This window comes from Ranitomeya imitator, chromosome 4, assembly GCF_032444005.1.
Source record: "Ranitomeya imitator isolate aRanImi1 chromosome 4, aRanImi1.pri, whole genome shotgun sequence".
Classification (NCBI taxonomy): Eukaryota; Metazoa; Chordata; class Amphibia; order Anura; family Dendrobatidae; genus Ranitomeya; species Ranitomeya imitator.
The window spans coordinates 658,760,556-658,822,741 of record NC_091285.1 but is presented as its reverse complement, the minus strand read 5'-3'; the positions used below and the strand labels follow the sequence as shown (position 1 = coordinate 658,822,741).

Sequence of the window (62,186 nt, the reverse complement as noted above, 5' to 3'; positions counted from 1 at the left end):
TGGCATCACCAGATACTCAAAATGGCCCTCGGGCGTATTAAATGCTGTTTTCCATTCATCGCCCCGTTTAATACGCACAAGATTATACGCCCCTCGAAGGTCTATCTTGGTGAACCAACTAGCCCCTTTAATACGAGCAAACAAATCAGACAGCAACGGCAAAGGATACTGAAATTTGACTGTAATTTTATTAAGAAGGCGGTAATCAATACAAGGTCTCAAAGAACCATCCTTCTTGGCCACAAAAAAGAACCCTGCTCCTAACGGTGATGACGACGGGCGAATATGGCCTTTCTCCAAGGATTCCTTTATATAACTCCGCATAGCGGCGTGTTCTGGCACAGAAAAATTGAACAATCGGCCCTTAGGAAACTTACTACCAGGAATCAAATTAATTGCACAATCGCAATCCCTATGAGGAGGTAGGGCACTGGCTTTGGGCTCATCAAATACATCCCGATAATCCGACAAAAACTCCGGAACTTCAGAAGGAGTGGAAGACGAATTTGACAAAAATGGAACATCACCATGTAACCCCTGGCAACCCCAGCTGGACACAGACATAGATTTCCAGTCCAATACCGGATTATGAACCTGTAGCCATGGTAACCCCAAAACGACCACATCATGCAGATTGTGCAACACCAAAAAGCGGATATCCTCCTGATGTGCAGGAGCCATGCACATGGTCAATTAGGTCCAGTACTGAGGCTTATTCTTGGCCAAAGGCGTAGCATCAATTCCTCTCAATGGAATAGGATACTGCAAGGGCTCCAAGAAAAAACCACAGCGCCTAGCATACTCCAAGTCCATCAAATTCAGGGCAGCGCCTGAATCCACAAATGCCATAACAGAGTAGGATGACAAAGACTGTACCGTACCAATGGTGGCAGACCTAACGAACCGCTGAGTGCGCTTAGGACAATTGGAGATAGCGTGAGTGGAATCACCACAGTAAAAACACAGCCCATTCCGACGTCTGTGCTCTTGCCGTTCAGCTCTGGTCAAAGTCCTATCACATTGCATAGGCTCAGGCCGATGCTCAGATAGTACCGCCAAATGGTGCACAGCTTTACGCTCACGCAAGCGTCGATCGATCTGAATGGCCAAAGACATAGACTCATTCAGACCAGCAGGCATGGGAAATCCCACCATGACATCCTTAAGGGCTTCAGAGAGACCCTTTCTGAAGATTGCTGCCAGGGCACATTCATTCCACTGAGTGAGCACAGACCACTTTCTAAACTTCTGACAATATATCTCCGCTTTATCCTGACCCTGACACAGAGCCAGCAAGACTTTCTCTGCCTGATCCACTGAATTAGGTTTGTCATAAAGCAATCCAAGCGCCAGGAAAAACGCATCAACATCAGGCAATGCCGGATCTCCTGGCGCAAGGGAAAATGCCCAGTCTTGAGGGTTGCCACGTAACAAAGAAATAATGATCCTTACTTGTTGAACAGGATCACCTGAGGAGCGAGGTTTCAAGGCAAGAAACAATTTACAATTATTTTTGAAATTCAAGAACTTAGATCTATCACCAAAAAACAAATCAGGAATTGGAATCCTAGGCTCTGACATCGGATTCTGAACCACAAAATCTTGAATATTTTGTATCCTTGTAGTGAGATTATCCATCCAAGAGGACAGACCTTGAATGTCCATGTCTACACATGTGTCCTGAACCACCCAGAGGTAAAGGGGAAAAGAGAGACAAAACACGCTGCAAAGACAAAAAAAATGGTCTCAGAACTTCTCTTATCCCTCTATTGAGATGCATTAATACTTTGGGCCAGCTGTACTGTTATGACCTGGTGGTTAGGACAACAATGGACCTGATGGTTAAGAGCACCCGGAAAGACCTGATAGCTACAAAAACACAGGACAAGCTCTGGGAAATGGAAACTCTGCTGACCGCAATCCCTAATCCTATCACACACACTAGAAATAGCCGTGGATTGCTCCTAACGCTCCCTATGCAACTCGTCACAGCCTCAGAACTAGCTAGCCCTAAAGATAGGAAAATAAAGCCTACCTTGCCTCAGAGAAATTCCCCAAAGGAAAAAGGCAGCCCCCCACATATATTGACTGTGAGTAAAGATGAAATCACAAACAGAGATGAAATAGATTTAGCAAAGAGAGGCCCGACTTACTGAACAGACAGAGGATAGGAAAGGTAACTTTGCGGTCAGCACAAAAACCTACAAAAAACCACGCAGAGAGTGCAGGGAAAAAAAACCTTCCTCACCGACTCACGGTGCGGAGGCGCCCCTCTGCATCCCAGAGCTTCCAGCAAGCAAGGCAATATTCACAATAGCAAGCTGGACAGAAAAAATAGCAAACAAGAAAATAGCAAAGAGGAACTTAGCTTCTGCTGGAGTAAACAGGTAACCAGAACGATCCAGGAGCGAACTAGACCAATAGTACAACATTGACAGCTGGCATGGGGCAAAGATCTAAGTGGAGTTAAATAGAGCAGCCCACTAACGAATTAGCCTCGTCACCTGTGGAAGGAAACTCAGAAACACCCACAGCCACCAGAGGAAGTCCATGGACAGAACCAGCCGAAGTACCATTCATGACCACAGGAGGGAGCTCGACATATGTATTTATATCAAAATCTGTAATTAAAAAAAGACACCCAAATTATAAACATTAGGTCATTTTCTGGTGATACTTTCCCTACTTAGAGCTCTAGCTGTTGTTCAGAGTTTTAAAGGCAATGTTAAAAAAAATGGTTAAAAAAACATCTGCAAATTAGGACATTGACTAAGAGGACCTAATTATAGGGGGCGCTAGAGAGGGTCTTCTATCAGGAGGAAAGCAGATTTGCCTAGAGGACGTGCCGGAAATCAAAGTTCATCCAATAGGCATCCAAACAAATTCCTCCTTTGTCAACATAGCGGCAGGAACATGATATATAACACAAGAAATGAGCTTTGATGTAGATGTTATAAAAACTGTAATGTACATGTAAAAAAAAAAAAAGATTAGTATAAATTCACATTTATAGAAAAACGCACATAACAGATCATTTCCCATCAGAGACACTCTTACACAAGAGCTGAACTTATTATTAAAGATAAATTTATCAGTAGAGAGATCTGTGAAAATATATTTGTGTATCCAGGTTGGTGACACAAATCTGTGGGCATCCATATCATCAAAAGCAAAAAAAAAAGGGAAAGGATTCTCCACTGTAAGAGCACTAAAGCTATAAAACGCTTGGTGATGGTGACTTCATCAAAAGACATTTAATATTATCAGGAATTATTGGTTGTAGATTGTTAATAATAATAATAAAAATAAAAAATTGGATCTTCGTATTTGGTGTCAAGATGAATTTTCACCCAATCCATCAGGACAATCCTTGTCATTGGGTTTTTCTTCTTTTGGATTAACAGTTTAACTTGACGGACCTGTGTTTTTTTACATTACTAACCACAGTTCTCTCTCCTACTATTAAAAGGATTCTTTACAGTAAGAGGAGTATAAAAAAAATCGTTATGGGCAGAAAATAGTATTGGCACAACCTGTAGATACAATTCTCTGAAACAGAGACGCACATCCCCATTTTTAGTGATCCGTAAAGTCAAGGTGTTTTTTTTTTTCATGATGCGGGTAAAAAAAAAAAAAAAGAAGGGTTATTATTTCTTCCAAGAAGTTCACTGTTTGTTGGGTTTTATAAGCATGGAAACCTTCTTTAGAGAGTAAGCTCCGCCACGGAACTCTGCCCAGTAGACTCCATCCTGGTAGCGGCTGCGGTAATGTCCACCACGGTACCATACTCCGTTCAGGTTGGAATGGGCGCACATGTTATACCACCAACCGCCTTTCTGGAAATGGGCACAGTTACCTGATAAGGGAAAGATGTGGTTAGAATTGTCCAAAAAGTTTAACATTATGTATGGAATACGTTTTTCGACATAGCTTGCACTCCAACGGTCAACTCTATTTGGAAGCACAAACCAAGGACAACCACTGTTAGCATTTTCACTATAAACAGAATATTTGTCTTTGAGTAGAGCCATACTTCTGCCACGTTCCTCACCTGAGTATGAGTCCCGATCTTTATCCAAGGTGCTAAACTGCTTATCATTGTGCCAGGAAAGGGAGTCTCCAGCCGTACCACGGTATTGCCCCAGTCGCAACCGGTAGAAGTCGCTCTCTGGTTCCACCCGAAACTGGTCATACTCCGCACTGACTTGTCTTCCTTGCCAGTCATCCATGAAAATTAGAAGTTTGTAACTTCCTTGGTTGGTCAACCAATAAATGTTCTCAAGGCCCAACCAATATTCGTTGTCCAAATTACCAAATCCATGCTGTATAAAAGTAAAGAACAAAATTAAAAAATATATATAACTATCTGTACTTGATCAACTGTGCATAAACATAGAATATACCATCCCTTTTCTCACTACATGAGTTGTATCCTGCGTCTTTCACTAGTTTCCACTCTGCAGGCTCTAGCTCATATTTTCAGTTCTCTATCAGCTAGTGGATGGAGACTAGCTGCTATGATGTCTCCCATAGACAGCACACACAGATATGAGGGATTCCTGCTCTTCTGTCTATATGCAGCACATGGGTATAAGCATCATGGAAGATATACAGCTGTACTGAGCTATGTGGCTGTGAATCCAGCTGTGGGATGAGCTAAAACAAGCTGTGCCTTCTTTGTTTATAAAGTTTATTGGAAATTGCAAAGAAAGTCCTGTCAGTATCAAGGCTTCTAGGACAACAGATATAAGTTATTCTGAATGATCATAATTGCTGTACTGAGCCATGTGGCTGTGAATCCAGTTGTGGGGTGAAATAAAACACTTACTAGAAAGAAGATGCACCTTCTTTGTTTATGTAGTTTATTGGAAATTACAAAGAAAGTCCAGTTGGTTTGGAGTCTTTCTAGATAAACATAACAGGTTATGGGCACTAGATTCTGTGATGGGCATTGATCCAGAGAACTAATCTGATTGCCGTATGTTGAGTCGGGAAGGAATTTTTCCCCTAATATTAACGTCTGCCCTATGGGGTTTTTGCCTTCCTCTTGATCAACATGTTGTGCAGTAGGTTGAACTTGATGGACTTAAGTCTACCTTCAACCTTAAAACTATGAAACAAAGTCTTCTAGGACAACAGATATAACAGTTATTGTGAATGATCATCATACATAACGCCTTATGATCCACATCGTCCTTGTGCTAGCATACAAACTATTTTGAGCACCGTAAGTACGAATGGCACAATTTTTTTCTGATGGAAACCTAGTAAGAACCGATGCGTGTGCCATGTTACAACACCATATAACTATATTATGACAGTGAGCTGTTGATCAAACTTTAGAGTTGTCAGTTCGAGAGAAAAGATTCCATGGAAGAACACTATAAAATGTGAAAATGTAGAAAATATTTTCAAGAGTGAAGCTGTTCTCACTTTGTAGTTATGCCAAGTTTTAAAGAAGTTGGTGGATCCATCCTGTCGTCTTTGGATCACTGTCCACCCTCCTCCATTGATTTCTTGGTCACACCAGGCCTGCATGATTTGGTTGCTGTTATTTGGTTTCAGAAGATAGATACCACTGGATTGGTGACCAGCTAAGAAGACTTCATAGCAATCCACCCATGGTCCTGATGGAGAAGAAGACAATGGATCAATAATGGCCCACAGGAATCTCGAACTCTACTACAATATGTTATGTAATGAAATTATTACAATTTGGCTATTTATATTTCATATCATTACACTGTATTTGATGTTCATCCTATTAGGGACTTTTTGACATTATAAATGAGGCACCTTCAGATTTGGAGGACTCTGTTTTGCTAATTGGGGCTTTGGAGGTTGTCTTGGTTTCTGGTGTTGGGAGTACTTCTTTCTTGTTTGCAGTTTCATCTTTCTCCTCCCCATCAGTGTCTCGATTTTGTTTCTTCTTCCCTTCTGAGGAGTTGCTGGAGGCCAAACTAGTTGATGCCTGGAAAAATAAATGACCTGATATTTAAAGACCATTTTACCTAAAAACAATTAAAGTAATTGATTTGTCATCTTTCTTGACATTACTTCAAAAATACCTTGACCCCCAGATGCTTGGTGGCAACAACTAAAGGCACACAGTATGATTAAATGGTTATGCCATTGTTTTTCTGAGTCTATGAAGAATGAATAATTTCCACTTGTTCTCACTACCCAACTGCTTCGTCTTAATAATTTCCACTTGTTCTCACTACCCAACTGCTTCGTCTTAATAATTTCCACTTGTTCTCACTACCCACCTGCTTCGTCTAGATAAGAGTCAAAATGAATAGACAAAGCTATATACAAAACGTTACTGGGAACCGTATTGGGCAGCACAGTGGTTCATTAGTGAGCATTGTACCTTAGCTGGTCCAGAGCCTTGTGTTTCATCTGACTAAGGACAACATCAGTATGGAGTTTGTATGTTCTCCACGTGTTTGCTTTAATTCTCCGAGTTTTGCCGTTTCCTCGCACTTACAAAAATATACTGACTAGCCAACTGGAGATCAATCAATTTTCCTGCAGTTTGTTTGAGACATAGCAATGAGATTGTGAGCCTCAGTGGTAGACAGAAACTGATTTGAGTAATGACAATCTATTGGCTCCACTGTGGAATTGGGTGGTTTTCAATAAACAAAAGAAAACATTGTAGTGGTAGCAATCACTGCTTACAGCTGAGAACAGTGTTCGAGAAAAGAGGTCCAGCTGATGGGACACATCTACAACCCCAGCCTTTGAGAGAACTGGTGTCCTTTACCTATCCATTCATTCTCCACCTGGTGGAATGTGTATCGAGGGAACATCATATCACCGAGAGGCGGTTCTTGCTATAAATTCCTTTACAATATTGTTTACATCCTTGTCCATTTTAATAAAAGAATTGGAAAACAATGGAGTCCAATTCAATCATAAAATAAATTCTGGGGAGAAAAAAGTTTCCTTTTATGATTGCTCATATAGAATCACAGATTCCTGAGTAAGCAGTGTCAAAATTTAGTCCAAGGTATAACATCACATAGTTCAATTGGAATACCTTCACATCCTCACAATCCTACCACAATATTATGGGCTGATTCTACGCTGTGACTTGTCCACATATATAGTCAGTTTGCCATCAACCCAATTTTTTTTTTTTTGTCCGGTGGCATCTTCTGATTCCGTTAGAACAAATTATCCTCAATTTGGCCCTCTTGCCTCATGCGGTCTACCCTCTCTTCCTTTTGAAAAAATAAAAAAAGGGGTTCCAGTGATGGATTTGTACAATGGGTCTAGAATCTGAGATGATAAAAGGTCCCTCCCTACCATAGCCAGAACTGAGAGGTCTAGTGGCCTAATTAAAAGAGTTTGGTTTTGGGGCCCAGAAGCTTTATTAGGACCCCCAACTATGTGTAATACTGGTGTCTTGACCAGGATGTAACTACTACATCTGCCTCTATAGCTATGCCCTTGATATGGTTTAACCAGGTCTGTGTATCTTATAAAGTCCTACCTGTACACATCATGTTTTTGATACCCATAGGTACAAAGATGTGTCAATCCAAGGCCATGTTCCCCAAATCTATTACTGATCATAGATGGCCACCTTACCTGGTCTGATTGACGTCGACCAAAGATTTGTAGACATTGCTCTTCTAAACGCGCAATGACCAGACTCTGGTTGTTGACTAGTGAGGTTAGAAAGTTGTACTTTTCCTGTAGATCTCGGTACTTTGAAGCCAAAGAGAGTACTTCAGAGGTGGCATTGGTTGCTTTATCCTCTCCCTGAAATACTTCTTTTGAGTCATTCTTTTTCTGAAGCACTTCATGGAGTAACTGCACATGCAGGTGACTGAGACGGGATCCCATATTCCTGCCTTCTCTTCGCAGATGGTCCATTTCATTGGCTACCTCGTGGTCTACATCTACCAGCCTTTTAATTTTCTCGATCTCCGTTTGTTGACGACTAAGTTCCTGTTTTAACTCCTCGACTTCACTTCTGTTAACTCCAAAAACATCGGGGAACTTAGCTGTGCTAATGCAAACAGCTCCAGTGATTTTCTGCTGTGGCACCACAAATGTGTAAGTGCATTTACCTTGGCCTCCTCCATTGTTCAGGTTGACATATTCGCTGGATAACTGTGGTTGGCAGAAACTTGGCAGCAGGGTTACCCATATGACTGAATAGAAGCTCATTGTAAAATTATCTGAGATAATCCCAGGTCCAAAATCACCATATATGTCCTGGAATGGAAAACAGAGTAGTTACAGTCATAATCAATGATAATGTCCAGTGCGCCATTCCATATTTTGGCCGTTTTCTGAAAGAGTGAGTAAATTAATGTTATTATTAAGGAGTTGTCAGTCAAGCAGGAGAAGTCTGTCACGGACGGGGAATAGAGCTGGAGTGACAGAGGCATCAGATCTACCATAGTTCTTCAGCCTCATTTGCCTCATATCAATTCAAATGCTGATTTCTCCGTAACAAAGGTACTGACTGGCCACTTAAAGTTATTGCTGGACTTGTCTGCGAAAGAGCTACACACGTGTATAAATAGTATCATACTAACAGCTTCCCTTTAAGACTGCCTTGGATTTTTATAATGTATTTGCTAGGACAAACGGTTGGCGATGGTGAACATTCGAGTAGTCTGAAGGAGGACTCCCAGGGTTGGTCTTTGGGTTCCAATAAACCCTAAATCGCTCACTCGACCGACACCTAACTCTCCAAAATGTTCTATACTCAGTCTTCATGTGTTTTTAATAGAGGAGAGTAAAGCCACGTTCCCACCTTCAGTATTTGGTCAGTATTTTACCTCAGTATTTGTAAGCCAAAACCAGGAGTGGAACAATCAGAGGAAAAGTGTAATAGAAACATATGCACCACTTGTGTATTTTTGATCCACTCTGGGTTTTGGCTTACAAATACTGAGGTAAAATACTGACCAAATACTGTAAGTGGGAACGTGGCCTAAGTTGCCACCTTACATTTCTACTTCTCACACTTGAGATGGTCAGACAGTCCTGCCAAAATCGTCTGTTTTTGGCCGACATTAAGCTTATGTGTATGGGGATCTTTAGAGGTACAGCCACAACTGTAAGTGTGAATCCTGTCATAGAAAAATGCGGCAGCACTCACCGATCCTTGAGTGAAAAACAGTCTTTATCGAGACATGTGCAGGTAGATCTTCACGGCTCGGGGGATGTGCAGAGACAGAAGGAATGTGCAGGGGCCGACGACGGCCGTTTCGCGCTGTATCTAGCGCTTCTACGGGTCCAACGTAAGTGTCACCACTGGCCCTGAACACACACTTGGTCGCCAAATCTATGGAATGGCAGCTTCATTCCCTAGTTTATTGGTTGGGCAGCGTTATTCAAGAAACTAACGCTTTATGGGCATTGTATGGATTATTTATTTGTAGACTGTACGATTGTATTGCTTGGGCACTAAATATGGTTCTGGTTGCAGAAGGATAAGCTGGAGGCTTGGGCTGAGAAATGACAATTCAATGTAGATAAATGTAAAGTTATGCACTTGGGCAGAGGAAATAAAATATATACAGTAATTGTATACTAAATTGTAAAACACTGGGTAAATACTTATGCCCCCAAAAAATTGAGAAAAGTATTCAAGGAGTGATAACTTTATTGGCTAACCAGAGAAATTGCAAGCCTTCATAGCTCAAAAGGCCCCTTAATCAGGCTATATTACAAGTGACTAAGCCTGATGAAGGGACCTCTTGAGCTTTGAAAGCTCGCAAATGTAATTTCTCTGGTTAGCCAACAAAGGTATCTGTTGTGAATTCCGTGGCAGAGCTCCCTCCTGTGGTCACAAGTGGTACTTCGGCTGATTCTGTCTATGAGCTTCCGTTGGTGGATGTGAGTGGTACTGCGGCTTCTGAGTTTCCTTCCTCAGGTGATGTGGTGAAGTCGTTAGGTGCTGCTCTATTTAACTCCACCTAGTGCTTTTCTCCTGGCCTCCAGTCATTGTTCTAGTATTGGTCTTGCTTCCTCCTGGATCGTTCCTGTGGCCTGTCTGCTCTGCATAAGCTAAGTTTTGCATGTGTTATTTTTGTTTGCTATTTTTTCTGTCCAGCTTGCTTTATTGGTTTTTCTTGCTTGCTGGAAGCTCTGGGACGCAGAGGGAGCACCTCCGTACCGTTAGTCGGTGCGGAGGGTCTTTTTGCCCCCTCTGCGTGGTTGTTTGTAGGGTTTTGTGTTGACCGCAAAGCAATCTTTCCTATCCTCGGTCTGTTCAGTTAGTCGGGCCTCACTTTGCTAAATCTATTTAATCTCTGCGTTTGTATTTTCATCTCAACTCACAGTCATTATATGTGGGGGGCTGCCTTTTCCTTTGGGGTATCTCTCTGAGGCAAGGTAGGCTTATTTTTCTATCTTCAGGGCTAGCTAGTTTCTCAGGCTGTGCTCGAGGCGCATAGGTCTGGTCAGGAGCGCTCCACGGCTACCTCTAGTGTGGTTGGATAGGATTAGGGATTGCGGTCAGCAGAGTTCCCACGTCTCAGAGCTCGTCCTATGTTTTTTGGTAATTGTCAGGTCACTTTGTGTGCTCTGAACTTCAATGTCCATTGTGGTTCTGAATTACCTGTTCATAACAGTACTGGAGGACCAAAGTACTAATGCTTCTCAATAGAGGGAAAAAAGAAGTTCTGAGACCATTTTTTTTTCTTTGCACTGTGTTTTGCCTTTTTTTTCCCCTAGACATTTGGGTGGTTCAGGACACAGGTGTAGTGATGGACATTAAAGGTCTGTCTTCATGTGTGGATCATCTCACTGCAAGAGTACAAAATATTCAAGACTTTGTGGTTCAGAATTCTATGTTAGAACCAAGAATTCTTATTGAGTTTCAAAAATAATTGTAAACTGTTTCTGGCTTTGAAACCTCGATCCTCTGGTGACCCAGTTCAACAAGTTAGGATTATTATTTCTTTATTACGTGGCGACCCTCAAGACTGGGCATTTTCCCTTGCGCCAGGAGATCCTGCATTATGTAATATTGATGCGTTTTTCCTGGCGCTCAGATTGCTGTACGATGAACCTAATTCGGTGGATCAGGCAGAGAAAAATTTGCTGGCTCTGTGTCAGGGTCAGGATGAGATAGAGATTTATTGTCAGAAGTTTAGAAAGTGGTCCGTGCTCACTCAATGGAATGAAGTTGCGCTGGCAGCTATTTTCAGAAAGGGTCTCTCTGAAGCCCTTAAGGATGTCATGGTGGGATTTCCTATGCCTGCTGGTCTGAATGAGTCTGTCTTTGGCCATTCAGATCGGTCGACGCTTGCGTGAGCGTAAATCTGTGCACCATTTGGCGGTATTATCTGAGCAAAAACCTGAGCCTATGCAGTGCGATAGGACTTTGACCAGAGCTGAACGGCAAGAACACAGACGTCAGAATGGGCTGTGTTTCTACTATTGTTATTCCACCCATGCTATCTCCGATTGTCCTAAGCGCACTAAGCGGTTCGCTAGGTCTGCCACCATTGGTACGGTACAGTAAAAATTTCTTTTGTCCATTACTTTGATCTGCTCTTTGTCATCTTATTCTGTCATGGCATTTGTGGATTCAGGCGCTGCCCTGAATTTGATGGACTTGGAGTATGCTAGGCGTTGTGGGTTTTTCTTGGAGCCCTTGCAGTGTCCTATTCCATTGAGAGGAATTGATGCTACGCCTTTGGCCAAGAATAAGCCTCAGTACTGGACCCAGCTGACCATGTGCATGGCTCCTGCACATCAGGAGGATATTCGCTTTCTGGTGTTGCATAATCTGCATGATGTGGTCGTGTTGGGGTTGCCATGGCTACAAGTCCATAACCCAGTATTAGATTGGAAATCAATGTCTGTGTCCAGCTGGGGTTGTCAGGGGGTACATGGTGATGTCCCATTTCTGTCTATTTCGTCATCCACCCCTTCTGAGGTCCCAGAGTTCTTGTCTGATTACCAGGATGTATTTGATGAGCCCAAGTCCAATGCCCTACCTCCGCATAGGGATTGTGATTGTGCTATCGATTTGATTCCTGGTAGTAAGTTTCCTAAAGGTCGACTGTTTAATTTATCTGTGCCTGAGCACGCCGCTATGCGGAGTTACGTGAAGGAGTCCTTGGAGAAGGGTCATATTCGCCCGTCATCGTCGCCATTGGGAGCGGGGTTCTTTTTTGTGGCCAAGAAGGATGGTTCGCTGAGACCTTGTATAGATTACCGCCTTCTAAATAAAATCACGGTCAAATTTCAGTACCCCTTGCCGCTGCTATCTGATTTGTTTGCTCGGATCAAGGGGGCTAGTTGGTTCACCAAGATAGATCTTCGTGGTGCGTATAATCTTGTGCGTATTAAGCGGGGCGATGAATGGAAAACTGCATTTAATACGCCTTGGGGCCATTTTGAGTACCTGGTTATGCCATTCGGACTTGCCAATGCTCCATCGGTGTTTCAGTCCTTTATGCATGACATCTTCCGAGAGTACCTGGATAAATTCCTCATTGTATACTTGGATGATATTTTGGTCTTCTCGGATGATTGGGAGTCTCATGTGAAGCAGGTCAGAATGGTGTTCCAGGTCCTGCGTGCTAATTCTTTGTTTGTGAAGGGATCAAAGTGTCTTTTTGGTGTTCAGAAGGTTTCATTTTTGGGGTTCATTTTTTCCCCTTCTACTATCGAGATGGACCCTGTTAAGGTCCAGGCCATCTATGATTGGACTCAGCCGACATCTCTGAAGAGTCTGCAAAAGTTCCTGGGCTTTGCTAATTTTTATCGTCGCTTCATCTGTAATTTTTCTAGTATTGCTAAACCATTGACCGATTTGACCAAGAAGGGTGCTGATGTGGTCAATTGGTCTTCTGCTGCTGTGGAAGCTTTTCAAGAGTTAAAGCGTCGTTTTTCTTCTGCCCCTGTGTTGTGTCAACCAGATGTTTCGCTTCCATTCCAGGTCGAGGTTGATGCTTCTGAAATTGGAGCGGGGGCTGTTTTGTCGCAAAGAGGGTCTGATTGCTCGGTGATGAAGCCATGCGCCTTCTTTTCCAGGAAGTTTTCGCCTGCTGAGCGAAATTATGATGTTGGCAATCGAGAGTTGCTGGCCATGAAGTGGGCATTCGAGGAGTGGCGTCATTGGCTTGAAGGAGCTAAGCATCGCGTGGTGGTCTTGACTGATCACAAGAACTTGACTTATCTCGAGTCTGCCAAATGGTTGAATCCTAGACAGGCTCGTTGGTCGCTGTTTTTCTCCCGTTTTGACTTTGTGGTTTCGTACCTTCCGGGCTATAAAAATGTGAAGGCGGATGCCCTATCTAGGAGTTTTGTGCCCGACTCTCCGGGTTTGTCTGAGCCGGCGGGTATTCTCAAAGAGGGAGTAATTTTGTCTGCCATTTCCCCTGATTTGCGGCGGGTGCTGCAAAAATTTCAGGCTAATAAACCTGATCGTTGCCCAGCGGAGAAACTGTTTGTCCCTGATAGGTGGACGAATAAAGTTATCTCTGAGGTTCATTGTTCGGTGTTGGCTGGTCATCCTGGAATCTTTGGTACCAGAGAGTTAGTGGCTAGATCCTTTTGGTGGCCGTCTCTGTCGCGGGATGTGCGTTCTTTTGTGCAGTCCTGTGGGATTTGTGCTCGGGCTAAGCCCTGCTGTTCTCGTGCCAGTGGGTTGCTTTTGCCCTTGCCGGTCCCGAAGAGGCCTTGGACACATATCTCTATGGATTTTATTTCGGATCTCCCCGTCTCTCAAAAAATGTCGGTCATTTGGGTGGTTTGTGATCGCTTCTCTAAGATGATCCATTTGGTACCCTTGTCTAAATTACCTTCCTCCTCTGATTTGGTGCCATTGTTCTTCCAGCATGTGGTTCGTTTACATGGCATTCCAGAGAACATCGTTTCTGACAGAGGTTTCCAGTTTGTTTCGAGGTTTTGGCGAGCCTTTTGTGCTAGGATGGGCATTGATTTGTCTTTTTCCTCGGCTTTCCATCCTCAGACAAATGGCCAGACCGAACGAACCAATCAGACCTTGGAAACATATCTGAGATGCTTCGTTTCTGCTGATCAGGATGATTGGGTGTCCTTCTTGCCTTTGGCTGAGTTCGCCCTTAATAATCGGGCCAGCTCGGCTACCTTGGTTTCGCCGTTTTTCTGCAATTCTGGGTTCCATCCTTGTTTCTCTTCAGGGCAGGTTGAGTCTTCGGACTGTCCTGGTGTGGATACTGTGGTGGACAGGTTACAGCAGATTTGGACTCATGTAGTGGACAATTTGACTTTGTCCCAGGAGAAGGCTCAACGTTTCGCTAATCGCAGACTCTGTGTGGGTCCCCGACTTCGTGTTGGGGATTTGGTTTGGTTGTCATCTCATCATATTCCTATGAAGGTTTCCTCTCCTAAGTTTAAGCCTCGTTTCATTGGTCCGTATAGGATTTCTGAGGTTCTTAATCCTGTGTCTTTTCGTTTGACCCTTCCAGATTCTTTTTCCATCCATAACGTATTCCATAGGTCATTGTTGCGGAGATACGTGGCACCAATGGTTCCATCTGTTGATCCTCCTGCCCCGGTTTTGGTGGAGGGGGAGTTGGAGTATATTGTGGAGAAGATTTTGGATTCTCGTGTTTCGAGACGGAAACTCCAGTATCTGGTTAAGTGGAAGGGTTATGGTCAGGAAGATAATTCCTGGGTCTTTGCCTCTGATGTCCATGCTGCCGATCTTGTTCGTGCCTTTCATGTGGCTCATCCTGGTCGGCCTGGGGGCTCTGGTGAGGGTTCGGTGACCCCTCCTCAAGGGGGGGGGGTACTGTTGTGAATTCCGTGGCAGAGCTCCCTCCTGTGGTCACAAGTGGTACTTCGGCTGATTCTGCCTATGAGCTTCCGTTGGTGGATGTGAGTGGTACTGCGGCTTCTGAGTTTCCTTCCTCAGGTGATGTGGTGAAGTCGTTAGGTGCTGCTCTATTTAACTCCACCTAGTGCTTTGCTCCTGGCCTCCAGTCATTGTTCTAGTATTGGTCTTGCTTCCTCCTGGATCGTTCCTGTGGCCTGTCTGCTCTGCATAAGCTAAGTTTTGCATGTGTTATTTTTGTTTGCTATTTTTTCTGTCCAGCTTGCTTTATTGGTTTTTCTTGCTTGCTGGAAGCTCTGGGACGCAGAGGGAGCACCTCCGTACCGTTAGTCGGTGCGGAGGGTCTTTTTGCCCCCTCTGCGTGGTTGTTTGTAGGGTTTTGTGTTGACCGCAAAGTAATCTTTCCTATCCTCGGTCTGTTCAGTTAGTCGGGCCTCACTTTGCTAAATCTATTTAATCTCTGCGTTTGTATTTTCATCTCAACTCACAGTCATTATATGTGGGGGGCTGCCTTTTCCTTTGGGGTATCTCTCTGAGGCAAGGTAGGCTTATTTTTCTATCTTCAGGGCTAGCTAGTTTCTCAGGCTGTGCTTGAGGCGCATAGGTCTGGTCAGGAGCGCTCCACGGCTACCTCTAGTGTGGTTGGATAGGATTAGGGATTGCGGTCAGCAGAGTTCCCACGTCTCAGAGCTCGTCCTGTTTTTTGGTAATTGTCAGGTCTTTTTGTGTGCTCTGAATTTCAATGTCCATTGTGGTTCTGAATTACCTGTTCATAACAGTATCACTCTTTGAATACTTTTCTCAATTTTGGGGGCATAAGTATTTACATCGATTTTTCTGGCTAACACGTCCCATAATATTGTTTTGTATTGTACATCGTAAAACACTGGGTAAAAGACATGGGTGGATGGCAAACTCATCTTTAGTGACCACTGCCAGACAGCTGCTGCCAAGGCAAATAAAATAATGGGATGCACTAAAAGAGACATAGATACTTATGACGAGGACATAGTTTTGCCTCTATACAAGTCAGTAGTGCGACCACACTTATACTGGCTGCAATTTTGGTCTCTGGTGTATGAGAAGATGTAGCTGATCTAGTGCCGGTGGAGAGAAAAGCAGCCAAGGTTATTAAGGGAATGGGTGACTGCAGGAACAAGACAGGTTATCAGACTTTGGGTTATTCAGTTTGGAAAAATCAAGGCTCTTATTACACTGTACAAATGTGAGGGAACAGTACAGAGATCTGTATAATGAGCTTTATACACCTAGGCCTGAGATGGTGACAAGGGGTCATCCTCTACATCCAGAGGACAGAAGGTCATAATCACAGACGCAGATTCTTTACTGTAAGAGCAGTAAGATTATGGATTAATTATAAGAGCAGTGAGACTATGGATTCTTTACTGTAAGAGCAGTGAGACTGGATTCTTTACTGTAAGAGCAGTGAGACTATGGATTATTTACTTTACAAACAGCGAGACTATGGATTCTTTACTGTAAGAGCAGTGAGACTAAGGATTCTTTACTGTAAGAGCAGTGAGCCTGGATTCTTTACTGTAAGAGCAGTGAGACTACGGATTATTTACTTTACAAACAGTGAGACTATGGATTATTTACTGTAAGTAGTAAGACTATGGATTATTTACTGTGTGAACAGTGAGACTAAGGATTCTTTACTGTAAGAGCAGTGAGACTGGATTATTTACTGTAACAGCAGTGAGACTATGGATTATTTACTTTACAAACAGTGAGACTATGGATTCTTTACTGTAAGCAGTAAGACTATGGATTCTTTACTGTAAGAGCAGTGAGACTATGGATTATTTACTGTAAGTGCAGTGAGACTATGGATTCTTCACTGTAAGAGCAGTGAGACTATGGATTCTTTACTGTAAGAGCAATGAGACTATGGATTCTTTACTGTAAAAGCAGTGAGACTATGAAACTCTGTACCACACAATGGTTGATTTACTTCAAAAGTACAAAAAGGGCATGGATGACTTCCTAGAAAAATGTAATATTACAGGTTATGGGCACTAGATTCTGTGATGGGACGTTGATCCAGGGAACTAGTCTGATTGCCATACAAGAAATCGGGAAGGACTTTTTCCCCTAATAAGCACTGAAGCCCGGTATCACAGCTGATATTGCAGCTTCTGAAGCTCAGTCGTTCTCTAAGTATTTTCTGTATTTCATGTGGAATCAAATGCACAATTTTTGTACGCACTGTTCTGACAGAGAGGGATGGCCAAATTCAGGTTTTGGTTTCTAGGAATGCAAAATTTTATATAAAAGGTACAATTATTAATATAGAACATTCTTCAAATATTTCATTCTGGGTTTTTTTCAAATATTTCATTCTGGGTTTTTTTCTAGGAGGAATATATTATCATAACCACTTTCAAAACCAAATTACTGATCATGGAAGCCCGGTAATTGTGCAGTCTTATTCTTGTGCTATTACAGGTCAGGACTTAAAATTTAGTTAAGTAATAAATTAAATTTCACCCCAGTGTAGCGCATGGAACATGGATAGTGGTACGTTTCCCATAGGGGACAGTTGGGTTCACTTCTGGTTGGTGGTTATCCTCCTAAGGAGAATGGTTTAGAGTATTCAAAAGGATGTTTGATTACTTTGCACTATGAGGATATTGTGCACCCTATGTTTAAATTGGGACTATGGATCCATTTGGTAACACCCCAATTTTTTGTACTACATGGTGTAAAGACTGTGGTTAAGGTCCTAAGAAGGATGCTTGGAAGACGTGGTGTCAAAAGGATATTCGATAGCCTCGCCCGATTTTAGTATATTTCCCTTATGTCTGAATTAGGACCCTAGACTATTTGAATTACCCGTATATACTCGAGTATAAGCCGAGATTTTCAGGCCAAAATTTTGGGCTGAAAGTGCCCCTCTCGGCTTATACTCGAGTCACGGTGGGCGGCAGGGTCGGCGGGTGAGGGGGCGCTGAGGCATACTTACCTAGTCCCGGCGATCCTGGCGCTCCCCATGCCCGTCACACGGTCTTCGGTGCTGCAGTTCTTCTCCTCTTCAGCGGTCACGTGGGACCGCTCATTAGAGAAATGAATACGCGGCTCCACCTCCCATAGGGGTGGAGCCGCATATTCATTTCTCTAATCAGCGGTGCTGGTGACCGCTGATAGAGGAAGAGGCTGCGGCACCGAAGACCGTGTGACAGGCAGAGGGAGCGGGACGCCGGGAGCAGGTAAGTATATCATATTCACCTGTCCCCGTTCCACACGCCGGGCGTCGCTCCATCTTCCTGGCGTCGCTCCATCTTCCCGGCGTCGCTCCGCTCTGACTGTGCAGGTCAGAGGGCGCGATGACGCATATAGTGTGCGCGGCGCCCTCTGCCTGATCAGTCAGTGCGGAGAGACGCCGGGACCGGACGCCGGGAGCTGCAAGCAAGAAAGGTGAGTATGGCGTTTTTTTTTTTATTGCAGCAGCAGCAATGGCAGAGCTTTCCATTGCACAGCTATGGGGCAATACTGAACGGTGCACAGCTTTCTATGGCACAGCTATGGGGCAATACGGCAGCTATGGGGCAATACTGAACGGTGCAGAGCACTATATGGCACAGCTATGAGGAAATATGAATGCTGCAGAGCACTATATGGCACAGCTATGGAGCAATAATGAACGGTGCAGAGCACTGTATGGCACAGCTATGGGGCAATAATGAATGGTGCAGAGCACTATATGGCACAGCTATGGGACAATAATGAATGGTGCAGAGCACTATATGGCACAGCTATGGGACAATAATGAACGGTGCAGAGCACTATATGGCACAGCTATGGGGCAATAATGAACGGTGCAGAGCACTGTATGGCACAGCTATGGGACAATAATGAACGGTGCAGAGCACTATATGGCACAGCTATGGGGCAATAATGAACGGTGCAGAGCACTGTATGGCACAGCTATGGGACAATAATGAACGGTGCAGAGCACTGTATGGCACAGCTATGGGGCAATAATGAACGGTGCAGAGCACTGTATGGCACAGCTATGGGGCAATAATGAATGGCGCAGAGCACTATATGGCACAGCTATGGGACAATAATGAACGGTGCAGAGCACTGTAGGGCACAGCTATGGGGCAATAATGAACGGGGCAGAGCACTATATGGCACAGCTATGGGGCAATAATGAACGGTGCAGAGCACTATATGGCAGCTATGGGGCAATAATGAACAGTGCAGAGCACTATATGGCACAGCTATGGGGCAATAATTAACGGTGCAGAGCACTATATGACACAGCTATGGGGAAATAATGAACGGTGCAGAGCACTATATGGCACAGCTATGGGACAATAATGAACGGCGCAGAGCACTATATGCCACAGCTATGGGGCAATAATGAACGGTGCAGAGCACTATATGGCACAGCTATAGGACAATAATGAATGGCGCAGAGCACTATATTGCAGATATGGGGCAATAATGAACGGTGCAGAGCACTATATGGCACAGCTATGGGACAATACTGAACGGCGCAGAACACTATATGGCAGCTATGGGGCAATAATGAACAGTGCAGAGCACTATATGGCACAGCTATGGGGCAATAATGAACGGCGCAGAGCACTATATGGCACAGCTATGGGGCAATTATGAACGGCGCAGAGCACTATATGGCACAGCTATGGGGCAGTAATGAACGATGCAGAGCACTATATGGCACATCTATGGGGCAATAATGAACGGTGCAGAGCACTATATGGCACAGCTATGGGGCAATAATGAACGGTGCAGAGCACTATATGGCACATCTATGGGGCAATAATGAACAGTATGGAGCATTATATGTGGCACAGCTTTATATGGAGCATCTTATGGGGTATGGACGGTATGGAGCATCTATTTTTATTTTTGAAATTCACCGGTAGCTGCTGCATTTCCCACCCTAGGCTTATACTCGAGTCAATAAGTTTTCCCAGTTTTTTGTGGCAAAATTAGGGGGGTCGGCTTATACTCGGGTCGGCTTTTACTCGAGTATATACGGTAATTCCCTATCGGTGGGATATATACAGTAGCGTCCTTAGGAGCATAATTGGCAATAGCGTCCTTTATCGGAAGTTCAGCCATCTTGACCAATTTGAGTTTATTAACCTCATGTCCCCGTTAGGACCATAAATCAATTGAATACCATCCTAATCGGTGGGATATAAGGAGAAGTGTCCTAAAAAGGATGGCTGGAGATGGTGTTCTAAGAAGTACATTCAGTCGTTGTCGAATATCCTAAACAGGATGATTAGGAGAGACGTCCCAAGAAGGACGCTAGTTAACTTCCCCTATGTACGTTTCCTCGTGTCCAGATCTGCACTAGAATCCTCAAATTTCCGTATCTTGACACGTTTTACCTATTGGAATCATCAGGAGTAGATGGTAGATTAAAGACATTGCTTAGCGTGTGGAATAGCAGCAAGACCCCACATGTCAGAGATGGCTGCCGCCAGGGCCGCCTTTTATACTGCAACTGCTCAAAGAAATCTTCCCACATGAACACTCTCCATTTTGTAATAGTTGGGCTGCCCAGGGACTTAGCACAACTGATGATCAAAGGATCGATCCAAGGGAATGGTGGATTTGTAGGAGGGTGTGCTATAGAAGATGAGATTCCCCAGCACTGTGCGCCATTTGTATCTGGAGACTACCACCCACTCCCTAAGCAGAATCCTGCGGAACCAACAGGAAGAGGAAGAGTTTTTGGAAGGATGAATTTAGATAGAGCACCAGGTCAGGTGACCTTCATGACGCCTTTTCCTGATACAGAGTCTGGAGTGACAAGGCGGGAAGTGGGACCAACTAGTGGGACGAGCAGGACGTGCGCTGAGAGGGGCGCCGAGGCAAAGACACCCGGACATGCCAGGAGACCCGAACCAGTGGGTTTTTGTATGTCCATGAGCGGGATCCAGATGACACCAGTCAAGGTCCATGAACCAGACTGTGCCATCAAAACTTGATATCCAGACCCACGCCATTCAAGGTCTGTGAACTACACCACGCTAGTCAAGTCCCAAGCCCTACCGGCCCGATAGACATAATAATGCAATAATGATGGGAAGGAACCCTGTTGAAGCTGTTTCCTAACCAATGAGTAGAGTTGTCAGCACATTCAGGCGTCTGCGTACCATACATACTAATTGGGTTTAACTATTCACACCCACTGGAAAATTTCGGTAAGAATTCTTAGGTGTGTAATCTAATATATAAAGCTGAATGTGTGTGTGTGTGTGTGTGTGTGTGTGTGTGTGTGTGTGTATGTATGTCCGGGATTGGCATCTGCACCGTCGCAGCTACAGCCACAAAATTTTGCACACTCACACGTCTGGACCCCGAGAGCGTCATAGGCTATGTTGTGATGCGAAATTTTAACCCCGCACGTTCCAATTCACCAAACAATTTTGCCCCTATCTACATAATGGGGAATAAAGTGAAAGGAAAAGTGTTGGAGGCGTCGCAGCTACAGCCACAAAATTTTGCACAGTCACACGTCTGGACCCCGAGAGCCTCATAGGCTATGTTGTGAGGCGAAATTTTAACCCTGCGCTTTCCAATTCACCAAACAATTTTGCCCCTATCTACATAATGGGGAAAAGTGAAAGGAAAAGTGTTGGAGGCAAATTGACAGCTGCCAGATGTGAACAAGGGGGACTTAAAGAGTGAGAGCGATGGCGCCAAAGAGTATATATCATACAGTTGCTAAGGTGGGGCCCCGACATGGGATACTCACCACACACGGGGATATGAACACACACACAAAATGCGCCACACACTACCACGTGCTTGAACACATATTACCCTCAGCACACATTTCACCACACATACACCAACCTCGCCACATAAAAGTCAAAACACAAAAGTCGGCACTCAAAACTCGCCACGCGCAAAACTCGCCACATGCAAAAACTAGGCTCACGCAAAACTCGCCACAAGTGCAAAACTCACCTCATGGAAAACTTGCCACATGCAAAACTTGCACACGCGGAAAAATTGCCACATGCACAAAAGTTGCAACACATGCAAAAGTTGCCTCACACAAAACTTGCACATACTCAAAAGGCACCACACATAAAACACGCCACGCGCAAAACTCGCCATGCGCAAAACTTGCTGCACACAACTTGCTACACTTACCTGTCACATGCAACTCGACACACAAAAAGTTGCTACACGCATGTCGCCACACAAAACTCATCTCACAAAAGTCGCTACATGCATGTCGCCACACGCAACTCAACACACAACTTGACAAACGAAACTCACCCTAAAACACACAAGAGTCTGGTATTATCCTTCAAAAATAAAAATCTGATTAATAAGCAGACAAACTACAAGAGCAACAAATGTACCATATAGGAAATACGGCAGCTGTCAGTCACATGACCTGTCTATTATGTGTATGTGTGAGCTAATATATACTGCCAGGGGGGAGGGCTTCCTGTTGGCTGGGGATTTATCATGCTGCCAATTTAGCTTACAAATACTGAGGTAAAAATACTAAGCAAATAACGTGTGAACGAAGTCTAATACAGGAGGAGATGACACACAGGTATATACTATATACAGGGGAGATGACACACAGATATATACTATATACAGGAGAGATGACACACAGGTATATACTATATAGAGGAGGAGATGACATACAGGTATATACAGGAGGAGCTGACACACAGGTATATACTATATACAGGAGCAGATGACCTACAGGTATATAGTATATACAGGAGATGACATACAGGTATATGCTATATATAGAAGATGACATACAGGTATATACTATATACAGGCGAGATGACACACAGGTATATACTATATACAGGAGATGACATACAGGTATATATAATATATACAGGAGATGACATACAGGTGTATACTATATATAAGGGAGATGACAAACATGTATATACTGAGGTGAAAATGAAAAGGTGTGAGTGCAAAATGAGAGGAGTGAGGGAAAATAGTGTAGTGATCAGAAAATGACAGATGTGAGGTCGAAATGACAAGTGTTAGGGGGGAATGAGAGGAGTGAGGGAGAAAATGAGAGGTGTGAGGGGGAAAAAGTGAGGTGCTATAACTAACCACAGATATTTACTATGCCCAGGCAACGCCGGGCTCTTCAGCTAGTCAAAAATAATCTTTCACTGAAATAATTCTTTTATATCGTATGGAGATAATGGGGATAATCCTTGATCAAATTTGCAATGGCTCTGCCTTCCCGTTTTCCCTCTGCATGGCCCACTCAAATGGTTCCTGGGCATATTATACCGTCATACTCAATTTACTCTAGTGAAACACCATGAGAGGGTGTAATCAATTCCACGCTGGACCGTCAGGGATGTGGACACAAAGCGGTATTGTATTGCATGAACAGGTTGCATAACAGAGAATATTGGAGGATGGGGTCTAAAATTGTTGGGTGTGAGCGCCTATTGGAAGCAGACTCTGACGTAGTAGTCTCCAGTAGGTGTACACGCCCGGAAATTATGCATGACAGAGCACATCTTCGCTCTGTTGGCACCATTATAGTCTATGGCTCTGTCGGTGTATATGCTCGAATTCTGTTTTGCAGGGGTTCAGACGTAAGCCCCAATGGGACCAACAACCGGGTGACAACATGCAGTGTGAGAGCACCCTAAGAAAGGACAACCCCTTTAATACTATCACTTGGGTGAACTTCTTGTATACACATGGCAATGATGGCAGCAGCCAACATCACAAGAGGCGCACCCAGTCTGGTACACTGATCTCAGCTTCTTCATTACCTTAATATACCCGGGAAACAAAAGAAGAAAAAATAAGAGGGAATTCTGCTGACGAGTGGAAATCAATCCAAAACCTCAAAGTTCAGGCCTTGGCACATATTGTATGTGGTTACTAGGATCAGGTTGCAGTCACAATTCAGCTGTATGTCTGCAGAGATGTTTCCAGAGAGTTAACAGTGTGCGTGAGCGTGTGTATATGTCTGTCTGCATGTATGTGTGATTGTGTGTGTGTATATATATATATATATATATATATATATATATATATATATATATATATATATATATATATATATATATATGTGAGTATTTGTGAGTGTGTACATATATTTGTGTATATGTATGTGTGTGAGTGTGTATATATGTGTGAGTGTATGTATATATTTGTGTGAGTGTGTATGTGCTAGTCTGTATATATGTGTGAGTGTGTATATATATGTGTGTATGTGTGAGTATGTATATATGTGTAAGTGTGTGTATTTATATGTGTGTGTATGTGTGAGTGTGGGTATATGTATGTATGAGTGTATATATATATATATATATATATATATACAGTGGGGCAAAAAAAGTATTTAGTCAGTCAGCAATAGTGCAAGTTCCACCACTTAAAAAGATGAGAGGCGTCTGTAATTTACATCATAGGTAGACCTCAACTATGGGAGACAAACTGAGAAAAAAAAATCCAGAAAATCACATCGTCTGTTTTTTTATCATTTTTTTTGCATATTATGGTGGAAAATAAGTATTTGGTCAGAAACAAACAATCAAGATTTCTGGCTCTCACAGACCTGTAACTTCTTCTTTAAGAGTCTCCCCTTTCCTCCACTCATTACCTGTAGTAATGGCACCTGTTTAAACTTGTTATCAGTATAAAAAGACACCTGTGCACACCCTCAAACAGTCTGACTCCAAACACCACTATGGTGAAGACCAAAGAGCTGTCAAAGGACACCAGAAACAAAATTGTAGCCCTGCACCAGGCTGGGAAGACTGAATCTGCAATAGCCAACCAGCTTGGAGTGAAGAAATCAACAGTGGGAGCAATAATTAGAAAATGGAAGACATACAAGATCACTGATAATCTCCCTCGATCTGGGGCTCCACGCAAAATCCCACCCCGTGGGGTCAGAATGATCACAAGAACGGTGAGCAAAAATCCCAGAACCACGCGGGGGGACCTAGTGAATGAACTGCAGAGAGCTGGGACCAATGTAACAAGGCCTACCATAAGTAACACACTACGCCACCATGGACTCAGATCCTGCAGTGCCAGACGTGTCCCACTGCTTAAGCCAGTACATGTCTGGGCCCGTCTGAAGTTTGCTAGAGAGCATTTGGATGATCCAGAGGAGTTTTGGGAGAATGTCCTATGGTCTGATGAAACCAAACTGGAACTGTGTGGTAGAAACACAACTTGTCTTGTTTGGAGGAAAAAGAATACTGAGTTGCATCCATTAAACACCATACCTACTGTAAAGCATGGTGGTGGAAACATCATGCTTTGGGGCTGTTTCTCTGCAAAGGGGCCAGGACGACTGATCCGGGTACATGAAAGAATGAATGGGGCCATGTATCGTGAGATTGTGAGTGCAAACCTCCTTCCATCAGCAAGGGCATTGAAGATGAAACGTGGCTCGGTCTTTCAACATGACAATGATCCAAAGCACACCGCCAGGGCAACGAAGGAGTGGCTTCGTAAGAAGCATTTCAAGGTCCTGGAGTGGCCTAGCCAGTCTCCAGATCTCAACCCTATAGAAAACCTTTGGAGGGAGTTGAAAGTCCGTGTTGCCAAGCGAAAAGCCAAAAACATCACTGCTCTAGAGGAGATCTGCATGGAGGAATGGGCCAACATACCAACAACAGTGTGTGGCAACCTTGTGAAGACTTACAGAAAACGTTTGACCTCTGTCATTGCCAACAAAGGATATATTACAAAGCATTGAGATGAAATTTTGTTTCTGACCAAATACTTATTTTCCACCATAATATGCAAATAAAATGTTAAAAAAACAGACAATGTGATTTTCTGGATTTTTTTTTCTCAGTTTGTCTCCCATAGTTGAGGTCTACCTATGATGTAAATTACAGACGCCTCTCATCTTTTTAAGTGGTGGAACTTGCACTATTGCTGACTGACTAAATACTTTTTTGCCCCACTGTATGTGTGAGTGTGTATATATATGTGTGTGTATATATATGTGTGAGTGTGGGTATATGTATGTATGAGTGTAGATATATATATGTGTGTATGTGGAAGTGTGTGTATATATATATATATATGTGTGAGTGTGGGGATATATATATGTGTGTGTATGTGTGTGTGTGTATATATATATATGTGTGACTGTGGGTATATATGTGTGTGAGTGTGTATATATACAGTGCTGAGCCAAAGGGTAACAATATTTGGACCTTTTGACTTTCGGTCCCCACATCTTACCATCCGCTACAGCTTTGGACATGACACTACCATACAGACAACCATCTTGGCTATCTCATGCATACATTTGACTTGCAGCTATTTAGCATATGATTAATTATGCAGATTCTTGTCATCACTTGTCATCACTGTGTTACTGTTTTGCTCCTAAAAATCTCAATTTTAATTTTTAATTATTTTGTCAGTGTTTTGTAAATCCAATAATCCACATTAAAAACGAGAACATGTTTTTGGCACGGGCCATTTTTTGCGCTTATATTAAATCTGTCGTCAAATTTTTTTCTAGCAAAAAAACGACAAGTTTGTTCTTACAAACAACTTGTGGAAAGAAAAACAGAAAAAAGAAAACAGCATCATTTGCATTATCGGAGCGTTTTCACGTTAAGTTGAGTAGGAAGCTTATTTAAGAGAATTTGATGTGGATTTCAGAGCAGAATCTACTCCAAAATCCACATAAAGTAACTCAGTGTGGACAGTGTACCCCGTTTGGGAAGCCTATAGAAGCCCCAGTTACAGGGGAAACAGTCCTATACAGTGACACGTTTCACCAAAAAAGACGACCTGGGTCTGCTAGTGCCCAGCAGCTCGGCCGTGATGGACAGACCCCTGGTGATCTGGTGATCGCCAGGTCCTACAGAAGCATCAGCACTGACGAGGTTTTCATTGACTACTTAGATCTGACTGAGTGCAAAAAAGAGAAGACAGAAGTAATAATAAACCGCTCCTGTCTTCTCCATAATGATCCATAGGGAAGGTGCTCACAGGGTAACTATGTAGAGCAGCCTAATGACGTGCCCTCAAATAATCCATCTTGGTCGTTAAACCACAAAAATTAGCACTAAATATTATTGGAACCGTAGGGCGGCTTTGAAAAATCTAAACTATTAGGGGAGCAACGGGAACCAAAAAAGAACAGAACCTGGATTTAAGCCGGGGCAAGCTCACTCAGGACTCAGACCGAATGCTTGAAGATGTCCTTTACCCCACACCTATCTTATAGATTGTAAGCCTAGAGCAAGGCCCTCGCTCCTTTTGGTATTGAAATAAAAGAATTAACTAATGAATGAAATGCTTTTATGTGGTAAAAGGATATAGAAAAAGAAAAAAATAAATAAAATAAAAAATGTAACGTAAATAAAATGTGGATAAAAAAAAACTTAAATAAATGGAGAGGAGGCACCAGGGTGAGATCTGACCTTCCTTATCCACCCAACTCCCTGTTAGAGACCTTCTATGACCCCACTGATCCTGACGGGCTGATGTTTGACAGACTTGTCCCAGAACCGATAAAGGTCTTTACGCATCTAATCCTAACCTGTGATACTGTCTGCTGAGCTGAGTATCTAAGCCTATCATGTGTGATACTGTCTGCTGAGCTGAGTATCTAAGCCTATCATGTGTGATACTGTCTGCTGAGCTGAGTATCTAAGCCTATCATGTGTGATACTGTCTGCTGAGCTGATGTATCCAACCTGTCATGTGTGATACTGTCTGCTGAGCTGAGTATCTAAGCCTATCATGTGTGATACTGTCTGCTGAGCTGAGTATCTAAGCCTATCGTGTGTGATACTGTCTGCTGAGCTGATGTATCCAACCTGTCATGTGTGATACTGTCTGCTGTGCTATGCATCCAAGCCTGTCATGTATACTATCCAAGCATCTAATCCTATCATGTGTGATACTGTCTACTAACGTGATGTATGTAATTCTATCTTGTGATACTGTCCACTGAGCTATGTATCTAAGCTTATTGTGTGATCCTGTCTACTGAGTATGTATCTAAGCTTCTGTGTGATCCTGTCTACTGAGCTATGTATCTAAGCTTATTCTGCGTGATCCTGTCTACTTAGCTGTGTATCTAAGCTTATTCTGTGTGATCCTGTCTACCAATCTGTGTATCTAACCATATCCTGTGTGATACTGTCTATGTAGCTATTTTTCTGCGCCTATCATGTGAGATACTGTCTATTGACCTGTGCATCTAATCCTATTATGTGTTAAACTGTTTTTTTGATCAGTGTATCTAATCCTACCATGAGCTGTATACCTAATTTTATATATCTAAGCCTATGCTCTGTGATAGTCTCCTCACTTGATGTATCTAACCCTATCCTGTGTGATACTGTGTACTGTGCTGCTGTATCTAAGACTTTCATGTCTGATACGGTCCCGGAGAACCACATAGGACTATCAGCTCCATCATGTCCGCCTGCTCAGCACTACAGCTCCATCTTCTTCCATTATTTCCAGTCTTAATGAGCAGAAGTTGGGAATGACAGCAGGGAGATAAGGTGATGGGACCCAGGCCTGAGAAGCCGGCCTCCTGCCAGGAAGGTTTACAGAAGGTCGCCTGTGTTTATATGATGGGGTGAAGAAACGTGGGCGCCATCTCTTCTTTAATGAACGCGAATAAGGAATAAACTTTTTTAAACCCTTTCACAAAACTTCAAGACATGAAACAGGATATTTTGGGAACATGACAGAGGACAAGAGTTGAGCAGCTTGGTGAGAGGGCAAAAAATGTTGGAATAATTATTAGAAAATAGAAGAAACACAAGATGACTGTCAATCTTCCTCGGTCGTAGGCTCCATGCAAAATCTCACCATGTGGGGTAATGATGATTCTGTGAAAGGTCAGGAATCAGCCCAGAACTACACAGGAGGACCTGGTCAATGATCTGAAGAGAGCTGAGACCACAGTATCAAACATTACCGTTAGTAACACAGTACGCAGTCATAGATTAAAATCCACCAGGGCACGCAAGGTCCCCCTGCTCAAGCCAGCACATGTCCAGGATGATTTGAAGTTTGTCAATGACCATCTGAATGATTCAGAGGAGGCATGGGAGAAGGTCATGTGGTCAGATGAGACCAAAAAATAACTTTTTGGTATAAACTCTATTCGCTGTGTTTGGAAGAAGAAGAAGCATGATTTTAGCCCCAAGAACACCATCCCAACAATGAAGCATGGTGGTGGAAACATCATACTTTGGTGCTTTTTCTGCAAAGGGGACTGGATGACTGCACCGTATTGGGGGGAGGATGAATAGGGTCATGTATCGTGAGATTTTGGCCAACAACCTCCTTCCCTCAGTAAGAGCATTGAAGATAAGTCGTGGCTGGGTCTTCCAGCATGACAATGACCCAAAAAAACACAGCCAGGGCAACTAAGGTGTGGCTACATAAGAAGCATTTCAAGGTCCTGGAGTGGCCTAGCCAGTCTCCGGACCTGAACCCAATAGAAAATCTATGGAGGAGCCCAATGTTGCCCAGCGACAGCCCCGAAACCTGAAGGATCTGGAGAAGATCTGCGTGGAGGAGGGGGCCAAAATCCCTGCAGTGTGTGCAAACCTGGTCAAGAACTACAGAAAACGTCTGACCTCTGTAATTGCAAATAAAGATTTCTGTACCAAATATTAAGTTCTGTTTTTTCTATTGTATCAAATACTTATTTCATGCAATAAAATGCAAATAATGTGATTTTCTGATTTTTTTTATTATTAGATTTTGTCTCTCAAAGGTGAAGTGTAGCTATGATAAAAATTACAAACCTCTCCATTCTTTGTAGCTGGGAAAACATGTAAAATCGGCAGTGGATCAAATACTTATTTTCCCCACTGTGTGTATATATATATATATATACATATATATATATATATATATACATACATATATATATATATATATATAATTTTTTAAAATATTTATTTTTTACAAAATAAAAAATAATAATACAGGTTTAAATCGCTTTCTTTTCCCTGTTCCAAAAATTAAAAATAAGTAAATATAAATCTCTCTATATACATTTGGTATCACTGTGTCTGTGAAAGGTCAATTTATCAGAGTATTAAAATATTTACGCCGTGCGTCCACAATCCGGTCACCGTGCTCATCTCCCAAAAATGCAGGAAAAAATGTATGCATGGCAATGTAGGGGTTAATATATAACAGAATAGGATTTCCGCACTAATCTATAGATAATAGAATGCTGCATAATATGGCGCAGATTCTGTAAGATGCTGTAGTGTAATATGTACAATGTGATATAATACCGCGCGCTATAAATCCTAGTCTGTGGAGAAGGTAACATGGCGCAATTATATATAGAAAGGCTCAGAACAGATTCCTGTGCCCATTACTGGCAGCAGGAGCCTCGTCATATAGAGGAATTGCCCTTCTAGCATTTTCCTATTACCCTTCTATATAGAACAAATCCCTGGCAGCCCCTGGAGACCAGAGACCCCTGGGTGGTCTCTTATGTGTTTGTTCCTCGCCCCTTTGCTGACTAGAGGTGAAGCTCAGCACAATGAGAAGAATATAATAATATTGATGATGATGATGATGTTGTGTCCTCCCGAATATCCCCCATACATGACACTTACTGTGCTGAGGGTCTGATCCTGCCAGCTCCAGGCTGGATGCTGATAGTCCGGGGTCTGTATGTCGGGGCTGGAGTTCTTCCCTCTGCTTATGTAGTAGGGCTGCAGGATGGGGACAGGCAGCGCTGAGCCTCCTCCCCTGTACACAGCCTCCGCTCCCAAAGCTTCCTAATGTGCTACACAGAGGGGCAGCCGGACCCCGGGCCAAATCGTCTGACACTTGTCTGCTACATAAGAAGTCACCATGACAGTCAGCTCCTGATACAGATATTTCCAGATATCTATCTATTATCTGTCTATTATCTGTCTATTATCTATCTATTATCTGTCTATTATCTATCTATTATCTGTCTATTATCTATCTATTATCTATCTATTATCTGTCTATTATCTATCTATTATCTATTATCTGTCTATTATCTATCTATTATCTATCTATCTATCTATTATCTGACTATTATCTATCTATTATCTGTCTATTATCTGTCTATTATCTATCTATTATCTGTCTATCTATTATCAATCATCAATGTCTCTATCTATTTCATATTTATCTATCTACTATCTGTTATCTATCTATCATCTATTATTTATCTATTATCTATCTATCTACAGTTATGTGAAAAAGTGTTTGACCCCTTCCTGATTTCCTATTCTTTTGCATGTTTGTGACACTTAATGTTTCAGATCAACAAACAAATTTAAGTATTAGACAAATATAACACAAGTAAGCACAAAATACAGTTTATAAATTAAGATATTTATTATTAAGGGAAAAAGAAATCCAAACCTACAGGGCCCTTCTGTGAAAAAGTGATTGCCCTCCCCATTTAAAACATAAATTAACTGTGGTTTATTACATCCTTGGGAAGCTGAGTTCAAATTCCCTAGTCGAATGCAGGCCTGATTACTGCCACACCTGTTCTCAATCAAGAAATCACTTAAATAGAACCTGCCTGACAAAAAATGAAGTAGAAGAAAAGATCCTTAAAAGGTAGACATCATGCCGCAATCCAAAAAAATACTGGAACAAATGAGAAACAAAGTAAATGAGATCTATCAGTCTCGAAAAGGTTATAAAGCCACTTCTAAAGCTTTGCGACTCCAGCGACCCACAGTGAGAGCCATTATCCACAAACGATGAAATCATGGAACAGTGGTGAACCTTCTCAGGATTGGCTGGCCGCCCAAAATTACCCCAAGAGCGCAGTGATGACTTGTCCAAGAGGTCACAAAGGACCATGCAACAACAGCAAAACAATTGCAGGCCTCACTTGCCTCAGTTAAGGTCAGTGTTCATGACTCCACAATAAGAAATAGACTTGGGACAAATGGCCTATATGGCAGAATTACAAGACAAAAACCACCGCTGAGCAATAAGAACATAAAGGCTTGTCTCAGTTTTGCAGGAAAACATTTTGATGGTCCCCAAAAATTTTGGGGAGAATACTCTGTGGACTGATGAGACAAAAGTTTGACTTTTTGGAAGGTGTATTGTTATGTCTGCTAATGAAAGGTGTTATGAAGGCAATCCAGAGACACAGTGTGTCTAGCGATCAGAGCGCACACAGTGATCTGACAAATACCCAAAAACAAAGAACGAGCTCTGAGACGTGGAAACTCTGTAGACTGCACACCTGATCCTATCCTAAACACAACTAAAAGCGGCTGTGGATTGCGCCTAACAACTACCTATGCAACTCGGCACAGCCTAAGAAACTAGCTAGCCTGAAGATAGAAAAATAGGCCTGACTTGCCCCCAGAGAAATACCCCAAAGGAAAAGGCAGCCCCCCACATATAATGACTGTGAGTAAGATGAAAAGACAAAACGTAGGGATGAAATAGATTCAGCAAAGTGGGGCCCGATAATCTTAGACAGAGCGAGGACAGTAAAGCGAACTTTGCAGTCTACAAAAAACCCTAAAGCAAAAACCACGCAAAGGGGGCAAAAAAGACCCACCGTGCCGGACTAACGGCACGGCGGTACACCCTTTGCGTCTCAGAGCTTCCAGCAAAACAAAAGACAAGCTGGACAGAAAAAAAGCAACAAAATAGCAAAAAAGCACTTAGCTATACAGAGCAGCAGGTCACAGGAACAATCAGGAGAAGCTCAGATCCAACACTGGAACATTGACTAGGAGCAAGGATAGCAGCATCAGGTGGAGTTAAGTAACGAAGCAGCTAATGAGCTCACCAGAACACCTGAGGAAGGAAGCTCAGAAGCTGCAGTACCACTTGTGACCACAGGAGTGAATTCAGCCACAGAATTCACAACAGTACCCCCCCTTGAGGAGGGGTCACCGAACCCTCACCAGAGCCCCCAGGCCTACCAGGATGAGCCGCATGAAAGGCACGAACAAGATCGGGAGCATGAACATCAGAGGCAAAAACCCAGGAATTATCTTCCTGAGCATAACCCTTCCATTTAACCAGATACTGGAGTTTCCGTCTAGAAACACGAGAATCCAAAATCTTCTCCACAATATACTCCAATTCCCCCTCCACCAAAACCGGGGCAGGAGGCTCAACAGATGGAACCATAGGTGCCACGTATCTCCGCAACAACGAACTATGGAATACATTATGTATGGAAAAGGAGTCTGGGAGGGTCAGACGAAAAGACCCAGGATTGAGAATCTCAGAAATCCTATACGGACCAATAAAACGAGGTTTAAATTTAGGAGAGGAAACCTTCATAGGAATATGACGAGAAGATAACCAAACCAGATCCCCAACACGAAGTCGGGGACCCACACGGCGTCTGCGATTAGCGAAAAGTTGAGCCTTCTCCTGGGACAAGGTCAAATTGTCCACTACCTGAGTCCAGATCTGCTGCAACCTGTCCACCACAGAATCCACACCAGGACAGTCCGAAGACTCAACCTGTCCTGAAGAGAAACGAGGATGGAACCCAGAATTGCAAAAAAATGGAGAAACCAAGGTAGCCGAGCTGGCCCGATTATTAAGGGCGAACTCAGCCAACGGCAAAAAGGACACCCAATCATCCTGGTCTGCAGAAACAAAACATCTCAGATATGTTTCCAAGGTCTGATTGGTTCGTTCGGTCTGGCCATTAGTCTGAGGATGGAAAGCCGAGGAAAAGGATAGGTCAATGCCCATCCTACCACAAAAGGCTCGCCAGAACCTTGAAACAAACTGGGAACCTCTGTCAGAAACAATATTCTCAGGAATGCCATGCAACCGAACCACATGCTGAAAGAACAAAGGTACCAAATCAGAGGAGGAAGGCAATTTAGCCAAGGGCACCAGATGGACCATTTTAGAAAAGCGATCACAGACCACCCAAATGACTGACATCTTTTGAGAAACGGGAAGGTCAGAAATGAAATCCATCGAAATATGTGTCCAAGGCCTCTTTGGGACCGGCAAGGGCAAAAGCAACCCACTGGCACGAGAACAGGAGGGCTTAGCCCTAGCACAAATCCCACAGGACTGCACAAAAGTACGTACATCCCGTGACAGAGATGGCCACCAGAAGGATCTAGCCACTAACTCTCTGGTACCAAAGATTCCAGGATGACCAGCCAACACCGAACAATGAAGTTCAGAGATAAGTTTATTAGTCCACCTATCAGGGACGAACAGTTTCTCCGCTGGACAACGATCAGGTTTATTCGCCTGAAATTTTTGCAGCACCCGCCGCAAATCAGGGGAGATGGCAGACACAATGACTCCTTCCTTGAGGATACCCGCTGGCTCAGATAAATCCGGAGAGTCGGGCACAAAACTCCTAGACAGAGCATCCGCCTTCACATTTTTAGAGCCCGGAAGGTACGAAATCACAAAGTCGAAGCGGGCAAAAAATAACGACCAACGGGCCTGTCTAGGATTCAAGCGCTTGGCAGACTCGAGATAAGTCAAGTTCTTATGATCAGTCAATACCACCACGCGATGCTTAGCTACTTCAAGCCAATGACGCCACTCCTCGAATGCCCACTTCATGGCCAGCAACTCTCGGTTGCCCACATCATAATTACGCTCAGCGGGCGAAAACTTCCTGGAAAAGAAAGCACATGGTTTCATCACTGAGCAATCAGAACCTCTCTGTGACAAAACCGCCCCTGCTCCAAAAAACAAATCAGGAATAGGAATTCTTGGTTCTAACATAGATTTCTGATCAATAGTATCTTGAATCTTTTGTACATTTATAACGAGATTATCCATTGAAGAGCACAGACCCTGAAAATCCATGTCCACACCTGTGTCCAGAAACACCCAAATGTCTAGGGGAAAAAAAAAAGTGAACACAGAGCAGAAAAAAAAAAAATGATGTCAGAACTTTTTCTTTCCCTCTATTGAGAATCATTAGTTGGCTCCTAGTACTGTTATGTCTGCTAATGAAAGGTGTTATGAAGGCAATCCAGAGACACAGTGTGCCTAGCGATCAGAGCGCACACAGTGATCTGACAAATACCCAAAAACAAAGAACGAGCTCTGAGACGTGGAAACTCTGTAGACTGCACACCTGATCCTATCCTAAACACAACTAAAAGCGGCTGTGGATTGCGCCTAACAACTACCTATGCAACTCGGCACAGCCTAAGAAACTAGCTAGCCTGAAGATAGAAAAATAGGCCTGACTTGCCCCCAGAGAAATACCCCAAAGGAAAAGGCAGCCCCCCACATATAATGACTGTGAGTAAGACGAAAAGACAAAACGTAGGGATGAAATAGATTCAGCAAAGTGGGGCCCGATAATCTTAGACAGAGCGAGGACAGTAAAGCGAACTTTGCAGTCTACAAAAAACCCTAAAGCAAAAACCATGCAAAGGGGGCAAAAAAGACCCACCGTGCCGGACTAACGGCACGGCGGTACACCCTTTGCGTCTCAGAGCTTCCAGCAAAACAAAAGACAAGCTGGACAGAAAAAAAGCAACAAAATAGCAAAAAAGCACTTAGCTATACAGAGCAGCAGGTCACAGGAACAATCAGGAGAAGCTCAGATCCAACACTGGAACATTGACTAGGAGCAAGGATAGCAGCATCAGGTGGAGTTAAGTAACGAAGCAGCTAATGAGCTCACCAGAACACCTGAGGAAGGAAGCTCAGAAGCTGCAGTACCACTTGTGACCACAGGAGTGAATTCAGCCACAGAATTCACAACAGTGTATATCCCATTACATCTGGCATAGAAGTAACACAGCATTTCAGAAAAGGAACATCATACCAACAGTAAAATATGGTGGTCGTAGTGTGATGGTCTAGGTCTGTTTTGCTGCTTCAGGACGTGGAAGACTTGCTGTGGTAAATGCAACCATGAATTCTGCTGTCTACCAAAAAATCCTGAAGGAGAATGTCCGGCCATCTGTTTGTGACCTGAAGCTGAAGCGCACTTGGGTTATGCAGCAGGACAATGATCCAAAATACACCAGCAAGTCCACCTCTGAATGGCTTAACAAAAACAAAATTAAGACTTTGGAGTGGACTAGTCAAAGTCCTGACCTTAATCCAATTGAGATGCTGTAAAGACCTTAAAAAGGCTGCTCGTGCTCGGAAACCCTCCAATGTGGCTGAATTACAACAATTCTGCAAAGATGAGTGGGCAAAATTCCTCCGGAGCGTTATAAAAGACTAATTGCCAGTTATCACAAATGCTTGATTGCAGTTGTTGTTGCTAAGGGTGGCCCAAACAGTTATTAGGTTTAGGGGCAGTCACTTTTTCACACAGGACCCTGAAGGTTTGGATTTCTTTTTCCCTTAATAATAAAGACCTTCATTTAAAAACTGCACTTTTTGGTTACTTGTGTTATCTTTGTCTAACATTTACATTTGTTTGGTGATGTGAAACATTTACGTGTGACAAACATGCAAAAGCATAGGATATCAGGAAGGAGGATAAAACTTTTTCACACCACTTTATATACCTATTGTATGTCTATTTTCTATCTATCTATTATCTATCTCTCTATCTATTATCTATCTATTGTTTATCTATTATCTATATATTATCTATCTATTATCTATCATCTATCTACTTATCTATTATCTATCTATCCTATATCTATTATCTATCTACCTTTTATCCATTATCTATCTATTATCTATATACAGTATAATCTATCTATCTATCTATCTATCTATCTATCTATCTATCTATCTATCTATCTATCTATCTATCCATTTATCCCATTATTAGCCCAGTTGGATTTCACTGGTTTTGACGCCGCACATTTTGTAGAAGTTGGGTAAAACTTCTTCTATTATAATTTATTTGCAGAATGAATAAATATCCCGGTTTCATTAGCTCCACAGGAATTCAGCATTTTCTTTCCAGAAATCTGAACTACCAGGGTTTGGCCGCGCTGCGATGTGGGAAGGAGCCAAACATTGCAGTTGGTTGTATTTTTAGAATAACTTTTTTCTTTCCTGTTCTTAGAATGTTCTTTTCAGAAAAGGGAGATTTCCATCAGTCTGGGCAGACATGATCTTTTTCCTGTCTTCATTTACATATATTATATGCTTACTTACTAAAGTATGTGCTGGGCTAACTAGTCAGCTGCCTAGGGCCACACACTTATAGAAGAACTTCTATATAAATACCTTACAGGTCCTTCTCAAAAAATTAGCATATAGTGTTAAATTTCATTATTTACCATAATGTAATGATTACAATTAAACTTTCATATATTATAGATTCATTATCCACCAACTGAAATTTGTCAGGTCTTTTATTGTTTTAATACTGATGATTTTGGCATACAACTCCTGATAACCCAAAAAACCTGTCTCAATAAATTAGCATATCAAGAAAAGGTTCTCTAAATGACCTATTACCCTAATCTTCTGAATCAACTAATTAACTCTAAACACATGTAAAAGATACAAGAGGCTTATATAAACTCCCTGCCTGGTTCATTACTCAAAACCCCCATCATGGGTAAGACTAGCGACCTGACAGATGTCAAGAAGGCCATCATTGACACCCTCAAGCAAGAGGGTAAGACCCAGAAAGAAATTTCTCAACAAATAGGCTGTTCCCAGAGTGCTGTATCAAGGCACCTCAATGGTAAGTCTGTTGGAAGGAAACAATGTGGCAGAAAACGCTGTACAACGAGAAGAGGAGACCGGACCCTGAGGAAGATTGTGGAGAAGGACCGATTCCAGACCTTGGGGAACCTGAGGAAGCAGTGGACTGAGTCTGGTGTGGAAACATCCAGAGCCACCGTGCACAGGCGTGTGCAGGAAATGGGCTACAGGTGCCGCATTCCCCAGGTAAAGCCACTTTTGAACCATAAACAGCGGCAGAAGCACCTGACCTGGGCTACAGAGAAGCAGCACTGGATTGTTGCTAAGTGGTCCCAAGTACTTTTTTCTGATGAAAGCAAATTTTGCATGTCATTCGGAAATCAAGGTGCCAGAGTCTGGAGGAAGACTGGGGAGAAGGAAATGCCAAAATGCCTGAAGTCCAGTGTCAAGTACCCACAGTCAGTGATGGTGTGGGGTGCCATGTCAGCTGCTGGTGTTGGTCCACTGTGTTTCATCAAGGGCAGGGTCAATGCTTTATGGTGATGAAGATTTCATTTTTTCAGCACGACCTGGCACCTGCTCACAGTGCCAAAACCACTGGTAAATGGTTTACTGACCATGGTATTACTGTGCTCAATTGGCCTGCCAACTCTCCTGACCTGAACCCCATAGAGAATCTGTGGGATATTGTGAAGAGAAAGTTGAGAGACGCAAGACCCAACACTCTGGATGAGCTTAAGGCCGCTATTGAAGCATCCTGGGCCTCCATAACATCTCAGCAGTGTCACAGACTGATTGCCTCCATGCCACGCCGCATTGAAGCAGTCATTTCTGCCAAAGGATTCCCGACCAAGTATTGAGTGCATAACTGAACATTATTATTTGATGTTTTTTTTTGTTTGTTATTAAAAAACACTTTTATTTGATTGGATGGGTGAAATATGCTAATTTATTGAGACAGGTTTTTTGGGTTATCAGGAGTTGTATGCCAAAATCATCAGTATTAAAACAATAAAAGACCTAACAAATTTCAGTTGGTGGATAATGAATCTATAATATATGAAAGTTTAATTGTAATCATTACATTATGGTAAATAATGAAATTTAACACTATATGCTAATTTTTTGAGAAGGACCTGTATAAGGGAAACTTTTTAAGTCACTTTTTTTTTGGATCCTACTTTTTTTCCTTATACCATGAAATTTGTGCCAAATTTATCGAAAATGTTGCACAGTGAACACTGAATTTGGCAACAGCTGTAAAGAAACACTAGAACTTGTAAGTGGAGTGACGGAGACACCAGCAGATCGTCAGACAGAGCAGACTGGTTCATCACAGATTGGAAATGTCAAGAGAAGCTAGAAAAAATATTAGTATTTACGCATACGTCATTGTAAAATGCTGTAAAGTACGAAGCTTTCAAAACTAGAAGTGTTATTACTTTTATCAATTAAAAAATGCAAAGTGAATGAACAAAAGAGAAATCTAAATGACCTCAATATTTGGTGGTCGCCAGACAGATACAGAGAGCAGAGGACCCTTCCCTCATGGCTTACATTTTACAGGATAATGGGGACGGAGACAACAAGTCGGGGGTTGCGGCCGCTCTGGTGATGGTGAGGTGGGTTATTCCAGGCTGTAAGTTGTTTTCAAAAGATGAGTTTCTAGGTTTCACCTGAAAGCCAAATGTGGTGAATAATTGTCACAGGAATACTGTGACAGAGAGGGGTCAGAAGATTGCGGCATCTGGCTACGCGTGCAACTACACTGGTTGGATTTCCTTTGTCTTCCAGTTAGCTGTGCAGTTTTCCCTTGATCTGGTGTTGCAAGGGTTAAGCTGTGTAGATTTCCCTTGTGCTGTTGCAAGGATTGAACAGTTCTGTTTATCTCCTAGAGCTCTAAGTCCTTAGTTATTTCAGCTGTTCTGAGTTTGCCCCTCCCCTCTGGTATAAGTGCTCACCTCTTAGCTTAGGTACCTGACAGTGATAGCTTGCTTTACCTTGGAGTTGGTTTGAGAGTTGTATGCCTTGTAAAGAGAAGCCATTTCGGAGTTGCCTCTAGAGATTGCTATTTGGAAGTTTGTTTGGTGTTAACCTTCTCCTTATTTCTCTATTTGGTTTGCCTCATCCTTCCGCTACCGTTATACACCATTCCTTTGTCTGGGTGCGCTGAGAGTGATTGCTGTTTTGCTTACCCTTGTCTCTCCCTTTGTGTCTTTATTATAGAGCAGGAATAGCGTTCCTGCTGCCTCACGCACTAGTCGTGCTTAGGGCAAGACAGGGATTAGAAATGTGACAGCCACACGTGTTAAAAGAACCCATTTAGGGACATCAGGGAGCTCAGGATTGCATTAGGCATGATTCAGGGGTGCCCCTCTAATCTTTATCTTATTGTAATGCTTCCCTTACGTTTTGCCGTGCTCCGTCTGGCTACTTAGTGGAGCGTGACAATAATTGGATGTGTTGGGGCACAGAATTCCAGAGGATGGGGGATACTCATGAAAAGTCTTAGAGGTGATAGGGTGAGGAAAGTATAAGTGTGGAGTTAGGAATGTCTTGGGAATACCAGAGATTATGTGCGGGAAGATACCGGGCAGTAGCTTAGCTACCCGGGGGCAGAGGGGGCCATTGCCCATGGCTCGGTGCTCAGAGGAGGCTCACCTGGAGCTACTCTACTGTACTGCATGAGCAATCTTGCCTTGCGCAGGCGTGTACTACAGAGGACAGAATGAAATTCAATCCAATATTGCGGCCAGCTTGCAGCCAGCAGGTAAGGAAAGGGTGAATCAAACACCCGAAAACTCCGCCCATATGACCCAAAACCAGTCCAGCCAAATTCAGGTGACAGGTTCCCTTTAAATGTATAATGGGCACTTATTGTTATAGGGGAACTCAGGTTACTGTGACTGTCAAAGGAGCACACAGGGCAATATTACTTTCTAGGGGGCAAAATATGGGCACTGTTTTCTAGGGCACTTGCACTCGGCATTGCTATATTATAGAGGGTTGCTTTAGAATATAGAAGGCACAGAGAACCACACAGCAGGTGCAGTAATAGGGACACATATGGCAGCAGCGGCTGTCACGCCCGCACATACTTACCCGCCTTCTCCCATCCCTCGGCGCACTCGCGATCCTGTCCCGCGCCGCTCTGCTTCCTCCTTCGCCGGCTCTCGGCGTCCGGTCTCTTTGCGCATGCGCAGTCGCGTCTCCTCCGTCGCAGAGCCTTCTGGGAGGTCGCGACCCGGTGGCTCCGCCCCAACATGGCGGCGCCCATCGGGTATTTCTTCCCGGCGTCTTCCTAGGTAAGACGCCTTTGCTTTGTAGGTGCACTGTCTGCCGTCAGTGTCCCTATGCCCTAGGCTCCCCTGTACCAGTGTCTTTTCTCAGCCCAGTCCTTGCTTTGTCTCAGTGTCCTGCCAGTCCGTGTTCCTGCTGTGTCCTGCCAGTCCGTGTTCCTGCTGTGTCCTGCCAGTCCGTGTTCCTGCTGTGTCCTGCCAGTCCGTGTTCCTGCTGTACCCTGCCAGTCCGTGTTCCTGCTGTATCCTGCCAGTCCGTGTTCCTGCTGTATCCTGCCAGTCCGTGTTCCTGCTGTATCCTGCCAGTCCGTGTTCCTGCTGTATCCTGCCAGTCCGTGTTCCTACTGTGTCCTGCCAGTCCGTGTTCCTGCTGTGTCCTGCCAGTCCGTGTTCCTGCTGTGTCCTGCCTGTCCGTGTTCCTGCTGAGTCCTACCGGTCCGTGTTCCTGCTGAGTCCTGCCAGTCCGTGTTCCGGCTGTGTTCTGCCGTTCCGTGTTCCAGTTATTTTTCAGTTAAGTTTTGTTTTCCTATTATTCCCTGCCATCCTTATAGCCTGTGGTTTCTTCTTTATCTTGGGTCGCCCCTTTGGCTCTAGCTGTTATGTCTCCATTCCCCCGAGGTCCTGCTCCTAACACTACCTGTATAGGGGGTGATTCCATCTGGTCCGCTCGACCCCGGGGGCTCTAGAGTCACGACCCAGAGGGTCCACTCTCGGATTTCTGTCCGAGTACTTACAGTAATCAAAGGCCATGGACCCCGCTGGGGCCCCTGCTGTGCAAAAAGAGCTACTCTTTTTGCGGGAGAATCAGTCCCGTATGATGTTCTTTATGAAAGCTATGGATTCTCGCTTGTCCACGCTCCAGTCCTCCGATCCTGGCAACGCCGCTCTACTCATTGGCTTACAGCAAGAGTTAGCTCAGCAGCGTGACACCCAGGCCCATATACTTAGTTATATGTCTTCTATTGACGATCGGCTGCTTTCCATCCAGACAGCCGCTTCTACGTCTGCTCCTGCTTCCCACCCTCCACCCCGCTTGGCTAAACCGCCTCGGTACAATGGGGATCCTAAGTCCTGCCGAGGATTTCTAAACCAATGCCGTCTTCACTTTGAGCTTCTGCCCCAGCATTACCCAACGGATCGGTCTAAAGTTGCGTTTTTGATTTCCCATCTAGAGGGTGACGCCTTGGCATGGGTTAATCCACTCTGGGAGCGAGACGATCCCCTAGTCTCCCGGTTGTCTGAATTTTTGGAGACTTTCCGTCTTGTCTTTGACGAACCTGGACGTCTGGCCTCTACAGCTGAAGCTCTATTCTCTCTCCATCAGGGATCGTTATCCGTAGGCCAGTACGCTATTCACTTCCGCACCCTCTCCTCTGACTTGGGCTGGAACAATGAGGCGTTGGTGGGTGCTTTCTGGCGGGGTCTCTCTGGGCGCATAAAAGATGAGTTAGCTGGTCGGGACACCCCTACGGTTTTGGAGGAATTAATTTCCTTAGCTACCCGTATTGACCTTCGGTTCCAAGAACGCGCTCGCGAGCGGAGGTCTCTTCGTCCTTCTTCTGCCACCCGTAAGCCACTCAGTCCACAGCCTAGAACCTCCTCTCAGGCGTCCGCACCGGAACCTATGCAAGTGGACCGTCTTAAGATGTCCGAACAACGTCGTAAAGAGAGGCGCACTCAGGGGTTATGTTTTTACTGCGGAAGTGCTGCTCATTTATTGCGCTCTTGCCCTGAACGTCCGGAAAACTCCTCCGCCTAGGTCAGGTAAGAGAGGCCTCCCTAGGTGTGTGTGATTCCTCTCAACCCCTTACTTTGTCCGTTCTTTTGCATATTGCGGGCAAGGGCATTTCTCTGGATGCGTATGTGGATTCGGGGGCAGCAGGGAATTTTATCAGGTTGGAAGAGGTTTTGAAATTCTCCGTTCCAGTCAAAACCTTAGAGGCTCCTGTGGTTCTTGCATCTGTGGATGGCAAACCTTTACAGGAGATCATTACTCAAGTAGAGAATTGCATTTTATGTTTTAGCGGGGCTGTCTCATCCTATGCTCTTAGGTCTTCCTTGGTTACGGTTCCATGAGCCCATTTTAGATTGGCGCAATGGCAATATCTTGCGCTGGGGTGAGCTTTGTCGGGAACGTTGTCTGCTGCCGGTGCGTCCTTTGGGGTCTTCCTCTAATTCTTCTTCTTCCTCTTCTCTTCCCGCCTTACCCTGTGTCTACAGCGCTTTTTCTGATGTCTTCAACAAGAAGGAGGCTGAGGGCCTTCCGCCTCACCGTCTCTATGATTGTCCCATTGATCTCGTGCCAGGAACTAACCCGCCCAGGGGCAGAATCTATCCTCTCTCTCCTGCTGAAACTCAAGCTATGTCTGAGTACATTCAAGAAAATCTTGCTAAAGGATTCATTCGCAAGTCTTCTTCTCCGGCCGGAGCAGGGGTTTTTTTCGTGAAGAAGAAAGACGGTTCTCTCCGTCCCTGCATTGATTATCGAGGCCTAAACAACATCACGGTGAAGAACAAATATCCTCTGCCACTCATTCCGGAACTCTTCGACCGTCTTCGGGGTGCGCAAATCTTTACCAAATTAGATCTACGTGGCGCATACAATCTGGTTCGTATTCGTGCAGGCGATGAGTGGAAGACTGCCTTCAATACTCGTGACGGTCACTACGAATACTTGGTTATGCCGTTTGGTCTCTGCAACGCCCCCGCGGTTTTCCAGGAATTTGTGAACGATGTATTTCGGGATCTTCTCTACTCCTCAGTCGTGGTTTACCTTGACGACATCCTCATCTTTTCTCCAGATCTCTCCACTCACAGGCGAGATGTCCACCAAGTTCTGCAAAGGCTAAGAGAGAATCATCTGTTCGCTAAGATTGAGAAGTGCGTCTTTGAACAATCCTCTCTTCCCTTCCTTGGGTTTATTGTCTCAAGATCTGGCTTAGAGATGGATCCAGAGAAGGTTTCTGCTGTCCTGAATTGGCCTCGTCCTCTTGGAACAAAAGCAATCCAACGTTTTCTTGGCTTTGCCAACTACTATAGACAATTTATTCCTCATTTTTCTTCCATGACCAAGCCTATCTCTGCCCTAGTTCGCAAGGGACTCAACTCCAGCCTTTGGACCCCTGAGGCTGAAGAGTCCTTTCTGTCCCTTAAACAAAGTTTCGCTACGGCCCCTGTGCTTCATCGTCCTGATGCTAATAGACCGTTTGTCCTTGAGGTCGACGCATCCTCTATTGGAGCTGGAGCAGTACTTTTGCAAAGATCTTCGTCCGGACGTTTGGTGACCTGTGGTTTCTTTTCTAAAACTTTTTCCGCTCCTGAGCATAACTACTCTATAGGGGATAAAGAACTATTGGCTATCAAGCTAGCCTTGGAAGAATGGCGTTATCTTCTTGAAGGGTCTCTTCATCCATTCACCATTTACACAGACCACAAGAATCTGGCCTATATTCAGTCTGCCCAAAGACTAAATCCACGACAAGCCAGATGGTCTTTATTCTTCGGACGATTTGAGTTTGAACTTCATTTCCGACCCGGAAATAAGAATGTCAAAGCAGATGCTCTTTCGAGATCCTTTCAGCCTCAGGACATTGAGGATTCTCCGGCTCACATCATTGATCCTGCGAAGATCGTCACTCTTGCTCCTCTAAGAGTGATTTCTACTCCTCCTGGCAAGACTCTTGTGGCTAATCAAGACAAGGAGAGAGTTTTACGTTGGGGTCACTCCTCCAAAATTGCAGGACATGTAGGAGTCAAGAAGACACTTTCTCTTATCTCTCGGCACTACCGGTGGCCATCTCTCCGACAAGACGTCACCAAATTCATCGCTTCTTGTCCTTCTTGTGCTAAAAATAAAGTCCCTAGGCAGCTTCCTTCCGGTCTCCTGCATCCTCTGCCTGTGCCTTCCGTTCCTTGGAGTTTTATAGCTATGGACTTCATCACTGATCTACCTTGTTCCTCGAATTGCTCTGTCATCTTGGTTGTTGTAGATCGGTTCTCTAAAATGGCTCACTTCATCGCTTTGCCTAGTCTGCCTTCCGCTCCTGAGTTGGCAAAGATCTTTTTACACCAAGTCTTCCGTCTTCATGGTTTTCCACATCATATCGTCTCAGACCGTGGAGTACAATTTACCTCACATTTTTGGAGAGCTCTCTGCAGTCTATTAAAGGTTAACTTGGACTTCTCTTCCGCCTATCACCCTCAGTCCAACGGACAAGTGGAGCGAGTTAATCAAGTTCTGACTACATATCTGCGACACTTCACCAATGCACACCAAGATGACTGGGTCTCTCTTCTCCCCTGGGCTGAATTCTCTTACAACAATCTTCCCAGCGAGTCTTCCTCCAAATCTCCCTTTTTTGTAGTCTATGGTCAACATCCGAACATTCCTCTTCCTGTTTCTCTTTCCTCGGGGGTACCGGCAGCGGATTTCTTGTCCCGGGAATTCTCTACGATTTGGAATGAGACCAAAGTGGCTCTTGAGAAAGCTAGCCTTAATATGAAAAGGTTTGCTGACAAGAAGCGTTTGGATGCTCCGCCATATCCTCCAGGTGATAAAGTTTGGCTCTCCTCTCGCTATATCAAGCTTAAAATTCCCTCTTGCAAACTGGGTCCTCGCTACATTGGTCCTTTTCCTATCTTGAGTCGCATTAATGATGTCTCTTATAAGTTGAAGCTACCTGCCTCTTTGCGCATTCCCAATGCCTTCCATGTGTCTCTTCTCAAACCCGCAGTCTTTAATCGTTTTCACTCCGCTACCTCTCCCTCTCCTCAGCTCTGTACTTCTGATGGAATCTTTAATGTTAAAGATATTCTTGCCAAAAAAGTAGTTAGGGGTAAAACTTATTTTTTGATTGATTGGGAGGGATTTGGTCCTGAGGAGAGGTCCTGGGAGCCCCGAGAGAACATCAATGCTCCCCTTATCATGAAAAGATTCCTTTCTAGCCTTAAAAGGGGGGGGACTAAGGAGGGGGGTACTGTCACGCCCGCACATACTTACCCGCCTTCTCCCATCCCTCGGCGCACTCGCGATCCTGTCCCGCGCCGCTCTGCTTCCTCCTTCGCCGGCTCTCGGCGTCCGGTCTCTTTGCGCATGCGCGGTCGCGTCTCCTCCATCGCAGACCCTTCTGGGAGGTCGCGACCCGGTGGCTCCGCCCCAACATGGCGGCGCCCATCGGGTATTTCTTCCCGGCGTCTTCCTAGGTAAGACGCCTTTGCTTTGTAGGTGCACTGTCTGCCGTCAGTGTCCCTATGCCCTAGGCTCCCCTGTACCAGTGTCTTTTCTCAGCCCAGTCCTTGCTTTGTCTCAGTGTCCTGCCAGTCCGTGTTCCTGCTGTGTCCTGCCAGTCCGTGTTCCTGCTGTGTCCTGCCAGTCTGTGTTCCTGCTGTATCCTGCCAGTCCGTGTTCCTGCTGTATCCTGCCAGTCCGTGTTCCTGCTGTATCCTGCCAGTCCGTGTTCCTGCTGTATCCTGCCAGTCCGTGTTCCTGCTGTATCCTGCCAGTCCGTGTTCCTGCTGTGTCCTGCCAGTCCGTGTTCCTGCTGTGTCCTGCCAGTCCGTGTTCCTGCTGTGTCCTGCCAGTCCGTGTTCCTGCTGTGTCCTGCCTGTCCGTGTTCCTGCTGAGTCCTACCGGTCCGTGTTCCTGCTGAGTCCTGCCAGTCCGTGTTCCAGCTGTGTTCTGCCATTCCGTGTTCCAGTCATTTTTCAGTTAAGTCTTGTTTTCCTATTATTCCCTGCCATCCTTATAGCCTGTGGTTTCCTTCTTTATCTTGGGTCGCCCCTTTGGCTCTAGCTGTTGTGTCTCCATTCCCCCGAGGTCCTGCTCCTAACACTCCCTGTATAGGGGGTGATTCCATCTGGTCCGCTCGACCCCGGGGGCTCTAGAGTCACGACCCAGAGGGTCCACTCTCGGATTTCTGTCCGAGTACTTACAGCGGCTCAGTATTGGGGTATCAGGGGCAGTAATAGGGACACATACGGCAGCAGCGGCTCAGTATTGGGGTATCAGGGACAGTAATAGGGACACATACGGCAGCAGCGGCTCAGTATTGGGGTATCAGGGGCAGTAATAGGGACACATACGGCAGCAGCGGCTCAGTATTGGGGTATCAGGGACAGTAATAGGGACACATACGGCAGCAGCGGCTCAGTATTGGGGTATCAGGGGCAGTAATAGGGACACATACGGCAGCAGCGGCTCAGTATTGGGGTATCAGGTGCAGTAATAGGGAAACATATGGCAGCAGCGGCTCAGTATTGGGGTATCAGGGACAGTAATAGGGACACATACGGCAGCAGCGGCTCAGTATTGGGGTATCAGGGGCAGTAATAGGGACACATACGGCAGCAGCGGCTCAGTATTGGGGTATCAGGGACAGTAATAGGTAAACATGGCAGCAGCGGCTCAGTATTGGGGTATCAGGGGCAGTAATAGGGACACATACGGCAGCAGCGGCTCAGTATTGGGGTATCAGGGACAGTAATAGGGACACATACGGCAGCAGCGGCTCAGTATTGGGGTATCAGGTGCAGTAATAGGGACACATACGGCAGCAGCGGCTCAGTATTGGGGTATCAGGGACAGTAATAGGGACACATACGGCAGCAGCGGCTCAGTATTGGGGTATCAGGGACAGTAATAGGGAAACATATGGCAGCAGCGGCTCAGTATTGGGGTATCAGGGACAGTAATAGGGAAACATATGGCAGCAGCGGCTCAGTATTGGGGTATCAGGGGCAGTAATAGGGACACATACGGCAGCAGCGGCTCAGTATTGGGGTATCAGGGACAGTAATAGGGACACATACGGCAGCAGCGGCTCAGTATTGGGGTATCAGGGACAGTAATAGGTAAACATATGGCAGCAGCGGCTCAGTATTGGGGTATCAGGGACAGTAATAGGGAAACATATGGCAGCAGCGGCTCAGTAATGGGGTATCAGGTGCAGTAATAGGGACACATACGGCAGCAGCGGCTCAGTATTGGGGTATCAGGGGCAGTAATACGGTCACATATGGCAGCAGCGGCTCAGTATTGGGATATCAGGGGCAGTAAGAGGGACACATACGGCAGCAGTGGCTCAGTATTGGGGTATCAGGTGCAGTAATAGGGACACATACGGCAGCAGCGGCTCAGTATCGGGGTATCAGGTGCAGTAATAGGGACACATACGGCAGCAGAGGCTCAGTATTGGGGTATCAGGGGCAGTAAGAGGGACACATATGGCAGCAGTGGCTCAGTATTGAGATATCAGCAGGATAAGGAGTTTGTGCAGGTTGGGAATAGATGGTGATGGCTGGAATATGAGACGTGAAATGTGTCTTTGTTGTAATCTATGCAGCCGAGTCGTGGCTGGAGAAGTCGTCATGTCGGTCTGGGCCAGATGGAAAAGACGTGAAAAGTGAACGATTCCATCAAAAAGAACATCAGCGGTAAGACATTATCTGTAACTGTGCTGTGATCTCTTACATGTTCTGTAGGACTGGTATCTACCACTGACCATATGGCGGTAATATCCATGTTGGTCTTTATACAGAGATTATCTTCAGTAATAGCGCAGTCATCTGCTGAGGTTCTTCACTATTAGGGTGCGTCACCCAGTTGTAATGAAGGTTACCTGGTTAGGGACCCCCCCCCCCCCCCCACGAACCAAAACCCTAGCTACGCCTCTGATACCGGGAGATTAGTTCGGAAGTATATGGAAGTATGGACAGCTTTGTAGGTCAGTGATAGTAGTTTGAACTGGATAAGTTGTGGAACTGGGAGCCAATAAGAGGATTTGTAGAGGGGAAAAGTGGAGGAGTAGCGAGGAGAGGTGAATTATTCAGTGATTAGAGTTAAGGATGGACTGGAGAGATATGAGAGTGTTCGCAGTGAGGCTGCAGAGTACGATGTTGCAGTAGTTGAAGCAGGTGTTGAGGGCATGTACTAGGATTTGAATAAATTCAGGGTTGAGGAATTGACATACTCTGAAAATAATTTTGAGCTGTAGGTGGCAAGAGCTTGAATGTGCGGTTTGAAGGACAGGGCAGAATCAAGGGTTACTCCGAGGTTGCGAACTTCTGATACAGGGGAGAGTGTGATGTAATTTATTATGATAGATTGAATAGGCGAGTTAGGTTACATGGAGGAACGATGATGAGTTCAGTTTTGTCCACATTGAGCCTTAGAAAGCGTGATAAGAAGGAGGATGTGACTGATAGACACGCCGGGATTCTGGAAAGCAGAGAGGTGACGTCTGGGCCAGAAAGGTGGATCTGAGTGTCATCAGTGTATAGGTGTTACTGGAAGCCATGAGGCTTTATGAGTTTCCCCAGGCCGAAGGAATAGATTGAGAAGGGGTCCCAGTACAGAGCCTTGAGGGACACCAACAGAGGGAGGGCGAGAAGAGGAGGTAGCATGGGAATGGGAGACACGAAATGTGTGGCAAGTGAAGTGTGAGGAGATCCAGGAGAGAGCAAGATCTTTGATGCCAAGGGAAGAGTGGATCTGTAGTAAGGGGGAGTGGTTGAATGTGTCGAAGACAGAGGACCAGTCTAGAAGGAGAAGTATAGAATGTCTGTTATCCTTGGCGGTAAGTCATTACAGTAGTAATTTTGGGTAGGGCAGTTTCAGCGGAGTGGTGAGGACAGAAGCTGGATTGTAGGTTCTCAAAGAACGAGTTAGATGAGAGATGGAAGGAAAGTCCAATGTAGTTATCAGCAGGATCTCTACTAGGCAAGGAATTCAAAGCAGCCTGGGGTTTCAATATGTGCTCTTCAAGCTCTTTTAAAGAAGCCCCCGAAATGGGCAACGTTTAGGACCAAAGAAACAAAAAAAACTTGGTGCAGCAAATGAAAGACACACAAGCTTACTTCCAGTTAAAGTCAGAAGATTAGCACGAATCCTTCAAACATTTGATACCAGCTGTTGGTGTAAATAAAAAGGTACATATCATAATACATATTGTGCTTATAACTGATACTGGTGACCATACACACTGTTACAGAGTTAGATTTATATAATGAAGGCAATTTGTATTAGCTTTTCTACATAGTACACTATACACTGGTGATTATTCCCTTGTCACCAATCAGATTGTGTACATGAATATGCCAGTGCTGAATATTTAGGTACCAGTAAGATAATTACAAATGTATGCACAAATACATCCACATTGGTTAATAAAACACAACCAGATATAGTCTTTTATGTTTTTTTGTAAAAACCTTGTTGAAGGAAAATGTTATGAAATCTCTGCATGTGTTTCTTTCAAGCGTGATTTCAGGGAGTCCTGGCCGGTGACTCGCCCGATATGGTATAAGCCACGTGTGACATCACTGTGCTGCTCGTGTACGGGATCCTGAAAGGGCTGTTCTATCTCTTAGGCTACTTTCACACTTGCGTTTTATTTAATCCGTCGCAATGCGTCATTTTAGGGAAAAAACAGATCCTGCACGTGTCAGCAGGATGCGTTTTTTCCCATAGGCTTGCATTGCCGACAAATCACGATGTATGGCCATACGTCGAGTCCGTCGTGCACTGGATGCGTCGTGTTTTGGCGGACCGTCGTCACGAAAAAAACGTTCAATGTACTCCGCCCCCTCCTCCCTGGGACATAGAATGGGCAGCGGATGCGTTGAAAAACTGCATCCGCCACCCACGTTGTGCCGAATTTGCACAACATACGTCAGGCCGATGCATTCCGACGGCCCCGTACCGACGCAGCAAGTGTGAAAGAAGCCTTACGCGTTTCGAAGACGCAGCTATCTCCATCATCACCCTCTGACATATAAGGTCTTGTTTTCTTGCGGGACAAATTGTACTTTTGAATGACACCATTCATTTTACCACATAGTGTACCCGAAAATGGGAAAAAAATCCAAGTGAGGAGAAATTATGAAAAAAAATGCAATTCTGACATTGTTTTTGGGGAAATGTTTTTACAGTGTACATTTTGTGGTAAAAATGACACTGCGGTATGATTCTGCTCATCAGTACCATTACGGCGATACCAAACATGCCCAGTTTTTTTTATTATTTTAGATGTGGAAAAAAAAATCTGAAGTTTCCAAAAAAAACTATTTTGGAGGTTGTGTCACCATTTTCGGAGACCCGTAATGTTTTCATTTTCCGGTTGATGGAGCTGTGTGATGGCTTGTTTTTGCTGGAGAAGATGTTTTTATTGATACAATTCTGAGAGAGCTGTGACATTTTGATCGCTTGTTGCAGAGTTTTTTTTTTCTGGAATTGCAGCTGCCAAAAAAAATCTAATTTTGGAATTCTTGAGTTTTTTCCTTTACGGAGATTACCTATCGGGTTAATCATTTTTATCATTTGAAAGATTGGACTTTTCTGAATGCTGCGATAACACATTTTGTTATTATCTTTATTTTTAATGAGGGAATAAAGGATTATTTGAACTTGAATGTTTCTTTTCTATTTTTTTACATACTTTTTAATACTTTTTTTTAAAACTTTTCCTAATATTCCCCTAAGGGGACTTTAAGTTGCGATCGTCTGATCACTTGTGCCACAGCATGGCTGTGTATATCAAAAATCAAGGTCTCTTTTGAAGCCTGGCCACAGGCAGGATTTTAGAGGACCCCTGTAATGACAAGCATTAGGGTCTTCAACTGTTCTAGCAACCCATCAGCGACCCTCCACGATCACACCAATGTGCTCTGAACAGGACGCAACGCTGCATGGGAGAGGAGGGAAGGTAAGTACAAGTGTTTTTTTCTATTCTATGCATTGTATAGATGGGGGCATATATACCAGGCTGTAGGGGTTATATACCCCCGTAAAGGAGGGGCAATATTCCAGGATGGAAGGGCTATATACCCCAGGTTGGAGGGGCCATTATACTATGAAGCGTTATATGAGACCATCATAGTGTGGGGCCATTATACTACATAGAGCACCATGTGGAGCCATTATACTGCACGCAGCACAATGTGGGGCCATTATACTGTATGGAGCACTATATGGGGCCATTATACTGTATGGAGCACTATATGGGGCCATTATACTGTATGGATCATTATATTGGGTGTGATGGTGTGATATATTATGTGAGTATCATTTTGTGTATATTTATATTTTACTGATTTTCATAGTGTTCTCTTGTTGTCCTGTATCATTCCGTGTATTCCCCATATTGTCTAGAGTCTCAATTACCTTCCAAAAGGCTGATAATTGAATTAGCTCACTTAATCCCTAAGGCACCTTTGTCAGGTCTGGGAGGCCTGAAAACTACCCCAACCTGTCTGACTACCCCTGGACATAAGGAGGGGGAGGACAGGAGCTGGGAAGTCAGTTCTCCTGTGGTGAGGATGGTGTGAACACAGCACCTCAGAGAGAAAGGGAAGCTTTTGGATTTTTTATCCTCTGTCTGCTGGATTATTGGACTCTCATATCTTGGGACATTTTATCCTGTTACTGGACTGCATTCGTGTTCTGGACTATTGTAGCCTCAGTGTGGTGGATTGTTTATGGACCTTTTAGTTTTACCTATAATAAAGGTCTTGGGATTGTTCACACTTCCCTCGCTCTGTTGATTGTGTGGTATCAGAGAAGGACCCCGTGACATGGGGCCATTATACTGTATGGAGCACTGACTGACGGACCCTCATAGCGCCAGCGCATGTTAATTACCATTGTCAATGCCATTAGCAGGTTCAAAATCAATGTCGGAGCTCCACTCCACCCACGATTGTTAGAAACAGATCCTGGCTGTAACACACAGCCATCATCTGCCAGGTATGGAGCTGGGGATGCGGACCATACACCCGCTTCCGACTTGGACCATACATGAAGGACTTAAAGGGATTGCTTACTCTTTGTGACATTGTTGACCTATGCTCGGAAAGGTCATCAGTATCAGATTAAGGCCGGTTTCACACATCAGTGTCTTCAGTACGTGTGGTGACAGTTTCCTCACGTACCGCAGACACTGACACACGTAGACCCATTTAAATGAATGGGTCTGTGCACGTCACAGTGTTTTCACGGACTGTGTGCCCGTGTGCAAAATACACCGACATGTCCGTTTTTGAGCAACAGCATGGATCACACGAACCCATACAAGTCAATGGGTCCGTGTAAACACGTATTGCACTCGGATGGAGACTGTGCTGTCCGTGTGCGTTTTTAAAGTCATAGGACTAAAATTGAAACAAATTGTTTTAATACACGGACACGGACACACGGATAGTACACGGATGCCACACAGATGTGACAAACGGACACCCTGACCAGTTTTTCCAGTAGTGGAAATATCAGGACGTGTGAAACCGGACTAATGGTGGTCCAACACTGTGAAGTTTTCAGCTCCGGAACCGTTCACTGCGTAGTGAGAATTGAATTGCGGAGAGTTGCAGCTCAGTAGTGGCCTCTTGTTTGCAGTTGGAATTTTGGACAAAGGAAGATTCTAAATTTCCCCTTGCAAATGATAAAACTTTGTCAGTTCCTTACGGCCTCATTTCCTGCAAAATGAACTTAAAACTAACAGACAAGCAGTGGTAATGAGAAAAACATAACATTTAAAGCGACAGTAGCCCGGCTAGCTCAGTCGGTAGAGCATGAGACTCTTAATCTCAGGGTCGTGGGTTCGAGCCCCACGTTGGGCGCTTCCAACTTTTATTGTTTTGTTAGCAACAAACACGGAAAAAAATATGCTGTCTTGTATTCCCTTATTAAGAATTGTTATTATTAATTCCATCGTGTGTCCCACTGACACTGAATGCTCCCATACAGTGGTGTAAAGATGCAAATGCCGCCATTCTCCTGAATTCGGCGCGTTTTTGCTTTTTTTCCTGTTCCTCTCCGTTTCTGAGCTATAGCCCTTTATCCGGTTAATAAAAATCTAGTTGTTTTACCAAGTGGGTATGGTCCTCAACTTTTCTCTTTGGTCATCTTTTTGATGACCACACCCCTTTGTAAAAAAAAGTACTAAAGTACTAGGTTGGAAGAAGGGGTCATATCTCAGGAACGAAGAGGTGTAGGAACAAAAGAAAAATAGCGTTGGATTCAGGAGAATGGCAGCATTTACACCAGGAAAAAAAAAATGACATATCAATGACAAGTGACAAGTTGTTTTTAAATAAATAATAATAAATTTTTTTTTTATATGTCACGGCCAGGACTATCATAATATAACATTTGTGAACAGGGATGGATTCTTAAAGCAACAGTAGCCCGGCTAGCTCAGTCGGTAGAGCATGAGACTCTTAATCTCAGGGTCGTGGGTTCGAGCCCCATGTTGGGCGCTTAATTTTTCTTCCCTGAAAAGGGAAATAGATTATTTTTTATTCTTTTTTTTTTCAAACAGCAGTAATATCTGGGGGGGCACGTTTAAGTAATCCTTTGATTGTATTGTACACAATGACTGGTATTATATATTTTCTTTAGTTCTTGTAACCTAATGTATATGAGATATGTTCCCTACAATTAGCACGTGTTAAAAATTATCAAATTTTTACAGGTAGACATTGATACGAAAAGATCTGATTTTAAGAAAAGAACAGCTGCTCCAGTGGCGCAATCGGTTAGCGCGCGGTACTTATAAGACAGTAACTGGTGAGCAATGCCGAGGTTGTGAGTTCGAGCCTCACCTGGAGCATGATGTTTTTGTTAATCTGTATGTTTCATCATTTAGTCATATTATTTTTGTATCCTTATATGTATTAAATTTTTTTTCTTACCCCTAAAAAGTCCCTCCCAAGTGCTGCCCACTAGGTGCTTACTTTGTTGCCCACTGCCTGTTGTCAAGTGTAATCAGCCTCCAGCAGAGCAAATAGGGGCACACCTTTGTCTCTCTACTCCTGCTAACCTGTCTAACTGTATACAGACATAACAAAGGTGGGCTTTTAGAGTTCGGGGCAGGTGCAATAGAAGCTGGGAAGTTTGGGGGCAAACATATATAGTGCTGGCAGAATGTTGCTAAAGAAGAACTACCCCCCTCAGAAAAGTCCATAGCAATTTACAGACTATGAGAACGGGACAGTTTCTGGACATATGCATGTGCCCCAAAGCTAGTTTTAAATTGTGGGCCAAGAGGGTGTCAAGGACATGCTTTTCTACATATCTTTTGTGAAAGAATAAGTACAGTCTAAGGCAGAGGTGGGCAATTAATTTTCCCAAGGGACCACATGAGAAACAGTGACTGCTGTGGAGGGCCAAACCAATAGGTTGAAATTAATTCTGCCCAACATTATTATTAACCTAATATTAATATACAATAATTATATTTAATAATTGTATCACTTAATATTGAGAAATAAGTATGCTGCAATCCCCCTATATATGCCATATGAGCCCACACACCGCCCCTTATATACTGTAAGAGCACTATATAGCCTCTTATAAACAGTGTGAGCCAACACATAACCCCTATATACAGTATGAGCCCCTACATGGCACTATGTATACAGTATGAACCCCCCAGTCTCCTTAATATAGTGAGTCCCACATAGCCTCATATATACAGTATGCGCCCCCATATAGCTTCCTATAAACCGCATGAGCCCCCACATAGCTTCATATGTACACCCTGAGCCCCCACAGCTTCCTATGTACACCATGAGCCCCCACAAAGCCTCCTATATACAGCATGAGCCCCCACATAGCTTCCTATGTACACCATGAGCCCCCACATAGCCTGAACCCCCGTAGCCTCTTTTATACAGTATGAGCCCCACATAGCCTCCTATATACAATATAAGCCCCCACATAATCTCCTTTATACAGGATGAGCCCCCGCATAGCCTACCATGTACAGCATGAACCCCACACAGCCTCCCTATATACAGCATGAGCCATCAGTCTCCTATTTACACCATGACCCCCCCACACAGCCTCTTATATACACTACTAGATTGTGGCCCGATTCTAACGCATCGGGTATTCTAGAATATGCATGTCCCCGTAGTATATGGACAATGATGATTCCAGAATTCGCGGCACACTGTGCCCGTCGCTGATTGGTCGAAGCAACCTTTATGACATCATCGTCGCCATGGCAACCATTATGACATCTAAGTCGATACTGTGCCCGTCGCTGAATCAGAAACGTGAGATGTCTACGTCCTTTATGACATCATCGTCGCTGTGCCCGTTGCTGATTGGTCGAGGCCGCCAGGCCGTCAGACGCGGGATTTCTACGTCCTTTATGACATCATCGTCGCTGTGCCCGTTGCTGATTGGTCGAGGCCTGGCGGCCTCGACCAATCAGAGAGCCGGGATTTCCAGGACAGACAGACAGACAGACAGACAGACAGAAAAGCCCTTAGACAATTATATATATAGATGAGCCCCCACATAGCCTCTTATATACAGTACTAGATGGTAGCCCGATTCTAACGCATCGGGTATCCTAGAATATGTATGTAGTTTATTTATGAAGATTTTAGAATAATACATTGAATACACAGGATTCGGCCGGCCTCGACCAATTAGCGAATCGTGGGTCAAATCCCGCGGCATTTCGCGGCCGGACTACACCTGTCACTGATTGTTCGCGGCCGGCCACGTAGTATATAACACAACCATGTAGTATATAACAGCCCACGTAGTAAATAGCACAGCCACATAGTATATTGCACAGCCACATATTATATTGTACAGCCACGTAGTATATAGCACAGCCAAATAGTATATAGCACAGCACATGGAGTATATAGCACAGCCACGTAGTATATAGCACAGCCCACAGAGTGTATAACAGCCCACATCGCATATAACACAGCCATGTAGTTTATAACAGCCCATGTAGCACATAACACAGCTCATGTAGTATATAACAGCCCACGCACGCAGTATATAACACAGCCCACGTAGTGTATAACACAGCCCACGTAGTGTATAACACAGGCCTCGTAGTGTATAACACAAGCCATGTAGTGTATAACACAGCCCACATAGTATATAGCACAGCCCACGTAGTATATAGCACAGCCACATAGTATATTGCACAGCCCACGTAGTATATAACACAGGCCACGCAGTACATTGCACAGCCCACGTAGTACATTGCACAGCCAACGTAGTACATTGCACAGCCACATAGTATATTGCACAGCCCACGTAGTATATAACACAGGCCACGTAGTATATTGCACAGCCCTCTTAGTATATTGCACAGCCCACGTAGTATATTGCACAGCCCAAGTAGTATATAACACAGGCCACGCAGTATATTGCACAGCCCACATAATATATTGCCCAGCCCACATAGTATATAACACAGGCCATGCAGTATATTGCACAGCCCATGTAGTACATTGCACAGCCCACATAGTATATTGCACAGCCCACGTAGTATATTGCACAGCCCACGTAGTATATTGCACAGCCCACGTAGTATATTGCACAGCCCACGTAGTATATTGCACAGGTCACGCAGTATATTGCACAGGCCATGCAGTACATTGCACAGTCCACGTAGTATATTGCACAGCCCACGCAGTATATTGCACAGCCCATGTAGTACATTGCACAGCCCACATAGTATATTGCACAACCCACGTAGTATATTGCATAGCCCACGTAGTATATTGCACAGCCCACGCAGTATATTGCACAGCCCACGTAGTATATTGCACAGCCCACGCAGTATATTGCACAGCCCACGTAGTACATTGCACAGCCCACGTAGTATATTGCACAGCCCACATAGTATATTGCACAGCCACGTAGTATGTTGCACAGCCCACTCAGTACATTGCACAGCCCACGTAGTATATTGCACAGCCCATGTAGTATATTGCACAGCCACATAGTATATTGTACAGCCCACATAGTATATTGCACAGCCCACGCAGTATATTGCACAGCCCACGTAGTATATTGCACAGCCCACATAGTACATTGCACAGCCTATGTAGTATATTGCACAGCCACATAGTATATTGCACAGCCCACGTAGTATATAACACAGGCCACGTAGTATATTGCACAGCCCTCTTAGTATATTGCACAGCCCACGTAGTATATTGCACAGCCCAAGTAGTATATAACACAGGCCACGCAGTATATTGCACAGCCCACATAATATATTGCCCAGCCCACATAGTATATAACACAGGCCATGCAGTATATTGCACAGCCCATGTAGTACATTGCACAGCCCACATAGTATATTGCACAGCCCACGTAGTATATTGCACAGCCCACGTAGTATATTGCACAGCCCACGTAGTATATTGCACAGCCCACGTAGTATATTGCACAGGTCACGCAGTATATTGCACAGGCCATGCAGTACATTGCACAGTCCACGTAGTATATTGCACAGCCCACGCAGTATATTGCACAGCCCATGTAGTACATTGCACAGCCCACATAGTATATTGCACAGCCCACGTAGTATATTGCATAGCCCACGTAGTATATTGCACAGCCCACGCAGTATATTGCACAGCCCACGTAGTATATTGCACAGCCCACGCAGTATATTGCACAGCCCACGTAGTACATTGCACAGCCCACGTAGTATATTGCACAGCCCACATAGTATATTGCACAGCCACGTAGTATGTTGCACAGCCCACTCAGTACATTGCACAGCCCACGTAGTATATTGCACAGCCCATGTAGTATATTGCACAGCCACATAGTATATTGTACAGCCCACATAGTATATTGCACAGCCCACGCAGTATATTGCACAGCCCACGTAGTATATTGCACAGCCCACATAGTACATTGCACAGCCTATGTAGTATATTGCACAGCCCACGTAGTATATTGCACAGTCCACGTAGTATATTGCACAGTCCACGTAGTATATTGCACAGTCCATGTAGTATATTGCACAGCCCACTCAGTATATTGCACAGCCCACGCAGGATATTGCACAGCCCACATAGTATATTGCACAGCTCATGTAGTATATAGCACAGCCCACGTAGTATATAGCACAGCCACGTAGTATATTGCACAGCCCTCTTAGTATATTGCACAGCCCATGTAGTATATTGCACAGCCCACGTAGTATATAACACAGGCCACGCAGTATATTGAACAGCCCACATAATATATTGCACAGCCCACATAATATATTGCACAGCCCACATAGTATATAACACAGGCCACGCAGTATATTGCACAGCCCACGTAGTACATTGCACAGCCCACATAGTATATTGCACAGCTCACGTAGTATATTGCACAGCCCCCGTAGTATATTGCACAGCCCACGTAGTATATTGCACAGGCCACACAGTTTATTGCACAGGCCACGCAGTGTATTGCACAGCCCACGTAGTACATTGCACAGCCCACGTAGTATATTGCACAACCCACGTAGTATATTGTACAGCCCACGTAGTATATTGCACAGCCCACGCAGTATATTGCACAGCCCATGCAGCATATTGCACAGCCCACGCAGTATATTGCACAGCCCACGTAGTATATATTGCACAGCCCACATAGTATATATTGCACAGCCCACATAGTATATTGCACAGCCCACACAGTATATTGCACAGCCCATGTAGTATATTGCACAACCCACGTAGTATATTGCACAGCCCACGTAGTATATTGCACAGCCCACGTAATATATTGCACTGCCCATGTAGTATATTGCACAGCCCACGTAATATATTGCACAGCCCACGTAGTATTTTGCACAGCCCACGTAGTATATAGCAATGTGGGCATCATATCCCTGTTAAAAAAAAGAATTAAAATTAAAAAAAATTATATACTCACCTTCTGTTGGCCCTCAGATCCAGGCGAAGCATTTACTGATGCTCCTCGTGTGCTCCGGTCCCAAGAGTGCATTGCGGTCTCGCAAGACCGCTATGTCATCATCTCGCGAGATCGCAATGCATGGGGCGGTCACCGGAGCGTCGCGAGGAACGGGACAGGCCTGTTCTGGATCCGAGGGGCCGACGGACGGTGAGAATATAACTATTTTTTATTTTTTTAATTGTTTTTAACATTAGATCTTTTTACTATTGATGCTGCATAGGCAACATCAATAGTAAAAAGTTGGTCACACAGGGTTAATAGCAGCGTTAACGGAGTGCGTTACACCGCGGCATAGCGCGGTCCGCTAACGCTGCCATTAACCCTGTGTGAGCGCTGACTGGAGGGGAGTATGGAGCGGGCGCTGACTGCAGGGAGTAAGGAGCGGCCATTTTGCCGCAGGAGTGTGCCCATCACTGATTGGTCGTGGCTGTTTTGCCACGACCAATCAGCGACTTGGGGTTTCCGTTACAGACAGAAAGACAGACAGACAGAAAGACGGAAGTGGACCTCAGACAATTATATAGTAGATAAGCCCCCAAATAGCTTCCCATGTACAGTATGAGCCCCACATAGCTTCCTATATACAGCATGAGCCCCACACAGCCTCCCTATATACAGCATGAGCCCCACATAGCCTGATATATAGCATGAGCCATCAGTCTCCTATGTGCACCATGACCCCCCACACAGCCTCTTATATACACTACACTATGAGCCTCCACATAGCCTCTTATATACAGTATAAGCCCCATATAGCCTCCCATGTACAGTATGAGCTCCACGTAGCCTCATATGCATAAAAACATCTTATACACATGAAAAAACAAATCAACACCACGTACTTACCTCACTTTCGTTTCCCCAGCACTCTGCTTCGTTTCCCCAGCACTCTGCTCTTACCAATATGCTGACTGTCCGCACAGCAGATGTGATAAAATGGCATCATCGCAACTGCTGTTGTATAAGCTGATTGGTGGAAGATGGAGCTGGTGGCTCTGTGCTCCATTATTCACCGCTGTCTTCATCCCGAGGATGCGGATAATGGTGACAGAGGGCGGCAGTGATGGACGGCAGGCCACATCCAGCCCTCTAGCTGTTTCAGTCTGGTCCCGGGACAGAGACAGCCGAATGGCTGAAACAGTGGCCCGTTTCAGGAAACATTCCTGTTTTAGGGAGTTTTTCTTTCCTGAAGAGGATCTGAAGAAGTTTTGGAAATTTTTTCCCCCACCCTGAAGTGGTCTTTGCAGTCTTTCGATTGGGCAGTGCCTATTCTAGAGAGGTTTCCTTCAGGATCATTTTGAAAAAATTGTTACGGTACCTATTAATTCTACCAGGTGTTTTTCAAAACCTCTACTGGAAAAAGAAAAATGCTTAAAAAAAACCTCCTGATATGTACAGCAAATAGATTTCTCGTAGAAATTAATTTGAATAATTTTCCAAGAGTTTTTGAAGAGGATTTGGTGAGGATGTGCTAAAAAAAAACAAAAAAACAGCCATCTTAAAAAAAAACCAAAAAAAAAACCAAAACAACATGTGAACATAACCTAAAGTGTTTTCTCGGTGCCACTCTTGTTTATTGCCGCTTGTGATATAACAGCTTAACCCTCATTACTACCATGGCTGCAATATCAAACACAACCATTGACAAGAGTGGCGCTGCTTCTCTGAAAAAAACCAAACATATATTTGCTTATGGAATTTCCACAACAAAATCTGCAGCTGCAATATCCAAAATATTTAGCAATGGGTGAAATTTATAGTGAATATCCAAAACACAAGTTGACAAGCTGCTGATGTCAAATCCACAGTCACTTAATTTTGTGCTGTTGATTTCTATTCAGCACTTGGATGAGATTTAGTACCATCTCATCTACTATTCTGGTTCTGTAAAACAGATTTTTTGTTGGCAGTATAAACAGGGTATCTGACTTGTGTGAGAACATGCCCATAGAACGTCTATCTATCTAGTAAAATTGGGGTACATTTTCACTTGATTTTAAGAAGCACAGAAACAAATGTGCCTCAAACACAAAAAAGAACACAGATAATCAATTGCTTTTCCATTTCTATAACCTATTTGTAGAAGTCGGGTGTGTTTATGTGCTCATGGCTGTTCACCTGTGAGCAGTGCTTAACACCATTAATAATTTGAAAACTTTTCAAATTATTTTAATTCTTTATAAAACTTTTATTATATATTCTCAATTTACTTCACAAGCTCAAGTGTAGTTATTATCCTGAAGATAACAAAAAGGGAACCGCTATGGGCCAAACCTATCCCCGTGATTGTCATTTGGTCTATGGCACAGAAACGATCCAACCAGTTTTAGGGCAAATCTTCCTGTTAATGACAAACTTTACTTTAGCTTCAACTTAGGCTACAAAACAAACTCATGAAGGTTTAGATCTCATCAGTTAATTATGTATATTGTTCCATATGACATGTGTCACTAGGCAAATGATCTAGGATTGACAGAGATCATATATAGGAGTCACTGGGAAAAATACAACAAGCTGGTAGCCATCCGTATCTACATAAGATTATTATTATTTATTATTATAACACCATTTATTCCATAACGCTTTACATGTGAGGAGGGGTATACATAAAAAACAAGTACAATAATCTTAATCAAAACAAGTCATGACTGGTACAGGAGAGAGGTCTCTGCCTGTGCGGGCTCACAATCTACAAGGGATGGGTGAGAATACAGTAGGTGATGGTGGAGCT

The 62,186-nt window shown here is 44.2% G+C and overlaps 1 protein-coding gene and 3 non-coding genes across 4 annotated transcripts; 3 read left to right on the top strand and 1 right to left on the bottom strand.

Annotated features, from left to right (window-relative positions):
- Positions 1-3,626: 3,626 nt before the first annotated feature.
- ANGPTL6 (angiopoietin like 6) lies at positions 3,627-30,505 on the bottom strand. Its single transcript, XM_069767062.1, has 6 exons — positions 30,433-30,505; positions 7,600-8,232; positions 5,797-5,971; positions 5,434-5,627; positions 4,052-4,322; positions 3,627-3,856 (listed from the first exon to the last, which is right to left on the bottom strand). The coding sequence occupies exons 2-6, from the start codon at positions 8,182-8,184 to the stop codon at positions 3,666-3,668; spliced, it is 1,416 nt and encodes a 471-aa protein (XP_069623163.1). The 5' UTR covers positions 8,185-8,232; positions 30,433-30,505; the 3' UTR covers positions 3,627-3,665.
- Positions 30,506-53,252: 22,747 nt separating this feature from the next.
- On the top strand, positions 53,253-53,325 carry TRNAK-CUU (transfer RNA lysine (anticodon CUU)). Its single transcript has one exon. It is a non-coding gene; the product is annotated as a tRNA-Lys (tRNA).
- Positions 53,326-53,891: 566 nt separating this feature from the next.
- On the top strand, positions 53,892-53,964 carry TRNAK-CUU (transfer RNA lysine (anticodon CUU)). Its single transcript has one exon. It is a non-coding gene; the product is annotated as a tRNA-Lys (tRNA).
- A 260-nt stretch (positions 53,965-54,224) lies between these two features.
- On the top strand, positions 54,225-54,317 carry TRNAI-UAU (transfer RNA isoleucine (anticodon UAU)). The gene is given in 2 exon segments: positions 54,225-54,262; positions 54,282-54,317. It is a non-coding gene; the product is annotated as a tRNA-Ile (tRNA).
- Positions 54,318-62,186: the final 7,869 nt, after the last annotated feature.

Coding starts and splice junctions, on each gene's coding strand:
- ANGPTL6 (XM_069767062.1), bottom strand. CDS start 8,184: ATGAGCTTCTATTCAGTCATATGGGTAACCCTGCTGCCAAGTTTCTGC. Junction 5,972..7,599: donor GTCGACGTCAATCAGACCAG/GTAAGGTGGCCA, acceptor TTATTTTTCCAG/GCATCAACTAGTTTGGCCTC. Junction 4,323..5,433: donor AAACTTGGCATAACTACAAA/GTGAGAACAGCT, acceptor ACTTTTATACAG/CATGGATTTGGTAATTTGGA.